The 71,394-nt window shown below is 45.2% G+C and overlaps 4 protein-coding genes across 4 annotated transcripts; 1 reads left to right on the top strand and 3 right to left on the bottom strand.

Annotated features, from left to right (window-relative positions):
• Positions 1-43,665: 43,665 nt before the first annotated feature.
• Positions 43,666-45,704, top strand: LOC125520274 (zinc finger A20 and AN1 domain-containing stress-associated protein 8). Its single transcript, XM_048685155.1, has 3 exons — positions 43,666-43,788; positions 44,004-44,046; positions 44,803-45,704. The coding sequence occupies exon 3, from the start codon at positions 44,816-44,818 to the stop codon at positions 45,323-45,325; it is 510 nt and encodes a 169-aa protein (XP_048541112.1). The 5' UTR covers positions 43,666-43,788; positions 44,004-44,046; positions 44,803-44,815; the 3' UTR covers positions 45,326-45,704.
• Positions 45,705-46,154: 450 nt separating this feature from the next.
• LOC125520272 lies at positions 46,155-51,129 on the bottom strand. The gene is made up of 12 exons (XM_048685153.1): positions 50,387-51,129; positions 49,255-49,466; positions 48,942-49,139; positions 48,780-48,851; positions 48,551-48,646; positions 48,360-48,439; positions 48,201-48,276; positions 47,915-48,125; positions 47,639-47,832; positions 47,457-47,562; positions 47,277-47,366; positions 46,155-47,159 (listed from the first exon to the last, which is right to left on the bottom strand). Exons 1-12 carry the CDS (start codon positions 50,958-50,960, stop codon positions 46,417-46,419), a joined length of 2,652 nt encoding a protein of 883 aa, XP_048541110.1. The 5' UTR covers positions 50,961-51,129; the 3' UTR covers positions 46,155-46,416.
• Positions 51,130-51,760: 631 nt separating this feature from the next.
• Positions 51,761-55,840, bottom strand: LOC125520273. The gene is made up of 12 exons (XM_048685154.1): positions 55,310-55,840; positions 54,999-55,201; positions 54,701-54,898; positions 54,513-54,584; positions 54,329-54,424; positions 54,076-54,155; positions 53,923-54,001; positions 53,584-53,827; positions 53,308-53,501; positions 53,086-53,191; positions 52,914-53,000; positions 51,761-52,813 (listed from the first exon to the last, which is right to left on the bottom strand). The coding sequence occupies exons 1-12, from the start codon at positions 55,779-55,781 to the stop codon at positions 51,993-51,995; spliced, it is 2,652 nt and encodes an 883-aa protein (XP_048541111.1). The 5' UTR covers positions 55,782-55,840; the 3' UTR covers positions 51,761-51,992.
• Positions 55,841-62,407: 6,567 nt separating this feature from the next.
• LOC125522346 (putative pentatricopeptide repeat-containing protein At3g13770, mitochondrial) lies at positions 62,408-65,209 on the bottom strand. The gene is made up of 2 exons (XM_048687408.1): positions 64,542-65,209; positions 62,408-63,858 (listed from the first exon to the last, which is right to left on the bottom strand). The coding sequence occupies exons 1-2, from the start codon at positions 64,954-64,956 to the stop codon at positions 62,423-62,425; spliced, it is 1,851 nt and encodes a 616-aa protein (XP_048543365.1). The 5' UTR covers positions 64,957-65,209; the 3' UTR covers positions 62,408-62,422.
• Positions 65,210-71,394: the final 6,185 nt, after the last annotated feature.

The following is a 71,394-nucleotide window of genomic DNA, read 5'->3' as shown; positions in this document are numbered from 1 at the left end:
ACTAGTTGTATAGTGGTAGTACTAGTAATATAGTATTAGGAATACAAACTTGGTACTAGTAGGAGTAGTACTAGTACGGAATGCTCCTACTCTATCAACGAGCCCCGTCTGACACCAAATTTCTTGGCTTCCGTGCTACAGCTAGATCTTCCCCTCGTTTCTTTTTTCCAACCTGGCGGCGGGCGGGGTGTCGGTTTTCTCAACGGCGGTCCCACATGAAAGTGAAAATGCTAGGCAACACGCCATCCCTAAGCCATGTGTCGTGCCGGACGGGCCGTGTTGTACTCCCGATTCCCGGGCGTGTGGGGGTGTGACGCGAACGCGGCAGGCCTTTTCCTTTTACCAGCAATGTGCTCGTGCGTTGCGACGGATCCAAAGTAGTAGAATAGTAGTATTTGTTCACAAACTTGAAAGAAATCACTATTGTTTTGATATACTCCTAATATATTACTCCCTCCATACCTAAATATTTGTCTTTTTTGAGATTTCAAATGGACTGTCACATACGGATTATATAGACATATTCTAGTGTTTCTAGCAAGATGCCCGCGCGTTGCACGAAGTTGATGGAAAAGGTAAGCACAACTTATAAATTGACGGATGGAGTACTAGTTAAAGTGATGCATATAATTAAGCAAAGGGATCGCACATGTCGGTATTGACTGGAACAAGAAAGCAACAGCACAATAAGAATTAAGGCCACGATGATGCGATCGCAGTGGTGGTTACAGAAGGTAAGAAGAAAGATGGATCCACGAACGTACGACCTCCTCCTCCTCCACTTAGTGCGTCGGTCCATCGACCGGTGGCTAAGGAGCGGCGGCTTTTGTGGCGAGGTCGAGGTGCTTCTCAGCAAAGGCATCCAAGGCTTCCAGCCGGTTGAGGAAGGCCAACGTCGTAGCGTCCTCACTGGCCTTGTAGATACCTATGTACACGATTTCCTCGTACATGTGGATGTGTAGGTCGACGAATTCTTGCAGGGCGAGGCGCCTCGCGGCGAGTGCGACCTCCAGGTGGACATTCTTCGTGGCGTCGGCGGGCAGTCGCAGGGCCACCGGTGCTCGAAAGAGGTTCCGGCCATGGAGGCCGATTAGGGCGGCAGGCAATGAGGAGCCCGGGCGCGCGGGCGGGAGGAGTACGGCGATGTCGTCCGCAAGCTTCTTGACGACGGTGAACTTGTTGCTGGTGGCAACGATCATCTGGTCCAATTGAGAGTCGTAGTTGGCGTCGAAGGCGGCCATCCACTAGCCGGTCTCCAACACCGTCTGGAGACGATCCTCGGCGCCATGCCGCAGGCCAGCGTCGTGGACCATCTGGAGCAGCCGCTGGCCGCTCACGAGCATCGCCGCCATGGGTCTGGAGTGAGCTCTTTTGTGCTTAGTGTAGGTGCTTAGGCAAATGCTTAGGTGTGTACGATGTGGTAAATGCATTGGAATGGAGGGGCGCCTTTATATGAGGGCAATGAGGGCAAATTGCGTTGCATTCACATCGTGCAGCCTCTTTTCCCGAACCTCCTCCCATTACTTCCCTCATGCATTAATTGAAGAAGGATGCATTGGCCGTTCAACATATCGGGAACCGCTACTCCCTCCCTCATCTGCATTAAAGTCGTATCGGGAACTGCGTCGCCCACTGTCAAATCGAATACTCCCTCCGTCTAGGTGAGTATTAAGTCATCTTACGAAAACCAAATATTAAACACATAGGCGTGGTGCATTAACTCTCACGTTGTTTCTTATTTTTTTGACATAAATAGAGGAATCAACCAAGAAGAGATGTGGGGCTTGTATGCTTTTAATAACTTGAGACTATCAAACATGACATGCAGTGGTCAGTTCGTTGCACAAGAACAAATACAACCCATGTCAGCACACACGAATCTTATATAGCATCACATCCAATGGCTATAGAAGATGAATGAGACCAAATTATATCTCATCTAGATGAGTTCTAGCAAAACTGTATTAATAATACTTAGTACTCCTGCACCATGTATCATATATTAGTATCATGTAGTACTTTATTTATTTGTGAGGTATCCAGATGGCACTGCACCGCCAAGAAAAGAGGGTAACATCAAAATTATGGACTACTTTTTTGAGTATGTTGATAAGGTCCGGTCATAGTCACTTGTTGAAATCTCTAAAAAAGACAAATACTCCCTCCGTCCGGAAATACTTGTCATCAAAATGGATAAAAGGAAATGTATCTAGACGTATTTTAGTTTTAGATACATCTCTTTTTATCCATTTTGATGACAAGTATTTTCGGACGGAGGGAGTAGAAAACAGAGTTGGTGATGATGGTGTGCGTGCCATCCTGCAATATAGGCCGTCAGATTTATATCTAACGGATAGGAAAGAAACTATGGCAATTTTGCAAAAATATACCCACACGTCTCTCCATGTTCGCAAATAAGGCCTTCCCTCGTTCAACCTTTTCTCTCACAAGATAAACTACTCATACAAATGCATCTTGATGTTCCGTGCAACGCACGAGCAGCTAGCTTATTTCTTTTAAAATAGTTGCTACGATAATTGGGTTGAAGTGATATATTTTATATCTGCCCCGAATGATTTCAGATTCACTAGTAGTAACAAAGAAAAGGTTGCCTTGTTAATTAACAGAAAACGGGGTGAAAACTATCACATGAGGCCGGTAAAAACAAGGCACACTAGGTTCAGCATCATCGTCACTACAGTTGTGCGCGCGCGAGAAGTCTACATATCGAGGGGGCTACCGAGCGAGGCACCGAGACACAATGTTTGAGAGAGAAACCAATTGACAGATTATGATCAGATCGAGTTGTCACCCTTCTGCTGTCATTGTTGGGGGGAGGGAGAGAAAGACGTATCGAGAGTGTGCGCGGTAGGCACAGAGGCACAACTAGCGAGTGTGTGTGTGTGTGTGTTTGAAAGAGGAGTAGATAGATTATTATCAAGATCGATGTGCCACCCTACTAGCTACTTTAGTGCCAGGTAGTGTGTGTGTGTGTGTATGTTTGAGAGAGAAGCTAGTCGATAGATTAGTATCAAGATCGAGGTGTCACCCTACTCCTTCGGTGTTGGGAAGTGTGGGTGTGTGGGGGGGCAGTGACACTCACATATCTCTACTCTTATAAAAAAACAGAGTTGGTGATGATGGTGTTCCTGCCATCCTGCAATATAGGCCATCCAATTTATATCCGACGGACAGGAAGAAAACTATGGCAATCTTGCAAAAAGATACCCATACCCCTCTCCGCATTTGCAAATAAGGCATTCCCTCGTTCATCCTTTTCTCCCACAAGATAAACTTCTCATACAAATGCATCTTGATGTTCCGTGCAACGCATGGGGATCTTGCTAGTAGGGAGAAGAAGTTTGTGTGACACATATCTAGCTATATTAAGGGATAGGTAGATAGCATATGTGTGAGAGACATTAGTGGCTGTGGGTGGGCGGAATTAAAGGGGTGGGCGTGTTAGACATAGAGAGCGTGTGCGTTTCTATGTGAGAGACTTGTAGGACGCGGTAGAAAGACAAATTTAACCCTGACGGAGGGAGAGAAATACACGAAGTGCGCGTGTGTGATTCCGATGACCACATGGAAATGAGATATGTATGCGTGTGAGAGAGATTGCACAATTCATTCACGTATCACTATCTAGCGATCGTGGACGTGCATCGCTTGAACATAAGTCAATATCTACTTCGTATCGTGGCCAAAGGTACAATATCGATTCAATGCTATAAAGATTGGACACTCACATATCACATTTTTTCTATTTAAATAAGCCTTTTTAGTTGTGCATGCCAAAGTTACAGTGATGTTTCTTCAAACAACCAATGTAGCTATCATGAACATGCACCATTGTTACTCTTGCATTCAAATTCATTAGTCTTGGATGATTTAAGTTTCTATTTTGAAGTAATATATGTAATATTCATATATGAATTCAACAGGTACGCAATTTATGAAATGGAGGCTATGTAATCATATGAGGTAACACTTTTAAGTAGCTGACTACAATATCCATTTCTTTTTGTGCGCCTCTACACTAACACGTCAATGCATTATGTTTAAAGTAAATAACCAATGGCACTAAATTATCTATTTACACGAGAAATACATAGGTTGAGCGTTTGATCCCTTTTTTGTGAACGCGCCACTACACCCGTACGATTGGCCGCGCCCGTGTGAACGTCCAAGTTATCGGTGCATCATCCCGAGTTATTGTCTTTTTTCTGTGGTGGACTTCACACCAGTTATTAACTGCTGACACGTGCCCCGTGTACACAGTCTAGCATGACCTTCCTGCTAGCACGGTCCAAAATTAGTTGAAACTGGATACAAACGATCCCGCGGGCGGCAAAATCTCCCGCCTCCTTCTAAAATTTCTGCCACCTTAGTCTTTAGCATGCGAAATCTCCCTTTTGTCCTTGGTGCAAGGAGACCAACAGTTACAATACCGCCCTCATCTACATGATAGGTTGGGGCTGCTTTGGTAACTTCCAGTTCCCCCACTACACGGCACCCCCATTTCCTCTCCCCCTCCTGCAAAAACGACTAACTCCACAGCACCAGAGCATCTTACATCACGCCGTCCGTACTTCATCGCCCTTTCTCCCCTCCCCTCTCGAAACCCCAGGTTGCTCATCCACCGGCGTACCATAGCCCATTCACTGCCAGCGGCGTCCACCTCGCCGGATCTGCGTCTACGGCCGCATCTACCCCTCCCACCTCCCCTAGAAACAAGTAGACTGCTCATCCACCACTGTACCACAGCCCATTCAGTGTCGGCCTTGTCCACGGCGCCGGATCTGCTTCGCCGGTACTCTCGTCAACCGCCGCGCATCTGCAGCGGCTCATTCATGCTCCCCACCGACGCCCCCGTCGACGGCCTCTGATCCTCTTCGCCGACACCTTCCTCAACCCTACCGGAGCCGCTTCGCCGACACCTTCCTCAACCCTACCGGAGTAGCTTCGCCTATATCATTCTCAACCATACCGGGGCCGCTTTGCCAACTCACAAGTCCACAGCCTCAGATCCGCTTCCTTGCACCCTCATCCAACCTACCGGAGCAGCTTCTGACGCCCCATCCATGGCCGCAGATCTGCATCGTCGACACCACCCTTAACCCAACCACCAGAGCAGCTTCTGACGCCCCGTCCACAGCCGCAGATCCGCATCGTCGACACCATCCTTAACCCAACCACCGGAGCAGCTTCACCTACGCCCTCGTCCACGGCCATAGATCCGCTTCGCCCACACCGTAGTCCACCCTACCGGAGCCGCTCCACAAACACCCTACTCGACGGTTCTACATCTCCTTACCGGACCCCGACAGCCAGCGCAGCGTCATCACCCTCGACGTTTCTAACCTGATTCCCACAGTCTGGAGAGATGTCAAGCACCCGCCACGGCCTAGGTACTTGTCACCTTTAAACCCGTCCAGCATCACCTGCCCGATGTACTTCAAATATACTAACCGGTCACTATTACCTGTTATGCAGCTGGCAAAAACTACAAGGATGATGTTTCTTCTGGATCTAACAGCTTGGCCAACCAAGATCCTGGACTGAGGCATTGCTATGATCTTGTAAGCGCATCTCTCTCTTGTATTGTTCTGTGCCTGCCAGCGTGCTTTGCTAGGATTTTTGACTAGTAATCCCTTTGTGCAGACAATGATTTCTACTACTAGCTGCTAAATTAGATATGTAGATGTCATACATGATACTACCTCGTACCTCTGTTCCTAAATATAAGTCTTTCTAGAGATTCCACTATAGGCTACATACGGAGCAAAATGAGTGAATCTACACTCGAAAATGCATCTATATACATCTATATGTGGTTCATACTGGAATTTCTACAAAGACATATATTTAGGAACATGGGCAGTACATTACACAAAATCGTAGGTGGCATGTAGGAATTCCAGTGCACTACATTAGGCTCCCTTAGAGTGCATGCTAATCCAGCATACAGAGTCATGGCTAGTTTATGGTACGCACACAATCGTTAATTGGTGGTTTAAATATGCGCAAGGGATATGCAATGTAGTATCATGTAGAGATGTCTAAAATTAGCCGTGTCAACTTGCAGATAGGGTTACACAATGAAAAAGTACAAGATGTATATGGCAATTTCATGGAACATCACAAAAAAAGGAGAGGCAGCGGTGAGCCTATACAGTGTGCCATGGTACGTCACTCCTCCATTGCAATCATCGTGACATGTTATTTGTATGCCAGTTCTATTAGCCAAGTTTCTTAGGGACAGTTATTACGAGTTATCCTAAGAAAATAAGCACCTGTGAATATAAGCTCCATGTAATAAGCCAACCAGTTCTTTTCATTGCGTTTTCAGCTTATCTTTGGTATGATCAGTGGAAAGTCTAGATTGCATTATATTTTTTTCATTTTGCTGCCCATATGGAAATTAATTTGACTTGCAAACATCACAAATTGAACCCAGTGCAGTAATTAATATGATAGGAAAACAGACCATCACTATTTGCTCAAAATGCAAATACAAAGATACCATCTACTTGGCACAATCTACTTTGGTCAATGTTTTCCATAGATATCCCATTGCCTAATTTAAACGAAGAATGCATGACCCACATTTAAATGAAGAACAATTATTTATTGAAATTTGATGGTCCAAGTGGCTGGTTATTATCGTATAGCAGCACCACCTGAAAGCATCATATAGCAGCAGCAGCTCATAGCAACTCATCATACAGCAGCAGCAGCAGTCTGCAATTCATCATATACCAGCAGCAGCTCATAGCAATTCATCATATAGCAGCAGCAGGAGTAGCTCATAGCAATTCATCATATAGCAGCAGCAGGAGCAGCTCATAGCAATTCATCATATAGCAGCAGCAGGAGCAGCTTGTAGCAACTCATCATATAGCAGCAGCAGGAGCAGCTTGTAGCAACTCATCATATAGCAGCAGCAGCAGCAGCTCATAGCAATTCATCATATAGCAGCAGCAGCAGCAGCTCATAGCAACTCATCATACAGCAGCAGCAGCAGCAGCAGCTCATAGCAATTCATCATATAGCAGCAGCAGGAGCAGCTCATAGCAATGCATCATATAGCAGCAGCAGAAGCAGCTCATAGCAATTCATCGTATAGTGGAAAGGGGAGAGGAGATGCAAGCGGGCAGGGCAATGAATGCTTGCGTGTTTGTTTTTACTTGAGGGTCAGGTGTGACACGGGCGTCAGCAGTTGCATTTTGAGTGTAATATAGGCAGACAACAAAGTCATTTCACTATTCCCCTTCCCTTCAATTTTTAGTGAGGTTCTACCCGAAATACCCCCCTCCAAAGAGAAATTAGTTAAGCCCAAGACCATAACTCAAAAATGACTTCTTTACATCTTTTATGGCTTATTTTGACAATATTCCCTGAAAAGGCGGAATCGAACTGGCCCTTAACCTGCAATTCAATTATGCATGCAATGATGAATCACTCTTGCCTGCTATCTGTACATTTAGGCATCATCATACATGGCATAACCTAATACATGTGCATTCCATTGTAGAATCTGGAATATGCAATGTTTATGTTAGTTCATACGTTGCACATGATGTTTAAATGCCCCTTAAATCTGGTCAGTCAAGTGATGGTCTTTAAGCCTCCTTCTTTGCTTATTTTCTTGATATGTAAGATTTGCTCACACATCTGTTCAATTGCTTGTTTGCATCAGCCAGCCATACTAGGACTGTTTGCTTTGATTACTTGTTGTTCTTGACATAACACTCTAACAGAGCTTGTCAACGATTTAAACACTAAGGGATGATGTAGTGGGTCCTTGTCTAACTCATAGGTGACATAAAGGTTTGGTTGTACACTATAGTAGGCTCTCCAAGAGTACCTGGAGATCCAGTTCGAAGGTATGCCTAGTTTTTACATAGTGCAGACATAGTAAATGCTCATTTCATTGTGTGCAAGTGCAAGAGATGTGGCATGTTTCATTATGTGGTGTTGTTTTGTTATAATCTCATTCTTTTGTGTTCACAGACTGGAAAGTATGCATATTTATCTTCCAAGGAGACGAGTAACTAGTTTGTGTCACCTTGCAGAGGGGTGCAATGAAGATAAGATTGAGGATTTCCAAGTACAAGATGTTAGGAAGGAGCCTTGCAAGAGAAGTAGGAGCTACGCTGAGCCTCTTCAACCTGCTAAGGTAAGTCACTGTATGCAACTCAACAGTTCAATTCCTTGTTTGTTTCAGGCATAGTTAATTTTCTCTTTTCAATTGCTTTATTTGTCCTCAGTTAATGAGATGCCCAAATAATCATGCCTGATGTTCGGTACTTGTATCACTATTAGTTGACATAATTAAAGGCCTTACCATTTAATTACTCTGCCGAAGTGTGCCTGAAGCTTTGAAGTCTATTAACCAACTATTATTGCATGAGGCATGGGTTTCTAAACCCATGGTTCTCTTTCTTTACCGTGCTTCCTAGCAACAAAGTCTCTCTTATCATAACGTTGATTCTTTGATTGTGGGTTATCAAGATCAACAGCAGGTTCAATCTCTACATCATTATCATTACTAGGTTGACCATCAACATGAACATCATCATTAACATTATCACTGGGTTCATGTTCATTACCAGATTGTGTTTCAGCATCAGAAATAGAAATATCATTGGGATTCTCAGTGTTGGGTTTCGTAGTAATTTCAAAACATTTCCTACGCACACGCAAGATCATGTGATGCATAGCAACGAGGGGGAGAGTGTTGTCTACGTACCCAACACAGACCGACTGCGGAAGCGATGACACGACGTAGAGGAAGTAGTCGTACGTCTTCACGATCCAACCGATCAAGCACCGAATCTACGGCACCTCCGAGTTCGAGCACACGTTCAGCTCGATGACGATCCCCGGACTCCGATCCAGCAAAGTGTCGGGGAAGAGTTCCGTTAGCACGACGGCGTGGTGACGATCTTGATGTTCTACAGCAGCAGGGCTTCGCCTAAACTCCGCTACAGTATTATCGTGGTATATGGTGGCAGGGGGCACCGCACACGGCTAAGGAATAGATCACGTGGATCAACCTGTGTGTCTAGAGGTGTCCCCTGCCTCCGTATATAAAGGAGTAGAGGGGGGGAGGCTGGCCGGCCAAGGAGGGAGGCACAGGAGGAGTCCTACTCCTTCCGGGAGTAGGACTCCCCCCCCCAATCCTATTCCAAGTAGGATTCCCAAGGGGGGAAAGAGAGAGAGGGGGGCCGGCCACCTTCTCCTAGTCCTAATAGGACTAGGGGAGGGGGAAGTGGCGCAGCCACCTTGGGCTGCCCCTTTCTCCTTTCCACTAAGGCCCATGTAGGCCCATATGGCTCCCGGGGGGTTCCGGTAACCTCCCGGTAACCCGGTAAAATCCCGATTTCACCCGGAACACTTCCGATGTCCAAACATAGGCTTCCAATATATCAATCTTTACGTCTCGACCATTTCGAGACTCCTCGTCATGTCCGTGATCACATCCGGGACTCCGAACAACCTTCGGTACATCAAAATGCATAAACTCATAATGTAACTGTCATCGTAACCTTAAGCGTGCGGACCCTACGGGTTCGAGAACAATGTAGACATGACTGAGACACGTCTCCGGTCAATAACCAATAGCGGGACCTGGATGCCCATATTGGCTCCTACATATTCTACGAAGATCTTTATCGGTCAGACCGCATAACAACATACGTTGTTCCCTTTGTCATCGGTATGTTACTTGCCCGAGATTCGATCGTCGGTATCCAATACCTAGTTCAATCTCGTTATTGGCAAGTCTCTTTACTCGTTCTGTAATACATCATCTCACAACTAACATATTAGTTGTAATGCTTGCAAGGCTTATGTGATGTGTATTACCGAGAGGGCCCAGAGATACCTCTCCGACAATCGGAGTGACAAATCCTAATCTCGATATACGCCAACCCAACATCTACCTTCGGAGACACCTGTAATGCTCCTTTATAATCACCCAGTTACGTTGTGACGTTTGGTAGCACCCAAAGTGTTCCTCCGGCAAACGGGAGTTGCATAATCTCATAGTCATAGGAACATGTATAAGTCATGAAGAAAGCAATAGCAACATACTAAACGATCGTGTGCTAAGCTAATGGAATGGGTCATGTCAATCAGATCATTCAACTAATGATGTGACCTCGTTAATCAAATAACAACTCATTGTTCATGGTTAGGAAACATAACCATCTTTGATTAACGAGCTAGTCAAGTAGAGGCATACTAGTGACACTTTGTTTGTCTATGTATTCACACATGTATTATGTTTCCGGTTAATACAATTCTAGCATGAATAATAAACATTTATCATGATTATAAGGAAATAAATAATAACTTTATTATTGCCTCTAGGGCATATTTCCTTCACTCAGGTGTGTCAACAACAGGTTCACTAGAAGCATGCAAAGTCCTATCATTTTTCTTTTTCTTCCTCTTAGAAGGACTAGGTGCATCAACATTCGTTCTCTGAGAATCTTGCTCAATTCTCTTAGGATGGCCCTCAGGATACAAAGGTTCCTGAGTCATTTTACCACCTCTAGTCATAACTCTAACAGCATTATCATTCTTATTATTATTTAATTCATTGAACAAATCATTCTGAGCTTTAAGTACTTGTTCTACTTGAGTGGTAACCATAGAAGCATGTTTACTAATAAGTTTAAGTTCACCTTTAACATTAGCCATATAATCACTCAAGTGTTCAAGCATATCAGCATTGTGTTTCAATTGTATACCAACATAAGCATTGAAGTTTTCTTGTTTAACCATAAAGTCATCCAACTCATCCAAGCATGGGCTAGCAAACTTAGTAAATGGGATTTCACATTTATCAAATCTATAGAGAGAATTTACCTTTACTACATGTGTCGGGTTATCAAGACCATGTATTTCTTCAACATGCAGCAAATTAAGACCATGTATTTCTTCAATAGGTGGTAAATTCTTAACATCTTCAGTTTTAATACCTTTTTTCTTTCATAGATTTCTTTGCCTCTTGCATATCTTTAGGACTGAGAAATAGAATACCCCTTTTCTTTGGAGTTGCCTTAGGAGTTGGTTCAGGAAGTGTCCAATTGTTTTCATTAGTCAACATATTATTCAATAGCAATTTAGCTTGATCAACAATTCTTTCCCTGAAAACACAACCAGCACAACTATCCAGGTGGTCTCTAGAAGCATCGATTAGTCCATTATAAAAGATATCAAGTATTTCATTTTTCTTGAGAGGATGATCAGGCAAAATCGGAGAAGCCTCCCCCAAGCTTGTGGGAGACTCTCTTCTTCAATTTGCACAAAATTATATATTTCCCTTAAAGCAGCTTGTTTCTTATGAGTGGGGAAATATTTAGCAGAAAAGTAATAAATCATATCCCGGGGACTACGCACACAACCAGGATCAAGAGAATTAAACCATGTCTTAGCATCACCCTTTAATGAGAACGGAAACAACTTAAGGATAAAATAATAGCGAGTTTTCTCATCATGTGTAAAGAGGGTGGTTATATCATTTAATTTAGTAAGATGTGCCACAACAGTTTCAGATTCATAGCCATAGAAAGTATCAGAGTCAACCAAAGTAATTAGCTCAGGATCGACAGGGAAATCATAATCCTTATCAGTAATAAAGATAGGTGAAGTAGCAAAAGCAGGGTCATATTTCATTCTAGCATTCAAAGACTTTTCTTTAAGCTTAGCTAATAATTTCTTAAGATTAGATCTATCATTGCAAGCAAGAAAATCTCTAGCAGTTTCTTCATCCATAACATAACCCTCAGGAACAACAGGCAATTCATATCTAGGAAGAGAATTTTCACAATCACTTTCATCAATATTATCAGTTTCAATAATTTCATTCTCTCTAGCCCTAGCAAGTTGTTCATCAAGAAATTCACCTAGTGGCACAGTATTATCAAGCATAGAAGTAGTTTCATTATAAGTATCATGCAAAGCAGAAGTGGCATCATCAATAACATGCGACCTATCAGAATCAATAGCATGTGTAGGTGTCGCAAGTTTACTCAAAACAGAAGGTGGATCAAGTGCAGAGCTAGATGACAGTTCCTTACCTCCCCTCATAGTTGAGGGAAAAAATCTTTGATCTTTCAAGTTCTTTATAGTGATAAGCAGATATAAATCCCAAGTGACTCAAAGAATAGAGCTATTCTCCTCGACAACGGCGCCAGAAAATAGTCTTGATAACCCACAATTATAGGTGATCACAACAGTTTTCGAGGGTAGGGTATTCAACCCAAATTTATTGATTCGACACAAGGGGAGCCAAAGAATATTCTCAAGTATTAGCAGCTGAGTTGTTAATTCAACCACACCTGGAAACTTAATATCTGCAACAAAGTGTTTAGTAGCAAAGTAATATGATAGTAGTGGTAATGGTAGGAAAAGTAATATTTTGGGGTTTTATAGTGATTGTAACAGTAGCAAGGGAAAAGTAAATAAGCGAAAAGCAATATATGAAAAGCTCGTAGGCATTGGATCGGTGATGGAGAATTATGTCGGATGCGATCGATCATGCAACAGTTATAACATACGGTGACACAGAACTAGCTCCAGTTCATCAATGTAATGTAGGCATGTATTCCGAATATAGTCATACATGCTTATGGAAAATAGCTTGCATGACATCTTTTGTCCTACCCTCCCGTGGCAGCGGGGTCCTATTGGAAACTAAGGGATATTAAGGCCTCCTTTTAATAGAGTACCGGACCAAAGCATTAACGCATAGTGAATACATGAACTCCTCAAACTACGGTCATCACCGGTAATGGTCCCGATTATTGTCACTTCAGGGTTAACGGATCGTAACACATAATAGGTGACTATAGACTCGCAAGATAGGATCAAGAACTCACATATATTCATTAAAACATAATAGGTTTAGATCTGAAATCATGGCACTCGGGCCCTAGTGACAAGCATTAAGCATAGCAAAGTCATGGCAACATCAATCTCAGAACATAGTGGATACTAGGTATCAAACCCTAACAAAACTAACTCGATTACCTGATAGATCTCATCCAACCCATCACCGTATAGCAAGCCTATGATGGAATTACTCACACACGGCGGTGAGCATCATGAAATTGGTGATGGAGGAAGGTTGATGATGACGATGGCGACGGATTCCCCTCTCCGGAGCCCCGAACGGACTCCAGATCAGCCCTCCCGAGAGAGTTTAGGGCTTGGCGGCGGCTCCGTATCGTAAAACGTGATGAATCCTTCTCTCTGATTTGTTTTCTCCCCAAAAGTGAATATATGAAGTTGGAGTTGAGGTCGGTGGAGCGTCAGGGGGCCCACGAGGCAGGGGGCGCGCCTACGGGGTAGGCGCACCCCCACCCTCGTGGACAGGGTGTGGGCCCCCTGACGTGGATTCTTCTTCCAGTATTTTTTATATATTCCAAAAATAATCTCCGTTGATTTTCAGGTCATTCCGAGAACTTTTATTTCTGCACAAAAATAACACCATGGCAATTCTGCTGAAAACAGCGTCAGTCCGGGTTAGTTCCATTCAAATCATGCAAGTTAGAGTCCAAAACAAGGGGAAAAGTGTTTGGAAAAGTAGATACGATGGAGACGTATCAACCCACAAGCACTAATCTAAGGTTCCGGTACAAAGATTGAACACAAGAGATGAACTAGGGTTTGAGAGGAGATGGTGTTGTTGAAGATATTGATGAAGATTGCCCTCCCCAAGATGGGAGAGTTGTTGGTGATGATGATGACGATGATTTCCCCCTTCGGGAGCGAAGTTCCCCCGGTGGGATCGCTCCGCCAGAGGGCAAAAGTGCTCCTTCCCAAGTTCCGCCTCGAGACGGCGGTGCTTCATCCTGAAAGTCCTCTTCTTTTTTTTAGGTCAAAATGACTTATATACCAGAAGAGGGGCATCGGAGGTAGGCCGAGGAGGGCACAACCCACCAGGGCGCACTTGGGCTCCCTCGCGCGCACAGGTGGGTTGTGCCCACCTGGTGGGCTCCAATAATTCTTATATATTCCATAAAATATCCCCATGAAGTTTTGGCTCATTTGGAGTTCTGCAGAATAGGTGGCCTGACGTAGCTTTTTCAGGTCCAGAATTCCAGCTGCTGGTATTCTCCGTCTTTGTGTGAACCTTGCATATTATGAGAGAAAAGGCATTAGAATTACTCCAAAAGGCATTATTATGCATAAAAGCATTATAAATAATAGTAGATAGACATGATGCAAAATGGACGTATCAAATATCGATGGGCATGTTACTTATTTCCATGCTGAAGCTACTAGAATTGCTAAACCCGATGAAAAAGATAAACATAGACCTATTATTGGCATGCATGTTGTCTCTGTTAAAATAGGAGATCATTGTTATCATGGCTTATGTGATTTGGGTGCTAGTGTGAGTGTTATCCCATTCAGCTTATATCAAGAAATTATGAATGATATTGCACCTGCTGTAATAGAAGATATTGATGTTACTATTAAGCTTTCTAATAGAGATACTATCTCACTAATTGGAATTGTTAGAAGTGTTAAAGTATTGTGTGGGAAAATAAAATACCCTACTGACTTTCTAGTTCTTGGTTCCGCACAAGATTATTTTTGTCCCATTATATTTGGTAGACCTTTCTTGAACACTGTTAATGCAAAGATAGATTGTGAGAAAGAAATTGTTAGTGTAAGTTTCGGGGATGTGTCTCATGAGTTTAATTTCTCCAAATTTTGTAGACAACCTCGTGATAAAGAATTGCCTAGTAAAGATGAAATTATTGGTCTTGCTTCTATTGCAGTGCCTCCAACTGATCCTTTAGAACAATATTTACTAGACCATGCATGAAAATGACATGTTCATGAATGAAAGAAATGAAATAGATAAAATATTCTTTAAACAAATGCATGTCTTGAAACACAATTTGCCTGTTGAGACTCTTGGAGATCCTCTACTACCCAAGAGTGATCTTGTGTTTGATCTTATACAATTGCCTAGTACTTTGAAATATGCTTATCTCGATGAAAAGAGGATATGTCCTGTTATTATTAGTGCTAACACTTCAGAGCATGAAGACAATAAAATATTGAAAACTCTGAAGAAGCACCGTGCCGCTATTGGATATACTCTGGATGATCTTAAGGGCATTAGTCCCACTCTATGTCAGCATAAAATTAATATGGAGCCTCATGCTAAACCAGTTGTTGATCACCAACGACGGTTAAATCCTAAGATGAAATAAGTGGTAAGAAATGAAATATTAAAGCTTCTAGAAGCAGATATAATTTATCCTATTGCCGATAGTAGATGGGTAAGTCATGTTCATTGTGTCCCTAAGAAGGGAGGTATTACTGTTGTTCCCAATGATAAGAATGAATTGATCCCACAAAGAATTGTTATAGGTTATAGAATGGTAATTGATTTTAGAAATTTAAACAAAGCAACTAGGAAAGATCATCATCCTCTATCTCTTATTGATCAAATGCTAGAAAGATTATCCAAACATACACACTTTTGCTTTTTAGATGGTTATTCTGGTTTTTCTCAAATACCCGTGTCACAAGAGGATCAAGAAAAAACTACTTTTACATGCCCTTTTGGTACCTTTGCTTATAGACGTATGCCTTTTGGTTTATGAAATGCACCTGCTACCTTTCAAAGATGTATGACTGCTATATTCTCTGACTTTTGTAAAAAGATTGTGGAGGTTTTCATGGGTGATTTCTATGTTTACGAAACTTCTTTTGATGATTGCTTAAGAAACCTTGATCGAGTTTTGCAGAGATGTGAAGAAACTAATCTTATCTTGAATTGGGAGAAGTGTCACTTTATGGTTAATGAAGGTATTGTCTTGGGGCATAAAATCTCCAAAAGAGGTGTTAAAGTTGATAAAGCTAAAGTTGATGCTATTGAAGAAATACCGTGTCCTAAAGACATCAAAGGTATAAGAAGTTTCCTTGGTCATGCTGGTTTCTATAGGAGATTTATTAAAGACTTCTCTAAAATTTCTAGGCCTCTTACTAATCTCTTGAATAAAGGTATTTCATTTGTTTATGATGATTATGTAGAAGCATTTGAAACACTTAAGAAAGCCTTAATTTTTGCACCTATTGTTCAACCACCTGATTGGAACCTGCCCTTTGAAATTATGTGTGATGCTAGTGATTATGCTATTGGTGTTGTTCTAGGACGAAGAGTTGATAAGAAATTAAATTTTATCCATTATGCTAGTAAAACTATAGAAAGTGCTCAAAGAAATTTAGCAGTTGTGTTTGCTTGTGATAAATTCAGATCTAATTTTTTTGATTCCAAAGTAATTGTTCACACCGATCATGTTGCTATTAAGTACCTTATGGAAAAGAAAGATGCTAAACCTAGACTTATTAGATGGGTTCTCTTACTACAAGAATTTGATTTACATATTACTGATAGGAAAGGGGCTGAGAACCCCATAGCAAACAAATTTTCTAGGTTAGAAAATATTCTTGATGACCTACTACCTATTGATGATAGCTTTCCTGATGAAAAACTAGCTATCATAAATGCTTCTCATATTACTCCATGGTATGCAGACTATGATAATTATATTTTTGCTAAATTTATACCACCTAATTTCACATGTCAACAAAAGAAAAAGTTTTGATGATTTAAGACATTATTTCTAGGATGACCCACACCTTTATAAAGGAGTAGATGGTGTTATTAGACGTTGTGTACCTGAGCATGAACAGGAACAAATCCTACGCAAGTGTCACTCCGAAGCTTATGGAGGACACCATGCTGGAGATAGAACTGCACACAAGGTATTACAATCTAGTTTTTATTAGCCTACTCTCTTTAAGGATGCTCGTAAGTTTGTCTTGTCTTGTGATGAATGTCAAAAGAATCAGTAATATTAGTAGACGTCAAGAAATGCCTATGAATTATTCACTTGTTATTGAACCAATTGATGTTTGGGGTTTTGATTATATGGGACCTTTTCCATCCTCCAATTGGTATACACATATTTTAGGTGTTGTTGATTATGTTACTAAGTGGGTAGAAGCTATTCCAACTAGTAGTGCTAATCATAAAAAATCTATTGAAATGCTTAAAGAAGTTATTTTCTCGAGATTTGGAGTCCCTAGATATTTAATGACTGATGGTGGTTCACACTTTATTCATGGTGCTTTCCGTAAATTGCTTGCTAAGTATGATGTTAATCATAGAATTGCATCTCCATATCATATTCAGTCTAGTGGTCAAGTAGAATTAAGTAATAGAGAAATAAAATTGATCTTGTAAAAGACTGTTAATAGATCTAGAAAGAATTGGTCTAATAAACTTGATGATGCATTATGGTTTATAGAACTGCTTATAAAAACCCTATGGGTATGTCTCCGTATAAAATGGTTTATGGAAGAGCATGTCACTTACCTCTTGAATTAGAACATAAAGCTTATTAGGCAATTAAAGAGCTCAACTATGATTTCAAACTTGCTGGTGAAAAGAGGTTATTTGACATTATCTCACTTGATGAATGGAGAACCCAAGCCTATGAAAGTGCCAAGTTGTTTAAAGAAAAATTTAAAAGGTGGCATGACAAAAGGATACAAAAGCGTGAATTTAATGTAGGTGACCATGTCTTGCTATACAATTCTTGTTTAAGATTTTTTGCAGGAAAACTTCTCTCTAAATGGGAAGGGCCTTACATTATCGAGGAAGTTTACCGTTCCGGTGCCATCAAGATCAACAATTCCGAAGGTACCAACCCAAAGGTGGTAAATGGGCAAAGAATCAAACATCATATCTTAGTTACTCCCATAAATGTTTGAAACCAATATTATTAATACCATAACACCAGAAGAGTACACAAGGGAAACTTTCCAGAACACCCCAGACTCTTGAAAAGGAATAGGTATTTAATATGGTAAGTAACCGACTCCAAAAATTTCCTAAAAGCAATTTTACTCCGTTTTGGAATATTTAGAAAATTAGGAAAATAAAAGTAGTCTGAAAAGTGCATGAGGAGGTGACAAGCCGTGGGGGCGCCCCTCCCTGGCCTGTGGCCACCTCGTGTGCCCTCTGGACTCTGTTTTCTCCCAGAATACTTGTTTTGCACGGTAAAAATTCATTATATAATCTCCCGAAGGTTTTGACTACTGTATCGCAGCGATCACTTATGTTCTTGTTTTGAGCTATTTCTGCAACAGATCTAGAGCAAGATGTCTTCACAAGAGTCGGTCAGGGAGAGTCATGTCTCTCACCCGACACCGGACCCAAGAGAATACAACAAAGTTGAACCCTTTGGGTTGTCAACGGAGGAAGAGATGGAAGCAATCATGCATATAAGAGATCAAAGAAACTCAAATGACTTTCATGGATATAAAAACGGTAGATCTAATCATAAACTCAAAGTTCATTGATCCCATCAAACACACCACAAAAGAGTTACATCATATGGATCTCCAAGAGACCATTGTATTGAGACTCAAGAGAGAGAGAGAGGAAGCCATCTAGCTACTAACTACGGACCCAAAGGTCTACAAAGAACTACTCATGCATCATCGGAGAGGCACCAATGGAGGTGGTGAACCCCATCCGAGATGGTGTCTAGATTGGATCTGGTGGTTCTGGCCTCTGCATCGGCTGGATCAATATTTCCTCGACTCCCCTAGGGTTTTGGGAATATTGGGGTATTTATAGAGCAAAGAGGTTGTCCGGGGGGCACCCGAGGTGGGCACAACCCACCAGGGCGCGCCTGGGCCTCCTAGCGCGCCCTGGTAGGTTGTGCTCTCCTCAGAGCACCCCCCCCAGGCGCAGCCATAGCCCATTATGTTCCTTTTGGTCCAAAAAAAAATCTCCGTAAAGTTTCGTTGCATTTGGACTCTGTTTGGTATTGATTTTCTATGATGTAAAAAACATGGGAAAAACAACAACTGTCACTTGGCACTATGCCAATAGGTTAGTACCAAAAAATGGTATAAATGACTATAAAATGATTATAAAACATCCAAGATTGATAATATAATAGCATGGAACAATCAAAAATTATAGATACATTGGAGATGTATCAGCATCCCCAAGCTTAACTCCTACTCGTCCTCGAGTAGGTAAGTGATAAAAACAGAATTTTTGATGTGGAATGTTGCCTATCATTTTATATCATAATCTTTTCTTTATAGCATGGACATTTGGAATTCTATATTGTTCAAAGCAATAGTCTAGTTTTGACATGATAATTTAAATACTCAAGCATATCAACAAGCAGCAACCATGTCTTTCAAAATATCAACGCTAAAATAAGTTATCCCTAGCCCATCATGCTCAATCATTGATCCATTCATGAAACACACTCCCATATTAGCTACACCCAATACTCAAGTATGATCATATTGCCTCCTAGTTGGTGCTTTTATAAGACAAGATGGACACTCAAATTCAAAAATAAAAATTGCATAAAGTAAAAGAAAGGCCCTTCGTAGAGGGAAGTATGGATTTGTAGAGGTGCTGGAGCTCAAAGCGAAAAACTTAGAGATAAAAACATTTTGGGAGGTGTATCCATCCCACCAACGAAAATGATTTAGAGTTCCCAACACTTTCCATGCTTAGATATATCATAGGCGGTTCCCAAATAGAAAATAAAGTTTATTCCTTTTTCCACCATACTTTCACTTTCCATGGCTAACCGTATCCACGGGTGCCTTCCATACCAACACTTTTCAAGAAATTTATTATTTGACAAAATAAAGTAAATTCATTTTGCATTTCGGGACTGGGCATCCCTAATAACTTTGCCTTACTCTCATGCAATGACAAGTGAATAAACACTCATCGTGAGAATAACACATCTAGCATGGAAAATATTAGCCACCCGTCACCACTCCGCGAGCGAAATGAACACACAAAAGAGAAGATTATTTTGAAAATTAGAGATGTCACATGCAAATTTGCTTAGAATGGCAAAACAATGCCGCATATAGGTAGATATAGTGGACTCATGTGGCAAAACTGGTTTAAAGGATTTTGGATGCACAAGTAGAGATCATACTTAGTGCAAAATGAAGGCTAGCAAAAGATTGAGAAGCGACCAACCAAGAAACCGATAATCTCATAAGAAAGCATTAAGCATAATTAACATCAAATAATGCACCACAAGTAGGATATAATTTCATTGCATGACTATTGACTTTTGTGCTTTCATAGGGAATCACAAACCTTAACACCAATATTCTTTCTAAAGCATAATTACTCATCAAGATGACTCACATATCACATCATCATATCTCAAAACTATTACTAAGAATCAAGTTTATTTTGTCCAATGGTATTCATGAAAGTTTTTATTATATCCTTCTTGGATATCTATCACTTTGGGACTAATTTTCATATGTTGATTTTCATAAGCACAAACAAATATAAGTGAAGATCATGAGCATAATATTTCTTTCTTTCTCTCAAATTAATTTAAGTGAAGCAAGAGAGAAATTCTTGAAAATTTTACTAAATCTCAAATAAATATAAGTGAAGCAAGAGAGCATTTCTTCAAAAATACTAAGCACACTGTGCTCAAAAAGATAAAAGTGAAGCACTAGAGCAAGTTCATATCTCATAAAAATTTAAGTGAAGCAAAGAAAGCAATTCTAACAAGTCATGACATAATTTTGGCTCTCCCAAATAGGTGTGTCCAGCAAGGGATCAAGACTTAAAACACAAAATAAAACAAGCAAAGACTCATATCATATAAGACGCTCCAAGCAAAACACATAGTATGTGACGAATAAAAATATAGCTTCGAGTAAAATACCGATGGTCGTTAGAAGAAAGAGGGGATGCCACTCAGGGGCATCCCCAAGTTTAGTTGGTTGCTCATTTTTGGATAATAGCTTGGGATGTCGGGGCATACCCAAGCTTAGGCTCTTCTACTCCTTATTCCTCCATCCATCGTAAGATAACCCAAAACTTGAAAACTTCAATCACAGAAAACTCAACAAAACCTTCGTGAGATCCGTTAGTATAAGAAAATAAATCACTACTATAAGTACTATTGCAAAACAATTCATATTTTATTTTTGAATTATATCTACTGTATTCCAACTTTTCTATGGCAAAAACTCATCAAATAAAACTATAGAGCCATCAGAATAAGCACACAACGCAAAGAAAACAGAATCTGTCAAAACAGAACAGTCTGTAGCAATCTAACTATTTCGAATACTTATGTACCTCCAAAAATTCTAAAAAATTAGGACGGCCTGAGGAATTTTTATATGGATCTACTTCAAGTGGAATGGGTATTTTATCGCTCTCTGGTAAGAAATGAGAATCATTTTTGCGAGTGCAAAAGTTTCTATTTTTTCAGCAAGATCAAACAACTATCACCCAAGAAGATCCTAAAGGCTTTACTTGGCACAAACACTAATTAAACATAAAAAGCACAATCATAACAGTAGCATAATTTTGCAAACACTCAAGAATAGAAAGCAAGCAAAAATAAATTTTATTCATTGGGCTGCCTCCCAACAAGCGCTATAGTTTTACGCCCTTAGCTAGGCATAAAGCAAGGATCTAAGTTTTGTCATCTTTGTTCAACTCTTCAATCAAACACTTAGAATTCTTCAAGGATTTAGCATAAAGATTTTCAATGACAGTACTCCTAGGAACAATTTTAAAGAATTCATTCTTACCAAAGGGATCTCTTATAACTTCAACAAAAGCCGGGTGAATGTTATTCATCTCAAGATCCTCTTTACTATTACTAGAAGTTGCACCCTTGTTCTTAGTAACTTGAGTAGTCTTGCCAATCTTTATGGGAGTTTTTTCAATAGTTTTAGCGGAAGCAAAAGCGTGCTCAAATTACTAAAGATTTCTTCTAATTTATCAATCTGAGACGGACTTTCTTCAATTCTTTCATGAATTACGGTCCCCTTTTCCTTTAACAACTTAAAAACTTCTCCCGCTTTTGACCCAATCTTAGTAGCAAAATTATGCATCCTTTTATCCAAATTTTCAATATGCTCTTCAGTAAGCATTTTCTTTTCAATAACATCTAATCTTTCCATAACATGCTCAAGAGTCAAAGTTGTTTCATTAATCATAAGGGGTGGTGAGCCTACTAAATTTCCCATAGCATTGAAAGCATCAAGCGAGGGACACATCAATAAATTTCCACCGGTAATCGTATCAAGGATGAATCTATACCAAGTGGTGATGCCCACATAAAAGCAACAAAGAAGAATAATAGTAGATTGCTTATAGATAGATCTATTATGAGCATTGCAAATTCTATACCAAGCATCTTTTAAATTTTCTCCTCCCCATTGTTTAAAGTTGAGAACTTCGTTCTCGGGAGTGCATGCAATAGGGGAAGAACTATCCATGACGGCAAATTTTTGTGAAGTGCGGGAGAGGAAAACGAGAGGTAAATGGTAAATAATGTAAATTGGGAGGAGATGAGATTTGTGATTAGGAACCTGGTATATATTGAGGATCCTCCCCGGCAACAACGCCAAAAATTCCTTTTGATGTTGCTTGCAGCTACGTCGGTATTTCCCCAAAGAGGAAGGGATGATGCAGCATAGCGGCGATAGGTATTTCCCTCAGATATGAAGCCAAGGTTATCGAACCAGTAGGAGAACCAAGCAACACAACATAAACAGCCCCTGCACACAAATAACAACCACTCGCAACCCGACGTGTTAAAGGGGTTGTCAATCCCTTTCGGGTAACGGCGCCAGAAATGGCCAGTTGACGGGAGAAAGTTGTAATAGATTGAATAAATAGATCACAAATAAAATAAAGTGCAGCAAAGTATTTTTGTATTTTGGGTTTAATAGATCTGAAAATAAATGCAAAGGAAAAGTAGATCGTAAAGGCAAATATATGAGAAAGAGACCCGGGGGCCGTAGATTTCACTAGTGGCTTCTCTCAAGAAAAATAGCAAATGGTGGGTGAACAAATTACTATTGGGCAATTGACAAAACTTCAAATAATCATGACGATATCTAGGCAATGATCATTACATAGGCATCACGTCAGTAGACCGACTCCTAATAAATACACCGCAAAAGAGTTACATCATATGGATCTCCAAGAGACCATTGTATTCAGAATTAAGAGAGAGAGAGAGAGAGGAAGTCATCTAGCTACTAACTATAGACCCGAAGGTCTACAAAGAACTACTCACACATTATCGGAGAGGCACCAATGGAGGTGGTGAACCCCATCCGAGATGGTGTCTAGATTGGATCTGGTGGTTCTGGACTCTGCGACGGCTGGATCAATATTTTGTCGACTCCCCTAGGGTTTTGGGAATATTGGGGTATTTATAGAGCAAAGAGGCGGTCCGGGGGGCACCCGAGGTGGGCACAACCCACCAGGGCGCGCCTGGGCCTCCTAGTGCGCCCTGGTGGGTTGTGCTCTCCTTGGAGCACCCCCCAGGCGCAACCAGGGCCCATTATGTTCCTTCTGGTCCAAAAAAATCTTCGTAAATTTTTGTTGCGTTTGGACTCCGTTTGGTATTGATTTTCTGCGATGTAAAAAACATGGAAAAACATCAACTGGCACTTGGCACTATGTCAATAGGTTAGTACCAAAAATGATATAAAATGATTATAAAACATCCAAGATTGATAATATAACAGCATGGAACAATCAAAAATTATAGATACGTTGGAGACGTATCAGTGTCGTATCACCATCACATCTTTACCTTATTGTTTTTCTTAGTTCGATCCTTTTGGTTAGATCTTGATCTAGTAGAATAAAAGTTCTAGTATGATTTAGTCCTTGAGTTTTGCTTTGTGATCTATCTATGTAATCAAGTCTGTGAGTTATATAATAAAGATTAGTTTTGAGTTGAGGGCTTTGCTTTCCTACTTTGATCTTGATAAAAAAGAAAAAGAATAAAAGAAGTAAAAAGATTATATAACGATCTTATGGAGAGTGATGACTTCACATATATAGAGTATGATGAATAAAATTTCTTGAGAGTTGACAAACTTAGTTTTTCTCATTGTTGCAATTAATAGGAAGTAATAAAGAAAGAGAGAGGTTTCACATATAAATATACTATCTTGGACATCTTTTGTGATTGTGAGCACTCATTAAAATATTACATGCTAAAATGTTAATGTTGGACAAGCTTAAGGAAGACAACATAATGGGTTATGTTTCCTTATATCCGAATAGAAGTTATATTGTCATGGATCCTCCAACATGTTGAGCATGCTTCTCATCCCATGATAGCAAATCTTTTGCACCAAGTAGAGATACTACTTGTGCATCCAAACATCCCTTAAACCAGTTTTGCCATGAGAGTCCACTATATCTACCTATGGATTGAGTAAGATCCTTCAAGTAAGTTGTCATCGGTGCAAGCAATAAAAATATCTCTCTAAATATGTATGATCTTTTAGTGTGAAGAAAATAAGCTCTATATGAACTTGTGATATGGAAGAAATAAAAGCGACATACTACATAATAAAGTTCTTTATCACAAATGGCAATATAAAGTGATGTTCTTTTGCATTAAGATTTTGTGCATCCAACCATAAAAGCGCATGACAACCTCTGCTTCCCTCTGCGAAGGGCCTATCTTTTAGTTTTACCTTCTACCTTTATACAAGAGCCATGGTGATCTTCACCTTTCCTTTTACACTTTTTTATTTTTGGCAAGCACTTTATGTTGGGGAAAGATCCATATATATATACCCACTCGGATGTAGGCTATCATAAATTATTATTGTTGACATTACCCTTGAGGTACAAGGTTGGGAGGCGAAACTATAAGCCTCTATCTTTCTCTGTATCCGATTGAGGCTTTGATCTCATAAGTATCGCATGAGTGTTAGCAGTTTTGAAAGACTAAAAGATGGTTGAGTATGTGGACTTGCTACGATAAATTGCAATTGCTTCAGTGACGGAGATCATAGTTTGTTAGTTTTCAATGAAGTTTCTGATTTATACTTTACCTTGTGAACGAATTGTTACTTATGAGGGATGCAGAGGTATGAAGCATTTTGACCTGAAAAAACCAGGAGGGAGCTTTCGGGATGAAGTGTCGCCGTCTCGAGGCGGAACCTGGGCAGAAGTAATCTAGGGCTCTGGCGGAGCTGTTCTGCCTGAAAGTGCTAGTGATCGACTAGAGGGGGGTGAATAGGCGATTTTTATGGAAGTCTTCAAAACATGGAAGTTTCGAAGACAAACGATAGAAATAAACCTATTACCATGCAGCGGAAGGTAGACTACACTAAGCAAGCCATAGTCAAGTATTCAATGAAATGAAAGCACAAAGACTAATAGCAACTAGGCAGTATAGATCAGGATGGAAGATAGTATGAAGCCAATCAGAACAAGCAGTCACACGGTGAAGACAAATAGATAATGCAAACAGGCAATGACTTCACAAGTACCAATCTGCAAATAAAGAGATGGGAAGGATAGAACTAGTGGATCGTTGAAGACAATGATTTGTTGGACCAGTTCCAGTTGCTGTGACAACTGTACGTCTGGTTAGGGAGGCTGAGATTCAACTCAGAAGACCGCGTCTTCACCTTATTCCCCTTGAGCTAAGGACACCCAGTCCTCGCCCAATTACTCTGGTAAGTCTTCACGGTAGACTTCCAAACCTTCACAGACTTCGTTCACCGGTGATCCACAATGACTCTTGGATGCTCAGAACGCGACGCCTAACCAGCTGGAGGATTCACAGTCCTCAAGTGTAATAAGTCTTCAGATCACACAGACAAGAAGACTTAAGTGATGCCTAACACTCTTTGGCTTTGGGTGTTTAGGGCTTTGTCCTCGCAAGGATTTCTCTCTCAAAGGCTTCGAGGTGGGTTGCTCTCAAACGACAAAAGCCGTGCACTAACCTGATTTGTCTGAAATGACCCTGGGTCACTAAGGAACTGACACGTGTTCCAACGGTCAGGTTTCAAACACACACAGCAACTTTACTTGAGCTACAAGCAAAGCTGACTTATCTAGCTCTGGATAAGATTTGCTCTCATTGTCTTCGCTCGAGGACATAGGATTTTGGTTAAGCATCACTTTAGTCATTCTGACTGGTTTACTTGGACCCCACTTAACAGTACGGTGGTTCCTATGACTCAACAAAGAAGAAAAAGAATGACGAAACAACTAAGTCTTCGCGCTCCATAGTCTTCACGCGATGTCTTCTCTTGTCATGGTCTTCAATGTGAATGTCTTCACATACCACCTTTGACTTCAATGTCTTCATACATTTTTAGGGGTCATCTCTGGTAGGAAAACCGAATCAATGAGGGACTTCTACCTGTGTTATCCTGCAATTCTCACAAAAACATTAGTCCCTCAACCAGGTTTGTCGTCAATACTCCAAAACCAACTAGGGGTGGCACTAGATGCACTTACAATCTCCCCCTTTTTGGTGATTGATGACAAACTGGTTGAAGTTTTCAACGGGGATAGAAATATGTGAAATTGTAAAGGATTTAAGTATTGTCTTCGTAAGTAGCAGAAAGGCTCCCCTTGAAGATGTGCATATAAGTATTTTTGCTTTTGAATGCAAATGCACATGGCAGGTTGTACTTGCGGAGCTCCTCTTTTACTTATGAAGACAATTCATCATGCATGAAAGGATATATCAAAGATAATGACATGCATAATGAAAAATGGATGTCTGCAAAATGACTTCATGCGGAATTTATCGACGCACATGCGGAATTTATCATCGCATCACATAGTGTCGAAAAAGGTAGCAGACGACCATCAAGTTTAAGTGTTACAACTCAAAACGAACCAAATGTTTCAAAAGCGAGAGTTGTAAGAATTTGGCAAAAGTAGCAAAAAGTAAAGCAACCACCCATATGGACCCGCTTGAAGACTATCAACTCATATGCTTCGCCCCCTTTTGTCAGTAAGGACCAAAAAGGTTGGAAGACATAGAGCTTCTACTCGTTCCCACGAGGTGCAGGCGAAGCAGCAGGGTCGTCGTTGAGGTCCGGTGGTGTATAAGAACTTGGTGTAGTGTCAAGACGCGCTGAAGGTGGGGGTGGTGAAGTGGCATCATCTTGATCATCGATAACTCTGGCATTCACCGTGGCAGCTGAGGAAGAATAGTCAGAGTCTTCAAGGGAGGGAGTCCGACGCAAGTGAGCATTCCTTGGAGGAGTGGAGTCAAACTTGAATCTTTCTGTGAAGCCATCGTCTTGAAGATCTTCTTCAGCAGTGAATAATGTCAAACTCTTCCAAGACCTCCGACAGGTTTCATGTGTAACAAAGGCATTCTTGGTGGCAAGATTGCGAATGCGATTGACGTCCACCAAGAGGCTTTGCATCTGACGCTTAAGCCAGTCATGATGCTTATCCTGTTTCTGATGTAGCATGACGAGAAGCTCTCAGTCATTGAGAACACAAGATCTCTTCTGAGGCCTTTGGGCAATGGTGCTTCCAGTGGCGTCAGTTCGGGCGCGAGGGGCACGTGTGTTACCAGCCAAGGGATAAACACAAGAGACTGCCTGAACTCCTTCAATGGGCTGGGTGAAGCTTTGACGATCAACATTGTGAAGATAAATCGGATCCTTAGCAGGCTCTGGGTAAATAGCTTCAACAGACAAATCAACCTCTGGCAAGAATACAAGATGATTGCGCGCAGACGGCTGATAGTTGAAGGCAGAGTGAAGCTTGATAAGACGCATTACCCATGGAGCATAGAACTTCAGACCAAAAATGTCGGAGCCAGATGCAGCCAACTGCCTGATGAAGAAGTCTTGAGCATTGAAGCTGATGCCATTGAAGATATAGAAAACCAAAGTCTTCATTGCTCCTTCAAGCTTCACTGCAGATGAATGTCCTTTGACAGGCCATAGAGTTTTCCTGATGATATGGTAAATGGTACGGTGCAGATACTCTAGGTCTTCGACAAAGAATTCCGTTGGGTATTCAGCGTCGCGTGGCAGAGGCTTCATCATGCTTAGCATTTGGCTCATGTTGGGTTCTGGCTTCTGAAAAATTCTCTCCAAAGCATTCTGGTGTTGTTGACAACCTGGTTCATAGTATTCACCAGGAGTGGGCAGGGCTGTGAGCTCAATGATGTCTTGAGCTTTAGCTTCATGATGAACATCTCCTGTCATCCACTCAAGGATCCAAGTCTTCGGATCCCTGTTGTATCCACGAATGTGGAGGGTAGCATAGAATTGAAGCAGAAGTTCTTCATTCCAGTGTTCCTTGTCAGTCACAAAATTAAGCAGACCTGCATCATGGAAGCAGTCAAGGGCTTCTTCAAGGCATGGCAGTCCAGCAATGGCTTCACAATCAAGATGCATGTGAGGGAAGATGCGTCCCTAATTGTACAAGATGCATGAATAATAGCATCGCTGCTGATAACTCCAGAATCGGTCCGAAGAGATTCTTGGCCTTGTGTAGGGGTTCTTGGCACTGTTGAAGAATGTGTTGTGTGCCTTGAATCCATTCAGATTAAATGATCCTGGTGAAGTTGCAGTACCTGGAAACCGTGGTAGCCTTGGCTCTGGCTTCTGGACCTGAGGCCTGTGCTCCACATGATAGGCAAACTGAGGTCCGGGAGCAGGCGGAGGAACCAGGATTGGCCAGCGGATAGTAACAAGCTGTCCACGATCATATGCTTGCTCAATGGTGTGTGGCCTTGGAGGAGGTACATGAGCAGAGACATTGGCTTCAGGTGCATTCACTTCTGGCACCACATTAGCTTCAGGCGCCACATTAGCTTCAGCCATGACAATGTTATTGGCTTCAGTGTTGATGTTGGTGGCCGCCTCGGTATTGGTAACCTCCACTTCAGGAGCTGGAGGGTCGGACACGTTCTCCTTGAGAACAACTTCAGGGTTGGACGGGGGTGTACCAAAACGTTCTTCTTCTCTTGGTTCTTCTTCATGGTCATTGGCTGATGCAGCCGGAATATCTTCAGCCGTTTTGGCTTCAGATTCAAGAATGTTCACAGTAGGAGAGGCTTCAGGAAAGACTTCACGTGAAACGGATTGGCTCTCTTCTCCTTCTGGAACACTTGACAATGTGACATGTGGCCTTGGTCCTTTGCGAAGCCTGCGAAATGCTGGCGACGCCTGTGGAGATGGAGTTGGTTGGGCCTCAAAGTCTTCACTGTCAATCACCGGAGTGGTGACCTGTGGTGGGGGAGTGAATGGTGTTTCTTCAGTACGAGGGGATTCTTGAGGGTGATCAGCCCATGAGTCATCCTGAGCAATTGGCGTCAATGGACGACCAATGCTGATGAGTTCGATGTTCGTGAGAACAGGCGATGATACCAAATTGTGCTCGATCTGAGGAAGGACTTCATCATCTTCAACATTGTCGTGAGGACCAATGTCTTTAGCTGTGGTGGGGGCAACAGCTGGATTCTCTTCAAATTCAGGAGCCTCTGTGAAAGCAGGCTCATGGACTACCAGACGACGTTCACGTTGTTCAGACGCAGGACGAGCAACAGAAATTGGCTCGACAACAAGGGGCTCTGTGGAAGCAGCCCGGTCTCTCTTCTTTGTTTTTCTTTTCTTGGTTGGGGGAGCATCATCAGTGGTGGCTTCGGTCTTGCGCTTTCTGGCTTAGGCTTCAGCTGCTCTAGTTTTCTTGAATTCTGAAGCCATTGTGGGGACCTTAGACTTCGAGCCTGTCATACTGGCTGGGAAGACAATGCGAGGTTCTTCCTGCCTTGATGCTTCTGGTTCTGCCACAGCTGGCTTCTTCTTCTTCTTGGCAGCCATTCTGGGGTCGATGCCTGGTCGCCCCAAGGCCTTGCGCTTTTCAGCTTCATTGTAGCCTTGAACACATTTGGCAGCAAGATTCTTCATGCGCTCACGAGAACCTTTTGCTTCTTCTTGTTTCTTGTGGAATGCCTCCTTGAGCTCATGCATCATGACCTTGAAGTTTTGAATGTCTTCAACATTGAGCTTGGCCATGTGCTTCTTGAACTGAGCCTTTTCATAATCGATCTTATGCTTCAGCTCAACAATTTTATGAGCAAGAGCCAGCTCAGGAGCAATGGCTCTGTGGAAGGAGACGCTGAGGCCAATTGGAAGCTGAAGATCATCAAAACTGACATCTGGGCTGTCAAACCACTCATCAATAAACTTGTATAAGATTTCCACATCAAAGAGGGGAAGATCATTGAAGATTTCTGCCTCTTTCTTGCTCTTTATCAACTGCTCAAGAGCGTCATCGCTGGACAGATCAATGGCGCCATTCTCATTTCTCAAAACAGCAGCAGGGGTCAGTGCTTGACTAGTGGGTTGCATGGGCTTTTTCAACTTGGCAGACTTGGAGATGCGTGAGAGATCTTCAGATTGCACACTGGCTTCAGGAGGTGCAGTGGACAGAGGCTTCGCCCGTGAGACCTTTGGTGCAGAGGGGGGCTTTGAAGCCTTTGGTTTCTATTGCTTCACAGGCTTCGGAGGTGCAGGCGCTTCATCGGAATCAGAGTCATCTGCAGAGTGGTCCACGACTGCCCCTTGAACCTGAATGTGAGTGATGAGACCTTCTAAGTTGTAGAAGGGTCCAATAAGATTGGGTTCAGTTTTGCGTGTGCCATCATCTCGTGGTGCAGAGGGGCCTGGGTTGAAGTCTAATCTCAAAGACTTATTGTTTTCCTTGGCCGAGTTCTTTGCAGCCTGATAGTTGCGCTTGAACAGATTATCTTCACGACACCATAACAGAGAGGATGGGTCGGCATTAGCAGGCTGAGGTCCATGAATCATGCAGGGGTAGAAGCCTTGAGCAATAGCTTCGGAATTCGACTTGGGTTGAAGACCTTTGTATATTATATCTCCCCAGGGGCCCTTCAAGGCATTCTTCTCAGCATACTCCTTGGTGACGAATCTGTACTTGAACCATTCCTCTGCCCAATGTCTTCGAATCCATTGGATTCGGTTCTTGCGTTCTCCATAGGTTTCTTCTGGATCTGACTTGTATAACTCATAGAGATCCGGTGGCAGGTCCTTAGCAGTGTTTCCACGATGTTGTCTGCCACCCTTCTTGACTGATTTTTGAGTTGTCATGAAGTTTAGACTGAAAGGCTTCAACACTGTCGAAGTTTTTCATCTACTGGTCAGACAGGAACTGGCTTCAGGAGAATTTATGTGACGCTGTAAGAACTCTGCAAATGAATGCAGACTATGAGAACCAAGGATTCTCCCACGAACATGTACCACATGAGGAACTGCTAGACAGGGTGGGAGAGGAGGCCAAGCAGTTCGATCTTCCGTGCCCTAACTTGGCGACGGAGGACACCTACGGCGACGGCGGAGAAGACGATGTCCGCGGCCGACGTGAGGACGGTGTCGGTGAGGTCGCGGCAGCTGAGCGCTTCGTCACCGGCGTCGTCGAGGGCTAGCGGTGGCGCTAGGGTTTGTGCGAGAGTGGAAGAAGAGATAATGACTGGGGTGAGGCATGTATTTATAGGGATAGGGACGACACAATGTTATTACACAGGTGCCCCTGGCGGTTCACATCTGAAGGACACGTGGCGATCATGCAACACATTGGAGGTTGTTCCATGTTCCCACGCACGCCTGGATTGTCGGGTGGTCGTTCCCACTTCTTCGGGTTTCAGGTAAAAAGGATTGAGCATTGAAAACAGATTAATGTTTATCTCTGTGTCTTCTGCTGACAAGGACTCAGAGAAGACGTTTTGACAGTTCAATAGAATGCATATGTTTTGGATAGATAGACTTAAGATGGGAGCATAGAAAGGTCAGGGTCCGATCACATTCACTTAGTTCAAAAGATTCAACTAGAAGACATGGCTATAAGTGAATGCTGTAGAGGATAGAAACCAAATCAGTACATTGAAGATAAACATGAGGCCATGTTAACATTAAAGACAAACAAAATGCGAAGACTTTGCAAATGTACCACCAACAGAAAGTATTCCTAAACAAAAGTTTTGTGTTGTCGTTACCCACCGTATAGGAAATATTAGACCCAGATACGGCGCAGAATTATCGTGGTGCTCCGAAGTCAAATTCCGTGTTAATGTATTCACACTTAGAGTGTAAGTCTTCATTAATTGAATATATATATACGTTACTTCGTGTGTTTGCACATCTAAGTCATCAACATGCATCAATGTTAGGATGTGTGCGTGATCACAGGACATTTGAGGATTCCAAGATATTTAGCTCACACCGCAACTTGCAAAACCTTTTCTCATCCAAGGGCTTTGTGAAGATATCTGCCAGTTGCTCTTCAGTGCTGACATGAATGATATCAATATATTCCTTCATGACATGATCTCTAAGAAAGTGATGACGAATTTCAATGTGCTTTGTCTTCGAGTGCTGAACTGGGTTGTTGGCAATCTTGATGGCGCTTTCGTTGTCGCAGTAGAGTGGCACTTGCTTTAGATGAATGCCATAGTCTTTGAGTGTTTGCTTCATCCATAGAAGCTGAGCGCAGCAAGACCCAGCAGCAATGTATTCAGATTCAGTAGTGGAGAGAGATACATAGTTCTGCTTCTTTGAAGAGCAACATACAAGTGATCGTCCTAGAAAATGACATGTGCCTGATGTAGACTTGCGATCCACCTTGTCACCAGCATAATCAGCATCCGAGAATCCAACTAGATCAAACTCTGAGCCCTTTGAATACCATAATCCTAGTGTTGGGGTGTGAGCCAAATATCGAAGAATTCGCTTCACAGCTAACTGATGCGATTCCTTTGGTGCCGCTTGGAATCAGGCACACATGTAAACACTAAGCATGATATCTGGCCTAGATGCACATAAATAAAGCAAAGAACCAATCATGGAGCGGTATACCTTTTGATCGAACTCTTTACCATTGGCGACAGAATCTAGATGACTCTTGGTAGGCATTGGCGTTGTGTAACCTTTGCAGTCTTGCATTCCAAACTTCTTCAGGCAATCCTTGAGGTATTTCTCTTGAGATGTGAAGATGTCGTTGTGTTGCTATCGTATTTGAAGACCAAGGAAGAACTTCAACTCACCCATCATGGACATCTGATATTGCTCTTGCATCATGTATCTAAACTCATCACTGTATTTCTGATTAGTGCAACCAAAGATAATGTCATCGACATATATTTGGCACACAAACAGTTCACCATCATATGTCTTCGTGAAGAGCATGGGATCCAGGGAACCAGGTTTGAAGACTTTGCTCTTCGGGAAGTCCTTGAGTGTGTCATACCAAGCACGAGGGGCTTGTTTGAGGCCATACAGTGCCTTGTTGAGCTTATAAACCATGTCAGGATGTTTTGGATCTTCAAATCTAGGCGGTTGTGCAACATACACTTCTTCTTCAATCTTGCCATTGAGAAAGGCACTCTTCACATCCATTTGATACAGAAGAATGTTATGATGATTTGCATAGGCCAGCAGTATGCGTATAGCTTCAAGCCTAGCCATCGGAGCAAATGTTTCATCGAAGTCAATTCCTTCAACTTGAGTGTATCCTTGAGCAACGAGATGAGCCTTGTTTCTGACAACTTGACCATGCTCATCTTGCTTGTTGCGATATATCCATTTAGTGCCTATGATATTGTGCTTACGAGTATCAGGATGCTTGATCAGTTCCCATACGTTATTCAGCTCAAATTGTTGAAGCTCTTCTTGCATAGCTTGAATCCATTCAGGTTCCATGAAGGCTTCATCAACTTTCTTGGGTTCAGATATTGAGATGAATGTGAAGTGCCCACAGAAATTTGCTAGTTGTGTTGCCCTTGAACGAGTGAGTGGACCTGGTGCATTGATGCTATCAATTATTTTCTCAATCTGTACTTCATTTGCAACACGAGGATGAACAGGACAAAGATTTTGCTCTTGCTGATCATTGTCATCGTTAGAAGGATTGTCTTCAGGCTAAGCATTGTCTTCAGGTTGATCAGGTGCAGAGATGATGAGTTCCTCTTCGGGCTGTGCTTCAGACGGTATGATTTCTCCAGTTCCCATAAGCTTGATGGATTCACTGGATGGAACTTCATCTAGCACATTTGGTAGGTGCTCTCTTTGCGAGCCGTTAGTCTCATCGAACTGCACATCCACAGTTTCAACCACTTTATAGTGAAAGAGGTTGAAGACTCTGTAGGAGTGCGAATCCTTTTTGTATCCAAGCATAAAACCTTCATGTGCTTTCGGTGCAAATTTTGAAGTGTGATGTGGATCCTTGATCCAGCACCTGGCACCAAATACTCTGAAGTAACTGACATTTGGCTTCTTACCAGTGAGGAGCTCATAGGATGTTTTGTTCAGAAGCTTGTGAAGATAAACACGGTTGATGATATGGCATGCAGTATCAATGGCTTCAGGCCAGAACTTTCTTGGAGTCTTGTATTCATCGAGTATCGTCCGGGCCATCTCAATGAGTGTTCTGTTCTTTCGTTCCACGATGCCATTCTGCTGCGGCGTGTACGGGGCTGAGAACTCATGAGTGATGCCCAAAGTATCAAGATAAGTGTCGAGGCTGGTGTTCTTGAATTCAGTGCCATTTTCACTTCTGATGTGCTTGATCTTGACGCCATAGTTGTTCATGGCTCGATTGGCGAAGCGTCTGAAGACATCCTGCACTTCAGTCTTGTAGAGGATTATATGCACCCATGTATATCTTGAATAATCATCAACAATGATGAAGCCATAGAGACAAGCAGTAGTAGTAAGAGTTGAGTAGTGAGTGGGACCGAAGAGGTCCATGTGTAGCAGTTCGAAGGGTTGAGTCGTTGTCATGATTGTCTTCGAGGATGCTTGACCCTCGTCATCTTTCCAGCTTCGCAGGCACCGCATAAGTGATCCTTCTTGAACTTGACGCCCTCGATGCCTATGATATGCTTCTTCTTTGCAAGAGTGTGCAAATTCCTCATGCCAGCATGCCCTAGCCTCCGATGCCAGAGCCAGCATTCTGAAGCTTTTGCAAGAAGACATACGACAAGTTGTGGTCCTGCTGAGAAATCTACCATGTACAAATCATCTTTCCGATACCCTTCAAAGACTAGAGACTTGTCAGATTCCATTAGAACAAGGCAACGATATTTTCCAAACATCACAATCATGTTTAAATCGCAAAGCATTGAGACAGACATTAAGTTGAAACCAAGGGATTCAACAAGCATCACTTTATCCATGTGATGATCCCTTGAGATTGCAACTCTACCTAGACCCAATACCTTGCTTTTACCAGTATCAGCAAATGTGATGTGACTCTTGTCAGATGGACGTAAGGTTGAGTCCATGAGAAGATCGCTTGCCAGTCATGTGATTAGTACATCCACTATCAATAATCCATTCTGAAGCAGCTGGTGTCATACCTTGCAGTGCAGTTAGGGGGATAGGCTTCATGAAGAGAATTGTGAAGCATAAACATTTGACGAGCAAGTGGATTATGAAAGCTTAGATCGAGGTTAGGACTGATAGGGCAAGTAGCAAGCGACTCGGGAACAAAATACATAATAAGACCATTTGGGCATTTGATCTTGCGCCCTACAAGATGTTTAAGGTCCCCAGCAATAGCTTCAGACGCATTTGATTTTCAGCTGGAGACCCTTCCCTGCAAAAAAGAGTTAAGCTTTCTTAGCCACCCACATCTTCAAGGGTGGCTTCGAAGCAATGAGTCTAAGTGCAGCATATGAGAACTTTGGCTTTGGAGCCCTAGCAAATAGTCTTGCAGGTGGACAATAGTACGCATAAGAATAAGCAGAGTAGTTCTTGGTCTTATCAACATGGTGGTTTGATGAAACGCGCTCATATTCATAGGCCTGAGTATGGTTTCCCTACAAAACATTTGTGTTAGTGCGACTCAGGTGAGTCCTCTGTCTGTATGAAGCCTTTGGACCATATGAAGCCCGTGGTCTGGGGTTTGTCTTCTTCACTTGTGGTGTCATGACGACATACACAGGAAGATTTTCCAGACACTTTTTCAGCACCCAGACTTTCTTCATAGGTGGTCCATTCCTGCAGTTAGTACCAATATACCTGGCAAACACTTCACCATTCTGATTCTTAAACAGTTTATAGTTTGCATAAAAGGATTCATCAATAACAATGGGATTAGCACAAGTGAAGCCAGATAGGGTGGATGGATCCACTGAAGGTTTCTTTGCAGCAACCCATGTGGTTTTGGGGTACTGCTCAGGTTTCCAGTAAGAGCCATCAGCATTCATTTTCCTTTCGAACCCAACACCCTCTTTCCTAGGGTTTCGGTTCAGGATCTGCCTTTTGAGGACATCACATAGTGTCTGATGCCCTTTGAGACTTGTGTACATCCCTGTTTCAAGCAATGTCTTCAACCTAGCATTTTCATCAGCAATAGCAGTGGCATCCTCAGCAGAGGGGTTAGTTACCACATCAACAATTGAAGATATTGCAACAGTAGCAGCAGTAGAACATCCAGCAACAGAAGTAGCGTTGTCACGCTCAATGCATTTAAGACATGGTGGTTCAAATCCTTCCTGAGCGGAACTGATCTATTTGGCGTGAAGTGACTCGTTTTCCTTTTGAAGATCTTCATGAGCCGCTCTCAATTTCTCAAGATCTTGCTTCCTTTGAAGATAATCATAGGAAAACTTTTCATGAGTTGTTGAGAGCGTTTCATGACGACTTTCAAGTTCCTCATACTTAACATGATAATTTTTCTTCAATTAAGGACTGAGATCGAGTCATTTCAGCGTCTAACAGGTCATCGCTTTTGTCTAACAGTTTTTGAATATGTTCCATAGCTTTCTGTTGTTCAGTTGCAATTTTAGCAAGTGTTTTGTAGCTGGGTTTGGAACCACAATCAGAGTCATCTTCACTGGATGTTTGATAGTGAGTAGTGCGTGAGTTTACCTTGGCACCGCGTGCCATGAAGCAGTAGGTGGGAGCGGAGTTTTCCTTGTCATTAGCATCAGCGTCGGTGATGAAGTCATTGTCTTCAATGTTGAAGATGGACTTGGCAACGTAGGCTGTAGCCAGACTTGCAACGCCAGAATCAGACTCCTCCTCAGACTCCACCTCCGCCTCCTCAGAAGCAGACTCCTCCTCTGAATCCATTTCCTTGCCAACAAATGCACGAGCCTTGCCAGATGAGCTCTTCTTGTGTGATGAAGACTTTGATGAAGACTTGGAAGAAGACTTTGAGTATTTCTTCTTCTTCTTGTCGTCAGAATCATATTCCTTGCTCTTCTTCTTGTTGTTGTTCTCATTGTCCCACTGCGGACACTCAGAGATGTAGTGACCAGGTTTCTTGCACTTGTGGCATGTTCTCTTCTTGTAGTCATGAGCAGAAGCTTCGTCATTCCTTGAGCTGGATCGTGAGGACTTTCTGAAGCCTTTCTTCTTGGTGAATTTCTGGAACTTCTTCACAAGCATAGCAAGCTCCTTTCCAATGTCTTCAGGATCATCAGAACTGCAATCAGATTCTTCTTCAGATGAGGAAACAACTTTTGCCTTCAAAGCACGAGTTCGCCCATAGTTGGGACCGTAGATGTCTCTTTTCTCAGAAAGCTGAAACTCATGTGTGTTGAGCCTTTCAAGTATGTCAGACGGATCGAGTGTCTTGAAGTCAGGGCGTTCTTGAATTATCAGGCCTAGGGTGTCAAACGAGCTGTCAAGTGATCTCAGGAGTGTCTTGACGACTTCATGCTTGGTGATCTCAGTAGCGCCGAGGGCTTGAAGCTCATTTGTGATGTCAGTGAGTCGATCAAACGTGAGCTGAACATTCTCATTGTCGTTTCTCTTGAAGCGGTTGAAGAGGTTGCGAAGGACACTGATTCTTTGATCTCTCTGGGTTGAGACGCCTTCGTTGACCTTGGAGAGCTAGTCTCCGACTAGCTTGGATGTTTCCAGAGCACTCACACGGCCATACTGTCCTTTGGTCAGATGACCACAAATGATGTTGTTGGCAGTGGAATCCAGTTGAACGAACTTCTTGACATCAGCAGCGGTGACACCTTCACCAGCCTTGGGGACGCCATTCTTGACGACATACCAGAGGTCGACATCAATGGCTTCCAGATGCATGCGCATCTTATTCTTCCAGTAGGGATATTCAGTTCCATCGAAGACTGGGCACGCAACGGAGACTTTGATTATTCCTGTAGTCGACATAGCTAAAACTCCAGGTGGTTAAACCGAATCACACAGAACAAGGGAGTATCTTGCTCTGATACCAATTGAAAGTGCTAGTGATCGACTAGAGGGGGGTGAGTAGGCGATTTTTATGGAAGTCTTCAAAACATGGAAGTTCCGAAGACAAACGATAGAAATAAACCTATTACCATGCAGCGAAAGGTAAACTACACTAAGCAAGTCATAGTCAAGTATTCAATGAAATGAAAGCACAAAGACTAATAGCAGCTAGGCAGTATAGATTAGGATGGAAGATAGTATGAAGCCAATCAGAACAAGCAGTCACACAGTGAAGACAAATAGATAATGCAAACATGCAATGACTTCACAAGGACCAATCTGCAAATAAAGAGATGGGAAGGATAGAACCAGTGGCTCGTTGAAGATAATGATTTGTTGGACCAGTTCCAGTTGCTGTGACAACTGTACGTCTGGTTAGGGAGGCTGAGATTCAACTCAGAAGACCGCGTCTTCACCTTATTCCCCTTGAGCTAAGGACACCCAGTCCTCGCCCAATTACTCTGGTAAGTCTTCAAGGTAGACTTCCAAACCTTCACAGACTTCGTTCACTGGCGATCCACAATGACTCTTGGATGCTCAGAATGTGACGCCTAACCGGCTGGAGGATTCACAGCCCTCAAGTGTAATAAGTCTTCAGAACGCTAGAGCAAAGGGAAAGGACAATGAATCAACCAAAGAGCAGCTCTCATTTTTCTAAAGAGGAGGTGGCTTCTACTTTGCTTGTTTGCGCGAAGGCTTAGAGTCCTTTTCGCTAGGTCCAAATTCGTCAAAGCATCACACAGAAAAGAAGACTTAAGTGATGCCTAATACTCTTTGGCTCTGGGTGTTTAGGGCTTTATCCTCGCAAGGATTTCTCTCTCAAAGGCTTCGAGGTGGGTTGCTCTCAAACGACAAAAGCCGTGCACTAACTCTGAGCAGCCAACCAATTTATCGTGTAGGGGGTGGGCTATTTATAGCCACTAGGCAACCCGACCTGATTTGTCCGAAATGACCCTGGGTCACTAAGGAACTGACATGTGTTCCAACGGTCTGATTTCAAACACACACGACAACTTTACTTGAGCTACAAGCAAAGCTGACTTATCCAGCTCTGGATAATTTGCTCTCATTGTCTTCGCTCGAGGACATAGGATTTTGGTTAAGCATCACTTCAGTCATTCTGACTGGTTTACTTGGACCCCACTTAACAGTACGGTGGTTCCTATGACTCAACAAAGAAGAGAAAGAACGACGAAACAACTAAGTCTTCGCGCTCCATAGTCTTCACGCGATGTCTTCTCTTGTCATAGTCTTCAATGTGAATGTCTTCACATACCACCTTTGACTTCAATGTCTTCATACATTTTTAGGGGTCATCTCTGGTAGGAAAACCAAATCAATGAGGGACTTCTACCTATGTTATCCTGCAATTCTCACAAACACATTAGTCCCTCAACCATGTTTGTCGTCAATACTCCAAAACCAACTAGGGGTGGCACTAGATGCACTTACACTGCCGAGAAACTTCCCTCCCGGAGGGGGAAATCGAAGCCATCGTCATCACAAATGATCCTCTCATCGAGAGGTCCGGGGTCAATCTTCATCAACATCTTCACCAGCACCATCTCCTCTCAAACCCTAGTTCATCTCTTGTATTCAATATTTGTCTCAAAACCTCAGATTGGTAGCTGTGGGTTGCTAGTAGTGTTGATTACTCTTTGTAGTTGACGCTAATTGGTTTATTTGGTGGAAGATCATATGTTCAGATCCTTAATAATATTTAATGCCCCTATGATCTTGAACATGAACATGCTTTGTGAGTAGTTACGTTTGTTCCTGAGGACATGGGAGAAGTCTTGGTATAAGTAATCATGTGAATTTGGTATTCGTTCGATATTTTGATGAGATGTATGTTGTCTTTCCTCTAGTGGTGTTATGTGAACGTCGACTACATGACACTTCACCATGGTTTGGGCCTAAGGGAAGGCATAGAGATATAATAAGTAGATGATGGGTTGTTGGAGTGACAGAAGCTTAAACCCTAGTTTATGCGTTGCTTCGTAAGGGTCTGGTTTGGATCCACATGTTTCATGCTATGGTTAGATTTATCTTAATTCTTCTGTCATAGTTGCAGATGCTTGTGAAAGGGGTCAATCATAAGTGGGAGGCTTGTCCAAGTAAGGGCAGCACCCAAGCACTAGTCCACCCACATATCAAATTATCAAAGTAACGAACGCGAATCATATGAGCATGATGAAAACTAACTTGACAATAATTCCCGTGTGTCCTCGAGAGCGCTTTGCTTTATATAAGAGTTCGTCTAGGCTTATCCTTTGCTACAAAAAGGATTGGGCCATTAGGTGCGGGATACTCTTTTCTGTTCCAATACCTGATCAATAAACAGAGGTATCATGTATCTTTGGTTATCATATGATGTTACCTTTGCTTCGTGATACTTCGCAAAGCCCGGAATGCAACGGTATCCTCTTGAGTCATCACATGCTCACTATACCGTTATCCTCGTTGCCAGTTTTGTTCTTGTTTCTCGTTGTCGTGTTCCGGCATTCCTGTAATGCAGTCACCGGTGCCTGGCCAGATGATGATAGATGTCGTCACACCGAGAGGGCCCTAAGAACCCCTATACATCGTGAGAGGAGCAAATCTCACTCTAGAGCTATCTAGTCTCTTGTCAAACTTCCCGATGAGCCTGTAAGTTGTCCTTATGATCACTGTGTTATAGGTGATGTTTGAGCAACCCCAAAGTTCACCGTATAGTAAGAAGTGACTATGGTACTTTCATGGTCTAAGGAGCAAAGTCACATGTTAACACTCCGTGTTATTACAATTGAATACTGAAGATACAAACTCAATTCATAACAGAAAAGTTTTTGAGTCGATTCAATATGATCGTTCTTCCAACGTCATAATCTCAATGTTGTTTTAGGACTATTGTTTACACTTAACGATATCCTAAGATCCAGAAAATGTGATCACCAACAACAGTTTAGCTAGTCCTAGAGGCAACACTAGGAACCTTTTATTTAACTGTTTATCACTCCACACATGCATATGAGTTTTTCACTAAATCGCATATTCCAGGATCATGATAGTTATAGCATAGAGTATAAACTCTTTAATTATGAATATGGAAATATGATAATACAAATATTATTGTTTGTAGGCCATATTACCAACACATTCAGCCTAACCCATTGTTGGACGATCATCAAAGATTGCCCCAAGTTCAAAGAGCGATATATTTCCCAAAAGATGAATGGAGGTCCGAAGACCGTCGTTGAGCATGAAGAAGGAGAGAAGCGGCCGAGGTGCAAGACCAACTCCAAGGTAGACGAGAAGCGTGATGCGATATCGTTCGCTTTTGCAAGAAACTTTGCAAGGCATGATGACCTAAAAGGAAGCAAGGGATGAGAGGAAGCGCCAAGAAAAAGAGGAGCAAATGAAGGTCTACAAGGAGCTCCAAACGAAGAAGCTCGAGATGAAGGAGGCCGTAAAAAGGAGGAAGCTCGAGATTGAGAAGGCTGTCCAAACGAAGAAGCTCGAGATTGAGGCAACCAGCACGAACACCAAAGCAAAAGAGGTGGCGCTAGCTTTCATTGCGAAGGACAGTGACGAAACTGCCTTGTAGGCATTGGGGTCAATTGATCCTAATGAACTTAGAAAATCCTTCATTAATTTAGTACTAAACATTATGTATTTATTGAAGATGACTCCACTGCCATAGACATGACCCCAACAAATATATATTTTCTAGATTCGTTCCTGGCGAAGGAGGTGAAGATCATGATGATGGACTTGAGCAAGATGTCCCCGAAAAGAAGAGGTTCGTCGGAGAAGAAGCAAAAGGTGATGCTCGAGCTAGATGACAACCACGAGCGACATCATTTTGTATGTCGGCTTCTGTGCCGACATTAATTAGGGGCCACAAGACATGAACTAGGGCCTTTTTTATGCGCTAACAAATGTGCTAGTGTGAACCCTCGGTGATTTTTTTAGGCCGGCATGTGCGTCAGCCGCTAACGCTCTTGTCGGCATGAACTATAGACATTGGCATGGCTATGAGCGCGGGCTATTTCAGTTTTCACGGCGGTCGGATGAAATGCGTCCATAGCGGACAGATTTGGTCAGTCACGACCGGATAATATCCTCTAACCAATCCAAACGAGTAAAATCTAGACGTCAGAATCCGAACAAAACAGATGTTCAATTAAAGTGACGCGTTGGAGTTGGGCTCGTCTATGACCCTCTCCTTGTTAACCGAGCGACGAGTCATCACCAAACCACAGAAAAAAAGAATCCTAAAAGCAGAACGCTCGATGGAAACAATGCAGAAACCAAGGGTGTGTTTAGTTGAGGAACCAAATGGAATGGTTCCATTCCAGGAGAACGGGTCGGTTTCATTCCTATGTTTGGTTGGAACTAAAAAAATAGAACGGAACAGTTACGTTCTTGTGCTTGGTTGGAAGACATGGAATGGGACAAAATTGATTCCACTATCTCTTTCATATGGATGGCGAGATTATCTCCCATATAGATGGTGTAGAATCTAAAACAAATACAGCTTTTGCAAACTGAAAAACATATTATGTGAATTTTCAACAACATATTTATTTTAGTTTTCAGCACAAACAGTTAACAAAGTGCATTCTTGTACAAACAAACATTTTAGAACTAGCCAAACAATATACATCCAATCCGAAATTTACATCAGCGACATACTTAACGATGTATTTTTCATTCTGTAACATACGTACATTGTACTGTGTTTAACAAATACAAAACCATCTGTACACTGCTTGCTGTGGCGAGTTGCAGAATTCAACAAATCAATCCGTCGCTTCCAGCGCTGCCTGCCGGCGCTGCGTCCGTTGCTTGTTGTTGTCCTCACTCACTTGCCCATCTGAGGAAACAAAAAGGAAGGAGAGGTTCGAACTGCGGATGGACGAGCAGACATCCCGAACGGACGAACTAACGAGCGAACCATGAGTCCGCCGGAATCACACCTAGACCGCCACCCCACTGCAAGAACGCCGCCACGCAGCTCCAGTTGGAGAGAGGATGGTCATCTGCCCCGTCCGTGACTCCCCTGTGGTGCTGCAGATAGCGGGAAAAGAAGAGTGAGCCGGCGGCGAGGATTCGAAGGAATCACGGCGGCGGAGCAGATCGAGGAGGGAGAGAGACGAGGGGAGGTGGCGCAGGTGACGGTCGATGGGGTTTGCGGGAGTGAGACGAGGGAGACGGTTCCTTGTCGTCCGCTCGATTTGGAGGTTCCACTCGGTTCCGCATCTGGACCGAATATTCGGTCTACGGGAACGAATTGGTTACCGTTCCATCCATGAACCAAAGGCGAAGACTAGGCCCAGGAACAGGTCCGACCAATGACATTTCAGTCCATTCCAGAAACCAAACACACCCCAAATCTCCTGCCTCCTGCGAAAAAAAAACTGAGAAAACAAGTACGATCCGAAAAGCTCCAGGCGGCAATCCAATCCAATCCAATCCAACGGCGGGGGCCGCCGCAGAATGGGAAGGAAAAAATCGGCGCGGGGCCCCTGGGAGGGGCACCCCCGTCATTCCTCCCCTGCCTCCGCCTCCTCCCTTTTATCTCTCCGCCCACCTCCCCACGTTTCGCCCCCCATTTCGAAGCCCACCGAATTCCTCGCGATTCCTCTCCCCTCGCCTCCTCGTCCTCCCCCTCCTAGGGTTAGTACCCCCCCCCCCCCCCCCCCCCCCCCCCCCCCCCCCCCCCCCCCCCCCCCCCCCCCCCCCCCCCCCCCCCCCCCCCCCGGATTCCGCCACGGGTCGCCCTCTCCCCCGGATCCGTCTGCTCCAGATTTAGGGCTCCGGCTCGGCCGATCCGGGCTCGTCTTTTCCCCCGGAACTTTTCGTCTGATGATTTTTGTTGGGTCTCTCTGCAGGGATCGCCGGAGAGGAATCGCGACGAGGGCTTCCTCCTATCAGGTTCGTGGCCCGGCGACCCTCTTTTCCCGGTGACAAACATCTGTTTTTCTTAGCACGTTCTGTGGTAGCCCGTGTGCCTTTATTTCTCCCGGTCAAAAGTCCTGATTTTATCTGTGGCCGTTGATTCCTCCGGCCGCCGTAGAAGCCGCCGGCCCGCTCCGATTTGTTCTCCCGGCGTCCAATTCCGCAGAACGGCGACGAGCCGTTGCCTAATTCGGCGCTCCGGTGTAGTAGTAAAGGCGGCCGCGGCCTCCTTTACACGTATCCGCCCGGTGTGTTCGCTGCGGCAGCCGGTTGTTGATGCGGCCGCTTTCGCAAAAGTTAGTGCGCGGATACGGTTTGCTACTTTACGGATTTGTTGCCGCTGTTGCGTAAAGCGTCGTAAAGTCGGGGCCTTTCTTTAGAATTAATTTCCCCTGCTATACTCTGATCTGCTCTGATGCCGGTAGGTGATTAGGCCGCTGTTGGCTAGTTATAAGGCAGGCAGGCTGCATCGTTTGGTGGTAGTACCTTCAGTTCGGTGTTTTGACCAAGCAGCCACCACTACCCTTTTGTAAGATAAGATGCTTTGTCGAGCAACTAACGTACTTTAGTAGATTTGGATTTAGTAGGCCAAAACGTGACTGAAGATTATACCATGTTCATCTGTAAATTGCCAACTCTGCAGTGATAGTCTGAAATACAATTTGTGCCTGTGCTGTGAAGATTATACCCTTGTGAAGTGTTTGTCTTGACCGTGTTGTGTCTGATTTGCAGTTAAATCAAAGTCATGGAGCACAAGGAGACCGGCTGCCAGTCTCGTGAGGGCCCCATCCTTTGCGTCAATAACTGCGGCTTCTTTGGCAGCGCGGCGACCATGAACATGTGCTCCAAGTGCCACAAGGAGATGGCGATGAAGCAGGAGCAGGCCAAGCTGGCCGCCTCCTCTTTTGACAGCATCGTCAACGGTGGTGATGCCGCGAAAGAACATCTTGCTGCTGGCAACACGGCGGTGGCAGTTGCTCACGTAGAGGCGAAGACGCTTATTACCGCACAGCCTGCTGATATCGCCGGTCCCAGCGAGGCGGCGATGGAGAACCCCAAAGGCCCAAGCCGGTGCAGCACCTGCAGAAAGAGGGTCGGGCTGACCGGATTCAACTGCCGGTGCGGGAACCTCTACTGCGCGACGCACCGTTACTCGGACAAGCATGAGTGCAAGTTCGACTACCGCGCCGCGGCCATGGACGCCATCGCCAAGGCCAACCCGGTGGTGAAGGCGGAGAAGCTCGACAAGATCTAGGAAGGGCCCTCCTACGGTCGGCAGAACATAAGGTCCCAAATCAAATCTGCGCTACCTCGTCATCGTGCGTCTTTGCTGCATTATCCTTTCATCATGTTGGCTTCTGCAATCCTAGTTGTTGTTGGGCAATCGTGATGCACGGCCCACGCGCCTCGGCGGCAGCCCCAGGTCCGAACGGTCTCCTTGTTGGCTATGTTGTGTAAGCTTTATTTATGGTCGTCTCTCTGCGCGGCGGAATGGTAACGGTATTGTGGCTTTCGCATTTTGGCTAGCACTCTGTAATGTACTCCTGTTTCCTCCTGGTGTCCGTCTGTCTGTCTGTCTTACAGTCGCAACCGGTAATGGTATCGAGTAAGCGTCGTCGTCTGTTATTATGGTATATCCATGGTCTTTCCCCCTTGTCAATAGTTCCTGTGTTCCTGATCTTCAGGCCAGTTAGCCCCTGAGAAAATTTACATCACACCTGTGCAGCTGGGCTATCTCCACCGGAAGATAGAAGTTCAGTGTCAGGTGAGATCTTGGTGGAATTCTGCTGTGAGGTTGGTTGTGAGATGGTGTCTGATATTATCTGGGGAATTCTGGCATGTCATGCTCGTCTTGTGTGGGAGCTTTGGGCTGGCTAGGTTGGAACACGCAACCAGGACGAAATGCAGTGGTGGCGCTCTGCGTTTGGCCGCTGGGATGGGTTTCTAGGCGCAGTCGTCCGCTGCGTCGTCTTTGCCCGTTTGGCTTCTACCATCATGCTCCCCATTCTACCAAGAATTTCTTGCCTAGATTCTACTGCTCTATGCGCATAGTTTTTCGTTCTCCGTTGGCGGCACGGTCTCTCTCTTGCTCTCGCTCTTGGATCTGCCATTGAATTTTTCGACGGGCTCATCGCTGTCACCAACCCGTACCACTTGAGTTTCTTAAATTTACAGGGTTTCTGGAACTCTGGTGACCCTGAGATCAGACTATTTTTTTTTCGTCTGCCAAAACTTCATTCGCAGAATCAGAAGATTCTTATCCGTTCATACAAATGAAGAACAACTGAATTTTTCAGTTTCCTACTGACGAGTTATTCAGTAGACCAGACTAGACTAGTTCATTTGTCAGGCGCCGACGTTGAAGTAGACGGTGTAGAACTCGTCCCTCAGCGTGAACAACGGCTCCAGGAGGAAGCTCCTCCTCGCCCCCCTGGCGGCGAAACTGATCGGATGGTACCGCCGCAGCGGCTCGGCCCGTGCGAAGCTCGCCGCCTGCAGGGAAAACCCCGGGCCACAGCCGACCTGAACATTCGCCTTCGCGCCGGCGGTGATCAGGAAGCACCCCGGCCTGGCCGCGAGCTCGAGGGAGACTGATCCGGGCGCCCTGTCGAGCCCAGGGACGACGTTGAACAGAGAGCTCGGGCCCTTCTCTGCCGCCAGCGTCAGGTTGTTGGAGACTGCCATTCCCGGCATGTCGAACGGCTCGATCAGCGCGGATGCAAGCGTCGCCGTGGCGGCGGTGCCGTTGGTGGCGTGGCGCCGCTCGCCCGTCGGCGGGGCGACCTGCCCCTGGGGGACCAGACGGAATGTGGCGTGCACGGCGGCGTCGGTCCCGCCGCCCTCGGGGTGCGGCTGCATCGTCAGGGAGGTGGCTTTGGCGGTCGAGAGGAGGGAGAGGACCAAGGTGCCGTTGCCGGATTCCTGCGTCAGCGTCACCAGCTGGGAGTTGTACGATGCCGGGACAGGGGTGATCCATTCCGAGACGGCGGCGCCGCCGGCCTTGGCGTCCCAGTCTCCGGTCGTGAGGCCGGCGAGGAGGAATGGCCCGAAGAGGACTGCTTGGAGAGTCGCATACTCCGGCCGATCATCTGCAGATGTAAGAGTAAGAGTGAGTTTGATAACTGTGGACGCATGAAGTTGCAAGTTCCTCCGTTCAAGCTGAAAAACATTTGATCCATAGTAAAAAAAGGTGAAATTTCTCAGACCTTTTATAGCTTCTGTCCTCAGGCCAATAGGCAGCTGGAGTGTGAGGCGATCACCACTACCCCACTGCTTGGTGACTGAGAGGAAGGTTCCTGATAAAACAGAGATTGAGTTTGAACTTAGAACAATCAAGTCTCTGTTTCATCAAATATTTGCCAAATATTAGTGGAATGTGCTCTTACCTGGAGATGCCATTTGCAGATCTTTGTCATTCAGTGTTGCTTTCGCACCATTCGGAGATGCCCACGACGGAATTCTCACATTCACCGTCACGTACTGACCGTTCGTCTGCACGGCATAAAGCAGATTGACTAAACCCCTATCCTTTCCAACGAATCATCATCGAAAAAGTCTCCTGCTTTACCTTCGCCGATATGGACAGCGAAACCTGAAGATTCTGATCAGATGAGCTGAGGGGCTTCACTTGCTGAGTGACAGTAAGGCCTACAGATCTCCAGTTGAACGTGCTCGGTATGTACTGAACGATATATAGCGCCGGTTTGCCGCCTTTCTCCTCGAAGTAGATCGAGTCCCCAAGCTTGGAAAATGATTCTATCCCTGCAGATAACAGATCAGGCAACAATTCAGACATCTCAAATTGCCAGTTCTGAAACTCAGAGATCTGCCTACTACTACTTACCAGTCCCATAGCAGCACCAGAATGAATCATACTGTGTCCCCCAGCCATGGTAGCTCACTGCCTTGGATTTTCCAGGGCCCTGGGGCAGCATGTAGATCATGACGCCGGGGTCCCTCCCTCTCTGGATGCTCAGGACGCCGTTTATCAGCGCACGCTCGTAGTAGTCCGCGTACGCGATCTCTTTCGTCCATCTGAAGAGGTGGCGAGATACCTGCATAATTTCTTTAGCAGAGATTCTTGGGATGACGAGTTATTTTGGTGATCCGAGGATGAAGATGTAGATCACCTTGAGCATGTTGTATGTGGTGCAGGACTCCTCGTTCTCGGTGGTCAGAGTCTCGGCTAAACGCTTTGGATCGAACCTGGCAAAATCATTTCAGAAATGAATTTTCTGACAGAAGACAAATTGTAAACTTCTGGCATCATTCTAGAATCAGTTACGTACCAGAATTCACTGACGGATGTGCCGCCGGTTGCGTAGGTGTGTGAAGAGTTTACTACGTCCATGAAGAACGTTGCGATTTCCTGTTTCACGAATGTTACTGTCAGTCTCACTCTCACCCGAATCAACTCATGCTGAAACAAATTAACACTTAAAACTTCCTGAAATGTAGACTTGGAGGAACTTTTTCTTACCTTGTAGAGAGGATCGCCGGTAACCTCGTATCTCATTTGCCCGCCGACGACGATCGGAATGTGCGTGTTGGCGTGGAAATCCGAAAGACTGTCAGCCTGAATAGGAAACGGGAAGAAGACACACCATTCAGAACACGTAGCTCATGCTTCGAGTGTGTGTTTAGTAAACCATGAAGAAAATGCAGAGCAGGTATCAGAAAGCCACAGGGCGAAAGGAAGCTCGTCGGACCTGAACTGCGAGCAATCCGAGGAAGCACGGCTTGTCGAAAAGGTGAGCGAGCACCAGGTGCCGCTGATCATTCTGGCGAACGGAGCAAAACGTATCAGCGTCAGAGGCAGCATGAAGCCATGAACAGACGTGGCAAAAGAGGTGGTGACGGGGCAAGGTTACAGTGATGGCGTAGAGCTGGTAGAGCACGTCGTTCATGCCGCCGGTCTCCTCGTTGAGGGACGTCCAGTGCCGCTCGATGCTGTGCCGCTGTATGACGCTCCTCACGCGCTCGCCGAAGTAGCCGGCCATGGCGACCACCATGGCCAGGGCCTTGCCGTTGCCGGCCACCGTGTACTGGTCCAGGAGGCCCTGCATGATCTGCGCACCGTCCGCGAGGAAGAAACACAGCGAGAAGGTCAGTCCTCACTCCTCAGCGACGAAGCAGAGTTTCGCAGCAGAGTACGCGATGGCTGCTTGTATCGTATGTGTGTACCTTGTGGATGGTGTAGTAGGGAGCCCAGACGGGCTGGATGGCCTCGAAGCGGTCGAAGAACTCGGCGGGGAAGGCGGAGAGGTAGCCGGCGCCGCCATTGGCCGGCGCCTGCTGGCACGCGTGGAGGGCGTCCACCACGGCGGACATCTTGCCGGCGAGCGTGCCATTGTGCGTGCTCGCCCACATCTTGGCCGCCGCGCTCAGGTAGTGCCCTGCATTGCGCACAAAAGTGAGGTGCCGCTCCATTTGGGTCCGATTGCGAATACTCGTGTATCTATTTTGTAACTTTCTAAAATCCTGGGCCTAATTTGTATTGTTTACTTAAATAAAATCTTGAGTTAGAGACACGTATGATATGTCTTGTTTGAGCCCAAGTTCACCCTGTGATTTAAAAAAAAATATTACAGCCACCCTGCCAAAATATTAGTAGTATAGCTAAAATTGTGCGTGCTCATTTAATGTTGAAAATGAACTGCTGTATGCAAGTTGCCACAAACATATCAAATATTCCAGAACCATCCAAACAAATAGCAATGGCTATTACAAATAAATGAACTACATTTTTGTTGCGGGTAAATAAATGAACTACATTTTTTTGCGGGTAAATAAATGAACTACATTAAGCAAGTTGGCACCAACATACACAAATTCCAAAAACATCCAAACAAATAGCAAAGTCTATATTAATAAACAAAAATTTAGCAAAAATAAATAAATTGATAACCAAACAAACATACTCCTCAAATGTTGCTATCAAAGAATTGGGGTTAGACAAGGCAGCCGATCTTATCTTCATGGGCCAAAACTCTACCCAACCCTGAACCCCACGGCCCATCTGTCTCAGTCGGACAGAATTGAGCTTTCTTTCCGGGCCTGATATATAGGCCGGAGCCATGAACCGCCTCGTCCTCCATCCATCCAATCCAAACAATCATGCACGGTAGTTAGGGAACATCTTGAATCCTTCTGCTGCTTTACGAGAACGAAACCAGCGCAGGAATCTCATGGGAATTTCACAGAGAATTAACGGCCGGGTTAAATCCCCACGATCGACCTCCACGAATGGCGAGCGCGAGCCACATAGAAAATTGACTGGATAATGTATACTACGGTTATGCGATGGACTACGTACCGACGAAGTGGCCCCGGAGCTCAACGACGGCGCCCTCCCAGCCGCCGTAGGGCACGCCGGGCGCCGGCAGCCCGGCCTGCCTCCGGAAGCTCCACACCAGCCGGTCCACGTCCAGGAGCAGCAGGTACTCGAGGTTGGTCTGCTGCGCGCGCCCGTACACCTCGTCGCCGGGGTCCAGCCGCACGTCGTGCAGCGACGCCTCCACCAGGAACGACGACGAGGGCGGCGCCCCGGCCCGCGCCGCCGACGAGCCGACGCCGCCCTTGAGCGTCCGGTACAGCATCGCCCAGTCGAACTCCTCGGTCGCCGCCGCGGAGCCGGCGGCAGCGGCGGCGAGGGGGAGGAGGTCCATCCACGCGGACTCGTCGGTGGGGTTGAGGTGGTCGTGGAACAGCTCCCGCCACCGCCACTCCTCCGCCCCCGGCGTGCTCTGCAGCCGCGCCCGCACCGTGTGCGACGACAGCTGCGTCGGCACGTTCGTGCACTCCTTGGCCACCACCGCCACGCACGACAACAGCAGCACCAATGCCACCGCCGTCGCCGTCGCCATCACCAGCGGCGGCGCCGGGGCCATTGCCAGGATAAGGCACCCCCCTGGCTCAGCGACCACCACTCCACTCCACAACCACTCCCCAAACAAGCACACACGCAGACGCAAACGGAGCGGCGGTGTGGCTGTGGGCAGAAACCTCAAGAATCCCGGAGGCTTTTATCGCCGCGCCCGTGCGAGCGCGACCACGGTCCACAGGAAAAAGACAGCGTTTCAGTCTCGAGAGATTTAATGTGCTATTACGAACAAGCGAACGAACGAACGGACGACGCACAGTCAAACACGGGAGGATGAGTAAACAAGACCTCTACTCTACTGCTGGCTTATCGGTTTTACTCGGCGATCCATCACGTGACGCACACACGGCGGCTTGTCACATTGCGTCCTCTTTGTCACGTTGCATTCCCGTGATGTAAGTAGCAGCGGGCCAGTACAAGGCAAGCTAGCTTAGCTTAGCCCGCGGTGGAAAACGATTTGAATATGATGGATGGCCGCCATTTTTTACTTCTTCTCTTCATTGTTACAACTCGTATTTATCTGTGGTTGGGGGGTGAAGATTCTTGCTTGTGCAAGGTGGGTGAGCCGTGGCGGCCAAAAGCTCTCGTCCGAAGTGTGACCACACCGCACCGCACTGTGCTCATCACGGTAGGCTATGCCATATGCCTACATATCGAGGATTGTACCACACGTCCACATGAACAATAATGCTACCATATATGTGCACCTAACAGGACGACACTTATGGCGACGCGGCATGAATGAAAGGTGCATGGATCAAGATCCTGGCCAACCTCGAGAAATCTCAACCACATCACACAGACACGGGCCGATCTCACACCGAGATGCATGCACACAGCACTGTTTTCACTCGAGGAACATGCAACAGCGTTAATATTGTTTTGGTGATGGGAGATGCTGCTCCAACAGTACAGGTAGTAATTGTGTGGCCGTGGAACATGTCTCTGCCACTGCCACTGCCACTGCCAGAGCCAGACTGCCGCCACTCTCTGAAGCTCTGGTCTGTCTGCACATGGGTCGTCAGTTCAGCAGCACGTTTCAGCTGTCGGCGGCGGCGGTGACCAGGTTGAAGTAGACGGTGTAGAACTCGTCCTGGAGGCTCCGCAGCGGCTCCAGCACGAAGCTCCTCTCCGTGCCCTTGGCCACGAAGCTCAGCGGGTGGTACAGGCGCAGCGGCGCCGCCTGCGTGAAGCTCGCCGCCTTCCGGAACGCCGCGTCGTCGCCGCCGCCGCTGCTCGTCCGGCAGCCGACCTGGGCCTTGTCGCCGGCGCTGTAGCCCGCGGGCGCCCTCACGAAGCACCCTGGCCTGGTGCCGAGCTCCAGGGACACCGAGCCGGGGAGCCCGTCCAGCCCGGGCACGGCGTTGAACAGGGCCTCCGGCCCTGGATGCAGCTTGACCTCGAAGCCGTTGGTGATCGCCATGCCCGGCCTGTCGAACGGCGCGATCGTCACGTTCGGCCCATGCAGAACAGGAGCGGCGGCGCCGTGCTCAGCGGCGGTGCTGTCCACCACGTACGTGTCGACCACGATCGTGGCGCGCACGCACGCGTCGCTGCCGGCGACGGGCATACGCTCCATTGTCAGCGTGCCGTCGGTGGCCGACACCGACAGGACGAAGGTCTGCGCGCCGGACCGCTGCGTCAGGGTGACGAGCTGCGAGTTGATCGCCTCATGAGGGAGCGCGGCGATCCAGTCGGCCGTGGAGGTGGCGTTCCTGGCGTCCACCTCCCACATGCCCGGGGTCAGGCCGTCGTTGGAGTGCTCGGTCGCGTTAATGGTCTTGTTGCCGTGTGTCAGGCCGGCGAGGAGGTGCGGCCCGAACAGCACCGCCTGGATGGACGCATACTCCGGCCGGTCATCTGCAGAAGAAAACTACCGTTTCAGACTACTTTTTCTTAAGTTCAGACACCTAACCTTCTGCCCAGAAAGATTCAGACATTGTACTCTGAAATTTCATACCTTTGATTGCCTCGGTTCTCAAGTTAATGGGAAATTGGAGCACTAAGGTATCATCGCCCCAGAGTTTTGTCAACGTGAGGAAATCACCTGCGAGAGAACGAGACAAGCTTGAAGCATGGGGATCTCTCACAGTCTCGTATGAAGTATCAGTACAGTTCATCAGTGAAGTTACCTGCAGATGTCAGGTTGAGTTTTTTGCCATTCAGAGTTGCCATTGCGTCAGCTGTGGATGTCCATGAAGGGATCCTCACGCTCACCTTTGCTGGCTGGGCATCTCCCTGTGTGCATTAGAAAGCAAAACAAATGAAAAAAAGTTACACTAATTCTTGCTTGGGTCAAAGAAGATGCAGGCCCAGCTAAGCACCATGGCTGGGTAGTGTCATTCAGAAGCTACCTTGGCAGAAATGGAGATTGTGACTTCAAAGTAAGGATCCGTCGACAGCAGTGGCTTGGCCTGCTGCACCACGGTGAGGCCTGCCGCTTTCCAGTCGAAGGTGCTCGGTATGTGCTGCGCGATGTAGAGCCCCGGCACTTCACCCTCCTCCAGGAAGTATATGGTGTCCCCCAACTTTGAGAACGATTCTATCCCTGTCAATTGTCAATTTAATCTTTGATTTAGAAACAGCAGCAGTAGCAGCAAGATCACTTCCGCGGGTACTGAAAATTTTACCTGTCCCGTAGCAGCACCAGAAGGTGTCATTTGGACCTCCCCACCCCCCGGGGTTCTTGGGGGGGAGGCCGGAAGGGTGCCCGCCGCTGATGCTCTTGGATCGCCCAGGACCCATGGGAAGGAAGTAGATCATGACACCAGGCTGCGTTCCCCTCTGGTTGCCCATGATCCCATTGATGAGCAGCCTCTCGTAGTGATCGGCATACTTGACTTCCTTCGTCCACCTGAACAGGTTTCGGGACACCTGCAATTTATATTGCACAGCAAAAGGCAAGTTCAGAATCTGTCTTCTGTTGAATTATTAATACCTGTGATGGTAGATTGAGTGCAACACTTGACCTTAAGCAAGTTGTAGGTGGTGCAAGTCTCCTCGTTGGAGCTGATTTTGATCTCGTCTACTAGTCGCTTTGGGTCGTGCCTGGCATGCGCAAAGAACTTGAGCGGGGAAATGTCGCAAGGCGGAAATATGGTGAGGCAAGTATTATCGCTCACCAGTGTTCCGAGGTAGATGTGCCTCCTGTTGCAAATATGTGGGAGGAGTTTACAACGTCAAAGAAGAATGTTGCAATGTCCTGTGCCATGGGTTAGTCCAGTATTCAGTTCACCAAAATTTTGAAAAATGGATGGTACTGTGTCATTTCTCTTTGCTGTTTTATGAGTAACATGACATGATAGTTGCACAGTTACAAGTTGATGAAGCTTATGACATTGTCCATCGACGATTCTAAGAAAAATTTCAAGTTACCTTGTAAAGATGGTCACCGACGACTTCATATCTCTTTTGCGCACCGACTAGGACAGGAATGTGAGTGTTAACATGCAACCCCGCTATATCATCATCCTGAAAAGAAAAAGGCCGACATCACCCAACCGTTGCTTAAAACTTCTGAAATCTCAGAAATCGAAATGAAACCCAAAGTTCTCCTGACATGAAGGCTGAGGGGGCCGAGGAAGCACGGTTTGTCGAAAAGATGGGCCATCGTTAGGTGCTTCTGCTCTTTCTGCAGAGATAGAAAACAGCTCTTGTCAGGATTTGATACATATGTACACCGCAAGTTCACAACCTGAACGAAGATCACAAAACACTACTAGTTGCAATGAGATAGTACGATGTTACCGTCAGGGTATACAGCTGATACATGACATCGTTCAATCCGCCGGTCTCCTCGTTCATCGCCTCCCAGTGCCTCTGGATCGAGTGCGTCTGTATCAGGTTCTTCACACGCTCGCTGAAGTAATCCGTCATCCACACCACCATGTCAAGGCCCTTTCGATTCGAAGCCAACGTGTACTGATCCAGAAGGCCTTGCATGATCTGTCAGAAAACAGTAAGTAAAGTGACATGAATGTCAATAACTGGAACCAAATCACACTAAAAGTTGGATTGTGTTTTTTGTTTTGATGCGCGGATCGACCTTGTGGATGGTGTAGTAGGGCGACCAGGCCTCGGAGAGCTCCTCGTACATGTCGAACACCTCGTCGGGGTAAGCCGAAAGGTACCCCGTGCCCATCTTCCTCTGGCAGTCGTCGAGGATGTCCACCACCCTGGCCATCTTCTCCCTCAGGGTGTCGTTGTGCGTGCTCGCCCACATGTGCGCGCTCGCGCTCAGGTAGTGCCCTGCGGACGAACACGTACGTACACCGGTTTCATGATCAAATGAAATGCAAGAAATGTAGCCGGAATGGAGAGATGATGAGACGGCCGGAGGTGGCGGCGGCGACTGACCTACGAAATGGCCGCGGAGGTGGCCGTCGGGCGCCTCCCACCCGCCGTAGGGCTCGCCGACGGTGGGCAGGCCGGCCTGCTGGCGGAAGCTCCAGGTGAGGCGGTCGGGGTCGAGGTAGAGGAGGTACTCGAGGTTGGTCTGCTGGCCCTGCCAGTACATGGAGCCGGGGGCGAGGCGGACGTCGTGCAGGGACGCCTGGGAGAGGAACTCCGCAGGGGCGCCGCCGGCGCCGCGCGTGAGGCTCCGGTAGAGCGCGAGCCAGTCGAACTCGGCCTTGGCGCCGAGCTTGCGCGGCAGGAGCGCCATCCAGGTCGCCTCCTCCGTCGGGTTCAGGTGGGGCAGGCCGTCGTCGTGCTTGCCCTGCGTGCTGTCGTACAGCCGGTCCACGCACAGGTGCAGCGCCGCCGCGCCCTCCATGGCCGCGGCCATGCACAGAAGCAGCAGCGGCACCATGTCCATGCTTCGCGCCATTGATAGATTCTCGGTGGACTGCGGTCTGCGACGCTCCGGCTTGCACGGGTCACGGAGAAATGGAGAGGGACGTATATATAGGCACGAGCCGTGCTACATGTACGGGAAACTAAGGAGCGCGCGAGGCGCCATCCCCCCCCCCCCCTCGTTTTTGACAGGATGCGCTAGAGGCGCCATCTTTAACAGCAGGTGAGAAAACTAAGGAAGAAGATTTGTCAGTAGAATTCCGTAGTCGGTTATTCGCGTAGGTGCAGCATTTCCGTATTGGCATTAAGGAAAACACGGTACGCATCATGTATTCATGTCACATGAAAGCTTCCATGGCAGATGTCTCCTCCGGTATCTCTAAACACTACCAAAGGTGAGGTGTATAGGTTCCTCAAAAAAAAAAAAGGTGAGGTGTATAGGAATTACAGTACATTCTTTTAGCGTGTGTGAATGAATTACCTTTAGCGCCCCGAGAATGAATGAGGAACGGGCCGAGGCCCAACCACGGGCCGGCCTTGTTGAAGAGAAGAAGTACAACCTCTAGTTGCCCTTTTTTTATTTTGTGCTGTATGTAATGTACTTCAGACAGTGGAAGAGAACAATCTGCAACCTGCGTTCTATGATGCACAAAGCAACAAGTTTATTACAACATCATGTCAAAACAAAATACTGCTACCTCCGTCCCATAATTACTGTCCTGGTTTTAGTTCAACAATAATCATGGAATGGAGGGTGTAGTACTTAGCAACCACTGAAAGATGTGATAGGCCTCCATTTCTCCTCAGGGCCTGCTCGGCGTGCCCCAGCCCCCATCCTTCCTCTCCGCCTCCTAATCAACGCCCTCCTCAAACTCAGCTATTGACCCCCTTCTCTCCCTGCCCGTGGCCAATGGTGATGCCTCGCTGATCCGCCTGAGTATGGCCTGCCCAATCCACTTTTTAGTTACCCATTTATGGTTTCGTCTAATGGAGTAAATCGCTTGCGTGTGATAGAATGCATAACATCATAATTGTATATGGCATTGCTGTCCCAATGTTAAATTCTTAAACAGAATGTACATTATAAAGTAATTTGTCTGCGGTATTACTATAAGTACCGGGTAACATAATGGACCGCTAAAATGAAGTTTTTAACAGCGCCTCAAACTCTCCGGATAATACCAAATCCTCAAATAGTTCCTCAAAGTAAAGGTAGTCCCAGGTTATCTTCAAGATCTTGTCTGTTTGCCCTGCTGAACTTCACAGTCTTGCAGGGCTGCAACTAACCTGCCCATCTCTTACACGCTTCTGCTATTCATGGCAAGGTGGTACATATGCAACAGGTACCGGGATGGCTGGATGCCAGCCATGTTAGCCTATCTCAAAATTTGGCTTTTTGCTAGTTCATGAACAAACACCAAGAATCAGTTCCTACTAGTGTATTAGGTCCTCAATATGGGAACCTTTTTTCAAAACCTCAGGATTTTTCTTAATTTCAAGATAAGGGACTGAGATAAGGTAAGGAAGCAGTTGAAGCTATATTATGCACAAAAGGTTCCACAATAGCAAATCAATTATGATATTTATTATCTACATGAACAAAAGCTTCCACAATAGCTAATGCCAACCATGGTCTTGTCAACATTGTAGTTCCGTGATCAGACAAACAATAGGAAACAATTATAGCTACAAGCAAACAAGTTTCTACAATAGACACTATTAGCCCAGATAATTCGAATGACCTTGGCATTATTGTTTCATTACAAGGCAAACAATAGAAACCATGCAGTTGCATGAATAATAGTTTCAGTTGTAGCAGCTACTAACCTTAGTACGTCTTTTTTGTGGAGCCTGCCATATGAGCCCATGATTGCAACCTAAAACTCTGAAGTGCCCTTGGCGCAACGACCAATGATAATTGAGAGAGCGCAAGCTTCCTGTAACCAAAGGTGAGGTGTGAAGGAATTTCTGTACTTTCTTTTACCGTGCGTCTGAAGTAATTACCTCTAGCGGTCAAAGAATGAATGAGGAAACGCGCCAAGGCCCAACGACAGGCCGGCCTCCTTGTTCAAGAGAAGTAAAACCTCTAGTTGCCCTTTTTTATTTTGTACTTTAGACAGTGCAAGAGAACACACTGCAATCTGCATAGTATGATGGGCAGAGCTTCAAGTTTATTACAGTATATAATGTCAAAACAAAACAGTGATAGGCCTCCATTTCTCCTCAGGGGCTGCTCGGCATGCCCCAGCCCTTCTCCTTCCTCCCTGCCTCCTAACCGCAGGAAATCAATGCCCTCCTGAAACCCCGCTATTGACCCGCCTTCTCTCCCTGACCGTGGCCAATGGTGATGCCTCGCTGTTCCGCCTGAGTATGGCCTGCCCAATCCACTTTTTTAATTACCCATTTAGGGTTGCCTCTAATGGAGTAATGGCATACATGATAATTGTATATGGCATTGCTGTCACAATGTTAAATTGTTAAATGGAATGTACATTATAAAGTAATTTATATGCAGTATTAGTATAAGTACCGGGTAACCTACAGAAACGCTAAAATGAAGTTTCTCACCGTGCCTCAAACTCTCCGGATAAAACCAAATCCCAAAATAGTTCCTCAAAGTAAAGGTAGCCCCAGATTATCTTGAAGATCTTGTCTGTTTGACCCTGCTGAACTTTACAGTCCTGCAGGGATGCAACTAACCAGCCCATCTCTTACACGCTTCTGCTATTCATGGCAAGGCAGTACATGTGCAACAGGTACCGTGATGGCTGGATGCCAGCCATGGTAGCCTTTCTCAAAATTTGGCTTCTTGCTAGTTCACGAACAAACACCAAGAATCAGTCCCTGTTACTGTATTAGTTCCTCAATATGGGAACCTTTTTTAAACGTCGGGACTTTTCTTAATTTCGAGATAAGAGAGGATGCAGTTGTAGCTACATGCACAAAAGCTTCCACAATAGCTAATCAATCATGATATTGTTTATAGCTACATGTACAAAAGCTTCCACAATGGCTAATGCCAACCATGGTCTTGTCAGCATTGTAGTTCCATGATCAGACAAACATCAGGAATCAATTATAGCTACAAGCAAACAAGTTTCTACAATAGACACTGTCAGCCCAGATAATTTGAAGGACTTTGGCATTATTATTTCATTACAAGACAAGCAATAGAAACCGTGCAGTTGCATGAATAATAGCTTCAGTTGTAGCAGTTACTAACCTTAGTACGTCTTTTTTGTGGGACTTGCCATATGAGCCCATGATACAACCTAAAACTCTGAATTGCCCTTGGTGCAACGACCAATGATAATTGAGAGAGAGTGCAAGCTTCCTGTAATCAAAATGGTAACATAAAAAATCTCCATCGTAGTGAACAACAGTCAACAGAGCATGGTTTGTTCACACAAAAGGTGTTGAAATTCTGGAGGGAAGCGATGTTTTAGCTGTGAGATTTATATCTTGGCCACATACAGCTTTCACTGCCCTGTCTATGCTATACACTGTTCTATGTCCATGAAGGCAATTTGATTCACTTTTCTAATGCCGACTGTTTGTGAAACATAGCTTAAATGGCTAACTTTTTATCTCAATTGTCAACTAAATATTTCACTGTCGAATCTACAGTGAGCAGCAACTGAAGATAGCCTGAAATTATGTCTGCACACAAACCATCTGGAAACATAATGAATAGCTAGATCACAGTACCAGCTGGAGTTCTCCAATGGTTTGTGCATGTAAATGTGCTGTCTTCATGTTTCTCCGAAGTCCAGCTAAATAAGTTAATAATGAATATGTTTATTTTCCTTATTATGAAATGGACCATTTCAGGAGATGTTTGTAATAACGCAAATGATTAACTTAAACATGTAATAGGTGATTGGCCTCATTAGTGAGCCATGGTAGCCTTTCTCAAAATTTGGCTTCTTGCTAGTTCATGAACAAACACCAAGAATCAGTCCCTGCTACTGCATTGGGTCCTCAATATGGGAACCTTTCTTCTCAAAACCTCAGGATTTTTCTTGATTTCAAGATAAGAGAATGAGATAAGGTAATGAAGCAGTTGAAGCTACATGGTACATGCACAATAGCTTCCACAATAGCTAACCAATAATGATATTTTTTATAGCTACATGCACAAAAGTTTCCACAATAGCTAATGCCTACCATGGTCTTGTCAGCATTGTAGTTCCATGATCAGGAAAACAATAGGAATCAATTATAGCTACAAGCAAACAAGTTTCTACAAAAGGCACTGTCAGCCAGACAAACAATAGAAACATTTGAAGGACCTTGGCATTATTATTTCATTACAAGACAAACAATAGAAACCTTGCAGTTGCATGAATAATAGCTTCAGTTGTAGCAGCTACTAACCTTGGTACATCTTTTTTGTGGGACCTGCCATATGAACCCATGATACAACCTAAACCTCTGAATTGCCCTTGGTGCAACGATAAATGATAATTGAGAGAGAGAGGGTGCAAGCTTCCTGTAACCAAAATGGTAACATAAAAAATCTCCATCATAGTGAACAACAGTCAACAGAGCATCCTGTAATTAAAGCAGCGCTTTCACTGCCCTGTCTATGCTATACACTATACTATGTCCGTGAAGGCAATTTGACTCGCTTTTCTAACACCGACTGTTTGTGAAACATAGCTTAAATGGCCCACTTATTATTTCATTTGTCAACAAAATATGCACTGTCAAGTCTACAGTGAGCATAGAAGATGTCTTTTTCAGGTACGCAGCCTACAGGAAGTTACACTACAATTTTGAAATATAGTATTTCCCTTTAACGTATGAATAAAGTAAAGTGAATTGAAGAAAAAACATCTGTTAGCAGCCACAAGCTTACAAGTATGGAGTGCTAAGAAGAACCAACTGTGTGGCTCTTTGTAGCAAATCTTTGGTTATCTGTCTGATAACTGAACTCAGAATGAACAGAGCATTTCTCTTTTTTCGAGAAAACGCAAATGGCTTTTGCGTTTCATTGCATTGGAAAGAAAGGGGAATTTACATCCTCCTAGGAGGCAGTTTTACACAGCCAAGAGGGGCTCAGTGGACATCCCAGGATGGTGGCAAAACGACCCTGAGCCCTTGAGCTCCGGCCTTTGCCCAACATCGGGTCTCGTCTTTAATCCTGTCTACCAACTCGTTCAGCGAGGGCCTCACATGGTCGAAAACACACGCGTTCCCATGCTTCCAGACCATCCACGGAACCAGGAGCGCCACAGACTTGAGCGCCTTGCGAAGTGCTGGCGGTGTCAAGTCCTTTGCGCGCAGCCACCAATCTATGAGCGAGCCATCGTGCTCGGGCGCCGGTGCCGGTAGGCGTAGCCAAGACAGGACCTCATGCCAAGTCTGCTTAGTGAATGGGCACGTAAGCATTAGGTGTCCAATCGTCTCCGGTTCTTGGTCGCACAGAAGGCATCGTGGGTGATGATGCAGGCCATGGCGCGCGAGTCTCTCCGCGGTCCAGCAGCGATCCTGGCATGCCAACCAATGGAAGAACTTCACCTTGGGCGGTGCCCAGCTCCTCCAGATGAGTTTCCAGGAGTTGCAGCTCGTCGCGCCCTGGAAGGTTGCCCGGTAGCAAGATTGGGCCGTGTAAACCCCGTTGGCCGTCCATCTCCAAAGAAGCCTGTCCGGCTCATTGGACAGCTCGACATGCTGAACTAGGTGCCAGAGCTTTAGGTACTGTCCAATCTCCGGGAGGCCGATCAGGCCATGGATGTCACGCGCCCAGCTGTTGCCGGCGAGGGCCTCCGCCACCGTTCTGGACTTCCTGCGCTGTTTGGGAATGCGCTGGATAAGCATGGGCGCAAGCTCGTGGACGGATTGGCCGCCTAGCCAGCGATCCTCCCAGAAAAGGGCCGTCTTGCCGTCACCGATGGTCATGGTCGTGGAGGCGTAGAAAAGCGCTCGCTCCTCCGCCGTGAATTGCAGGTCCAGTCCCTGCCAGGCTCGATCTGTGTCCGTGTGCGCGAGCCAGAGCCAGCGCAGCCGGAGCGATAGTCCCATGCGCTCGAGGTCCCGTACGCCGAGGCCACCATAGTCGAGCGGACGGCATACCCGGCGCCAGTTGACGTGGCAGTGACCACCGTGTGCGTCCGCGCGGCCGGCCCAAAGAAAACCGCGTTGAATCTTCTCCAGTTGCTTCAGGGTTTTCTTTGGAGGCGCTAGCGCTAGCAGTTGATGGATCGGTATTGCGCTGAGCACCGACTTGACGAGCGCCAGACGTCCCGCTTTGTTCATCAGCCAGGCTTTCCAGGAAGGTAGTCGGCCCGCCACCGCGTCGACGAGGGGCTGCAGCTGGACTGCGGATGGGCGGCGAGTGGAGAGGGGGATGCCCAGATAGGTGACCGGCAAGGCCACGACGGGGCACCCAAGTGGCTCCAACAGCCCCACGCCGTGGCCGTCGGCATGAAGGAGCGTGGCCGAGCTCTTGGCGTAATTCACCCGTAGCCCAGACGCCGTACCGAACACGTCCAGAATGCCTTTGACAGGGGCAATCTCCTCGGGCAGTGGCATGGCAGAAAAGCATCACATCGTCTCTTTCAGTGCTCTCATATTCAGCATTACATTGCTTATCCTGTAAGCAGTATTATCTGGACAAAAAATAGCCCTGCTGATCAGCAAAGCTATATGGGTAACACATCAATGTTTCTTTCACCAGTAGTCTCCACAAGTGCAAGCTCCATCTGTAAGTAGATGAAACCGATTTTTATCCCTGAGAGATATCTCCCTTCCATAGACTTTTGAAACAAACTTCGCAAAATTATGGCAGTCAACACAGATACGAAGATTCTTCATAACCCGGATAGTCAAGCCTGGAGGGGTGTTCATCAGTCCAAAAGTCACTGCCAGCTTCTCACTGTGACCAAGAAGCATGCGTTCTTTCTGCTCATCGTCAACATCATGCAGAACACAGCTCAGGTCCGGAACAAAGCCAGCTGCTTTAATATCAACATATATCTCCTTTATCTTAGCATCTATATCTTTCTTCCTGGGATGGAAACGATCACTTGAGCGGAAGGTGTGGATAACCTTGTCAAGAATTATCCAGCTCTGCCCTGGTTCCTTGGTCACTGTCTTCTCCAGCATTAAGTTCCTAACTCTGAAAACATCTTTCCACATTCCAGCAGCAGCATAAATGTTAGAAAGGATCACATAGTTTCCAGCATTTCCTGGCTCCATGTCCAGAAGCCTCTGAGCAACAACCTCACCAACACTAACGTTAACATGAACTCTGCAAGCACCAAGCAATGAACCCCAAATTGCTGGAGTTGGCTCAAATGGCATATCTTGTATCAAATATAAAGCCTTCTGTAGTCGTCCAGAGCGTCCAAGAAGATCAATAACACACCCATAATGCCCAATGCTGAGAACTGCATTTTGTTCTTTTACTATAAGATCGAATATGTCAAGGCCCTCATCAACCAGCCCACCGTGACTACAACCAGATAAAACAGCCAACAGGGTAACGCTGTCAGGCTTCACTTCTTCAGTCATAGTTCTAAAGAGCTGAACGACTTCATGCCCTATGCCATGTCTACCATATCCCATAAGCATTGCATTCCAACTGATGGCTGATCTCTGTGGCATGTGATCAAATACCCTCCTTGAGTATAACAGCTTGCCGCATTTGGAGTACATATCAATCAAAGAATTCTGTAGAACAACAAAAAATGGTAACTCTTTACGAAGTATTAGTCCATGAACTTGCTTGCCATAATCCAGGGAGGCCAGCCCAGATAATGAAGTGAGAAGGGTCGTAAAAGTAACATAATTGCATTGCATCCCTGCACTGTACAACTGCCTGAACAAGTCCAAGGCTTCATCATCAAGGCCCAGCTGAGCATAGCCAGATATAATGGCAGTACAGGAAACAGTGTCTCTTTCCGGAAGCATGTCGAACACCTTCCGAGCTTCTTGGATATTCCCTGCCTTGGCGTACATGTCAAGAAGGGAGCTCCCAACAAACATGTGCGACTCAAAATTTGTTTTGGCAACGAGAGAATGGACTTGCTTGACCTGGTGTATGCTTTGAGGGCCAGAACATGATGTAAGAACAGTTGCGAAAGTGAATTCATTAGGCTTGCATCCTGCCAGTTAAAAGTATAATGGATTACACATTTGATACATCGTATGCCGTTTGCTTCTTTGCAGGTAGGCGAATATATATCTAATTGATTCAGATTTGAGCATGCATGGAAACAAACACCCAAAGTGGAGGACCATGTACACAATTCAGTTGAATAACAATGACCATGTATACCCTCCGAGCATGGATACACTAGACTTGCATCTCTTTCCGGACGTCATCTTGAAGTGGAAATCAAGAGGCATATAACAGGTTGTTGGTAGAATTGCGGTGGCAAAATGATTAAGTTCTGTTAAAGGGCTTCAAATGCAGGACAAATGATAACACCGATAATGAAGATGGATCTACCGGCTCCTATTGTATGCACAACACCCGTATATCAGTATTCAGTATCAAGGTCTTCAATCATGCGTTACATCAAAAGAAATATTCCAACTCCAGCACTACAGATAATTCGCTGAACATAGGTTTGAATACCAAATGAGGGATAATGCTTATACAACGAAAATCTGTTGAAGACCAGAAATCATGCTACAAAATGTGGGCAGAGTTTCATTTCACTCTAGCACATATGCACCAAAACAAATGACATCTCTAGATTCCTATGCAGGTGCTTGTGTACATGGTCATTGTTATTCAACTGGTTAACAAAGACGTCAGAAGACGGGATGATCGATGATTTACCAGCTCTAAGCATCCGGACGAACAGCTCCAACGCCTCGGCGTGCCGGCCGCTCTGCGAGTAGCCCGAGATCATGGCCGTCCAGGACACCACATTCCGTTCCGGCATCCCGTCGAGCACGTTGCGCGCGTCGTCCAGCGCGCCGCACCTCGCGTACATGATGACCAGCCGCGTGGCCAGGTACACGGGCGGGCGGTACCTCGCCGTGACCATGTGCGCGTGCACCTGCCTTCCTTGCTTGAGCGCCCGCCTCTCGACGCACGCCGTGATGGCGGCGTCGTAGTCGTGGAAGCTCGCTCCGCCCCCGGCCACCGCCACCAAACCCGACGCTGTGGTTCGCCGAACCGCCGCACCACACATGTCGCGGCGTGCGAGGCGGGGCACGGCGGCACGCCGGAACCCGAGCGTCACGAGCATGTTCCTGCTGCCTCCAGAGAGCGCCGGGCTCGCACGGGCATTTCCTCGAGCACCTCGCGCGCGCCGCCGTCAAGGTCCCCGCTTATGTTCCTAGCCCAGCACTAAGCCTAAGGGAAGGGGGGCGCCTTGCACCGTCCGATCATCGATGGACGTATCAGACGACGAGACCCAAGATATCAGTACTGTCGCTCAGCGAACGCTTTGCTTCTGGTCTTCCACAACGTTCACGAGATGGTAACTCTTCCGATCACCACCAGAGCTCTCTGGGTTCTTGGGAAAGGATTGAGCCCAATCTCCAACTAAAGTAATCGATATCATCGAGAGGTGTATCAAAGATTAAAAACACATACAACAACTTGCCATATCAATATGGCAAGATTGCATTCGAAAAGCAGATGTTTAATACTATCTCCGATTAACTTTGTACCGAACCAACGACAAGTAATATGAATTGGAGGGAGTATCCTTGTTGTTCTCACATAAATGACATTAGTCATCACCGGTCCAACTTTTCTGGTAAGTTACTCTTGGTAAGGATACTCTCCTTCAGCATGAGCCACATGAAAATAAGAAAAAATAAATTTTGCGAGGCATTTTCAGCTTCAGATGAATCGGATGTCGTTATATGAGGCTAAAGATCTATCCAATGAATTGATTCTTTCTATTCAATACCACTTCATTCTGTCTTTATTATCATCAATCAATTTCACTTTATCTACCATAAGTTTGAGATCAATTCACTGCTTTTCAGTCTCCATTAAAGTGGTCTTCTAAATTCAAAGGCTTCCGGCCTCTAGCTTTAGTAGACTGGATAGTAATTAACTTCTTAAAAGAGATGGCATATAATTCGGGGAATCTTTCGGTCAGTGTATTATCGCCCAACCATATATCCTCCTAGAAAGTGTTTAGCTCCCCCCCCCATCACCCTTGTTCTAGCAATAGCTAAAATGTATAGTTAACATTTATCGAACTTTGCCAAAAGCAAAGTTCTCTTCTAGAGACATTTCTTTTCCAACAACATCTGCCATACACCATCAATGTTTTTCAATTTTCAAAGCCATTTCATCAACATAAACTGATTCATCACTTCCAGGTCCAACACCCCAAGACCCCAGTCATTTGGCAAATATATTGTTAGCCAATTTACAAGGTGATACTTCTTCTTATCCTTTGAATCATGCCAAACCATCGTAGCCTTGCTCGAGTTGATACTCTTCACCACACATTTTAGGACCTTCTAGGAGATCCACCATCAATAGAGAAAAATTGTTCGGCCCTACTTTGCTCTCCTAGGGTGACATGGGCGTTTACAGAAAACCTAGTCGCTTGGGTCCAGCGGCTGCGCTCTCCGCTCATCATCGCTGCTGGAGGAGGTCGTTGGGCGAAGCCCACGCGGCGGATGGCGGCTGATCCTTCCTGGTTGTTTTCGCACGGCGGTGGTTCGTGACAAGCGCAGGGTTGTGGCACCTATGGATGCGTAGTCGTGACAACATGGTCTAGCCACCTAGCTTGGTAGTGCACCCGGCGGGGAGAGGTGGCGTCCGAGAATCCTCCTATGGTTTCTCTCGGTGGCCGACTAAGATGTACGGCCATGGCGCTTGCCTCACATAATGTGACCGATGTTTTCAACATCGCCTCCAATCTGATCTGCGAGGTATGGCTCGGCAGCGGCACGAGGTCTAGGTTGGTGTGGAGGGACTCGTCCAGGTGTAGCATAGGATCGTCACCTTGGAAGTCATCATCGGTGATCTGCAACTCACCAATGACGTCGGTGTTTGCGTCAACAAGACACTGGAGTGTTGCCCTTTGCATGGGATCTTCTGGTGCATGGTGCCTCAGTTAGCCTGATCATAAGCAATGACGGCGTTGGAACGGTGGCATATGTTGGGTCGAATGTGGTCATTGCCATCTGGTCTAGTTCTGCCCTGACGTGTCGTCTATAGGATGATGTGGTGGTGTTGGTGTTGGGAAAGGTAGTAGAAAACAAAAAAATTCCGCACCTACGATCACCCAAGATCAATACGAATATGCATAACTGGTTGGGACCACGTTCATTACCGTCACCGAGTTGCAGCGTAAGAAGAACGTGGCGGTGTAGATCGTACTTGGAGTCCTTGAACGATCCCTCAACCCAAAGACCTAAAGCACGGCCTCTCTACTTGGTTGCAAGCGTGCAACCTTCACAATCCGGCAGTGCTTCACTGTCTAGAGCTAATCGTCGTTGGAGAATTAGGGGGAGGAGATTAGAACCACACCGGGCTTCTAATTATGAGGACAAGAGGATTAGCCAAGCTCGGATTAGTCAACTAGGACCAACTAGACTAGAAATAGAAGAACTAGAGGAGGCTCCAAAACTTGTATGGACAATAGAGCAAAAAACCCTAGTATGTATAAGTTGGAGGAGGAAAGGGCAGCCACCAAGGGGGGAAAGTCTCCCCTTGGGGCGCCGGCCTAGGAGGGAGAATCGATCTCCTTCCCCTGGTCCAATTCGGGCCCCCATGTGGTGGGGGGGGGCACTTCCTTATGGGCCCTTGTGGCCCATAACTCCTTCCACCTCTTGTCCTTTTAAGGCTCGTTGATATTTAAATTAAATATAAAATGTTCTAAATACTTTTAGACCATTTTATATATTTTTAACAACTTCGAAAACATTTTCTACCTATATACTCCCTCCGTCCGGAAATACTTGTCGGAGAAATGCATAAAAATGAATGTATCTAGAACTAAAATACACCTAAATGCATTCATTCCTTCGACGAGTATTTCCGGACGGAGGGAGTATAATATATAAATAATACCCGGTATTACCCGATGTTCACCGAAACCCTTCCGGTGACCCCAAAATGCTTCCAGATCATCTCGGAGCTATTTCAAATATTCATGAAATAATTCCACAAATATATTCTCATGAATCCCGTCCTACTAACACTCAGTAGATCGTGATTGCCCTAAGCTTGTGACCCCATAGGTTTGGTAACTCATAGACATGAACGCAAATGTTCGTTCAATGACCGGTGCTACCTCTTGAGCTTGGCGTTGGTTTTTTCCTTGAAGAGGAAAGGGTGATTGTCACGCCAAATATGCGATTCTATCCGAGAGGAACTCAAGGTCCCACCAAGGATAGAGCCGCATATTGAAACGCTTTTGCAAGGTGGATATCATTACATCATACCATTACATAATAGTTGGGGATACATACAAGGCATACAAATGCCGCAAGAATACATCAAACATCATACATGAGAACAACATCCGACTATGGATGAAACACAAACATAATCTCAAACCCCTGCTAGCCCAGAATTCTTCTGAAATGATGGCCTCCGGAGAATCGAAAAGGAAAGAACTCATGAAATGTTGCGGATGAGTATGAAATAATTCTCATAATCGAAAACAATTATGAGGGTGGCATAAAGCTAGAACCATGAATGTTCGAGAGAACGGACAATATTTAGAGGAAAACTCTTCTTCGGTCTTCAAATGTTGAGAATGACGATGATGAACACCACCAAAATTGTTGAGATACCCCGGGAGAGTGAAAAGCGAAGAGGTTGAGCCAACAATGAAAATAATTTGAAATCGATCTTGGAAAGGCATCTGACTGATGAAATTCATTCTTACTTGAAACTTCGAAAAGAATTTGAGAATAACTCCGGGAAAATCAAAAGAGATCCTGGGAAAAGACCTGTGGGTTAGGGCCCACTGAAAAGAAACACCGTTGGAAAGGGTTGTTTGAATGAGAAATGATGCACCGAAATGATTGAAAGACTCAAATGAGGTGACAACCTCTAATTAATTTGAACACAAACACGAATCTTCTGAGATGTCTTCGACACTTTGGATATGAATAGAGAGAGGTGAGCGATTAAGAGGTGCACCGACATGGGAAAGCATTTGAAACGGGGAAAGGGATATGATCAACACTGAACGCTTGAATTGAATCCACCGGAGAAGAAAAAAGAACGAAGAATGATGAACTTGAAACTCCTGACCATCTTCATGATAATCACCGAATAAGAACATTGAAGGAAAGAATGAAGAAACTTCACATCCATAAGATGGATACTTGATTAAGAAATCTGAGTCCTAGAAGAAAAAGGGGTAGGAGGGCGGGAAAACAAAGGCAACTTGGGGAGGATGAAACAAACACTATTGCGAAGAACTGAGAATTGATCTAGCAAATATTGAAAGGATAGGATTAACTTGAAGAGAAGCACACCGGATGGAAAGAATTGACATGATAACCTCAATGATCAAGAAGGATTAGCACTCCCATAGAAATATGAGAACACCGCTTAGGAAAAGGTATGGAATTAACACTTAACATTGAAGCAACTCGAATACCACAACTCAAAACAAAACAAAGGATTTGGCACGCAGAATAAGCCGGAACAAACATATGATAGACCCCATATCGTATCATGTGTCTGTTGGAAGGATATCCTACGTGATACTTGAATTCCCACCTAAGAACTCCCAAAACTTTCTGGTTATGCAATCTAGTGTTGGGGATACAGGGAGGCACAAATATCTCACACAACTAACAAGTCCTACACTCCAACTGTATCCATCCGTCAACACATGGCCAAGAAACCTTCAGAAATCGTGTACCTCAGACCTTCGAAAATATCCGATATACTAGTTGTGGCAACACATTTGATCGCTCTCCCAGTACTGGGTGTCTTCAAACTACTCTCACCACAAAGAGTATAGAAGCATTTTCGATGTCGGCGAACTCTGGTATTCTGGAACTGAAACGATAAGCACTGTGGCAAAAACACCTTGGAGCTCAACTCCCCGGGACACTGCCACAACCCCTACATGTCAGGAGGCACCAAGACAGAATTCCTGTCACAATGATATTGCAACGATCCAACAATACCCGCGTGATCCTAAAATTTTTTTAAGTGAAAAAGGATAGAAGAGTGGAGACAAAACATCTACGTCGGGAGTCCTCACCAGAGCGACGAAGGGGCTGAGGAGTAAACATGATTCCTACTCTCCTATATATAGCTAGACTCAAAAAAAAATTCTTCTAGACTCAACAACGACAACGGTTCAATCAATTAAGGGGGCTCCTAAAGTCGGTAAGGCTCTGATACCAACTTGTCATGCCCAACATACGATTCTATCCGAGAGGAACTCGAAGGTCCCACCAAGGATAGAGTCGCATATTGAAACACTTTTGCAAGGTGGATATCATTACATCGTATCATTACATAATAGTTGGGGATACATACAAGGCATACAAATGCCGCAAGAATACAACAAACATCACACATGAGAACAACATCCGACTACGGGTGAAACACAAACATAAGCTCAAACGACATCCACCCTGCTAGCCCAGGCTGCCGACCAGGAACCAAACCCAAGATCGACGAAGAAGAAGAACTCCAAAACAAGTAAACATCGCTCTCACATTGGATCATCGCATTACCTGCACCTGCAACTGTTGTTGTAGTAATCTGTGAGCCACGAGGACTCAGCAATCCCATTACCATGAGTATCAAGACTAGCAAAGCTTAATGGGTAGGAAAGGGTAAGTGGTGAGGTTGCAATAGCGGCTAAGCAATGTATGGTGGCTAACTTACGAGTACAAGAGTTACTACGCAAACAGCCGCAAAACTAGTAATGATCAAGAAGTGATCCTGGACTACTTTTCAAACATAACCCCACCGTGTTCTCTTCTAGACCCACTCGAAAAGAGACTGTCACGGTTATGCACACGGTTGGTGTGTTTTAATTCGAATCTGGTGTCAAGTTCTCTACAACTGGACATTAAAAATTCCCATCTGCCACATAACCACGGGCACGGCTATCGAAAGTTTAAACCCTGCATGGGTGTCCCAACTTAGCCCATGACAAGCTCGCGATCCGCAGCGACAATCCTCCATCTCGGGACCCTCCGATCAGACTCGGGATCCTAGTGCACAAGACATTTCGACCATGGTAAAACAAATCTAGCAAGACCTCCCGGCGTGCCGGCACCCTGATAGTAGCCGCGTGTATCTCATCTCAGGCCACAACCGGATGGGACAAGCTGAAGGAAATATGCCCTATAGGAAATAATAAAGTTGTTATTTATATTTCCTTATATCATGATAAATGTTTATTATTCATGCTAGAATTGTATTAACCGGATACTTAGTACACATGTGAATACATAGACAAAAAAGTGTCACTAGTATGCCTCTACTTGACTAGCTCGTTAATCAAAGGTGGTTAAGTTTCCTAGCCATAGACATGAGTTGTCATTTGATGAACGGGATCACATCATTAGAGAATGATGTGATTGACTTGACCCATCCGTTAGCTTAGCACTATGATCGTTTAGTTTATTGCTAATGCTTTCTTCATAGCTTATACATGTTCCTATGACTATGAGATTATGCAACTCCCAAATATCGAAGGAACACTTAGTGTGCTATCAAACGT

This window comes from Triticum urartu, chromosome 7 (assembly GCF_003073215.2).
Source record: "Triticum urartu cultivar G1812 chromosome 7, Tu2.1, whole genome shotgun sequence".
In the NCBI taxonomy this organism is placed as follows: domain Eukaryota; kingdom Viridiplantae; phylum Streptophyta; class Magnoliopsida; order Poales; family Poaceae; genus Triticum; species Triticum urartu.
The sequence above is the reverse complement of the archived record's forward strand: the minus strand, read 5'-3'. Positions and strand labels throughout refer to the sequence as shown.

What these genes read in the sequence shown, in the direction of transcription:
- LOC125520274 (XM_048685155.1), top strand. Translation starts at nt 44,816, where the DNA reads ATGGAGCACAAGGAGACCGGCTGCCAGTCTCGTGAGGGCCCCATCCTT.
- LOC125520272 (XM_048685153.1), bottom strand. Translation starts at nt 50,960, where the DNA reads ATGGCCCCGGCGCCGCCGCTGGTGATGGCGACGGCGACGGCGGTGGCA. An exon ending in TCGGATTGCTCGCAGTTCAG is followed by an intron (nt 48,647 to 48,779) that starts GTCCGACGAGCT and finishes TTTCCTATTCAG; the next exon opens with GCTGACAGTCTTTCGGATTT. An exon ending in GAGGACAGAAGCTATAAAAG is followed by an intron (nt 47,160 to 47,276) that starts GTCTGAGAAATT and finishes TTACATCTGCAG; the next exon opens with ATGATCGGCCGGAGTATGCG.
- LOC125520273 (XM_048685154.1), bottom strand. Translation starts at nt 55,781, where the DNA reads ATGGCGCGAAGCATGGACATGGTGCCGCTGCTGCTTCTGTGCATGGCC. An exon ending in ACATCTACCTCGGAACACTG is followed by an intron (nt 54,002 to 54,075) that starts GTGAGCGATAAT and finishes TGCGCATGCCAG; the next exon opens with GCACGACCCAAAGCGACTAG. An exon ending in ACTCAACCTGACATCTGCAG is followed by an intron (nt 53,001 to 53,085) that starts GTAACTTCACTG and finishes GTTCTCTCGCAG; the next exon opens with GTGATTTCCTCACGTTGACA.
- LOC125522346 (XM_048687408.1), bottom strand. Translation starts at nt 64,956, where the DNA reads ATGCTCGTGACGCTCGGGTTCCGGCGTGCCGCCGTGCCCCGCCTCGCA. An exon ending in CGTCCGGATGCTTAGAGCTG is followed by an intron (nt 63,859 to 64,541) that starts GTAAATCATCGA and finishes TTTAACTGGCAG; the next exon opens with GATGCAAGCCTAATGAATTC.